The following is a 72,089-nucleotide window of genomic DNA, read 5'->3' on the forward strand; positions in this document are numbered from 1 at the left end:
ATGCGAGTGGACTCGGTATTGGTGGAGTGCTTATGCAAGATGGAAAACCCGTGGCATACTATAGCGAGAAGTTGGATGGCGCACGCCTCAACTATCCTATATATGACAAGGAACTTTATGCTTTGGTTCGTGTTCTTGCAGTTTGGCAACACTATCTTTGGCCAAAAGAGTTTATTATCCACTCCGACCATGAGTCCTTAAAATATTTGAAGAGTCAACACAATTTGAACAAAAGACATGCAAAGTGGGTTGAGTTCATTGAGTCCTTTCCATATGTAATCAAATACAAGAAGGGCAAGGACAATGTTGTGGCGGATGCTCTTTCCCGCAAACTCACCCTCTTACTCACTCGTTTGAATATTAGTGTTTTGGGTCTTGATGAAATCAAAGATTTATATGCTTCTGATGCTTTCTTTGGCCCAATCTTTGCAAAGTGTTCTAGTGAGAAGGGCATCGATGATTTCTATTTGCACCAAGGATTCTTGTTCAAGGGCAACAAACTTTGCATTCCCATGTCTTCGCTTCGCCTTTTGCTCTTACAAGAATCGCATGGTGGTGGTCTTATGGGACACTTTGGTCGAGACAAGACATATGCCATGCTCTCCACTCACTATTATTGGCCAAGAATGAAGCGCGATGTGGAGCGCCTTTGCCGACGGTGTACAACATGCTTACAAGCTAAGTCAACTTCCAACCCCTACCCTATGGTCTTTATACACCATTGCCTATTCCTCATGCTCCTTGGTCCGACATTAGTATGGATTTTGTGTTAGGATTGCCTAGAACCAAATATGGTCATGATTCCATTTTCGTAGTGGTTGATCGATTCTCTAAAATGGCACATTTCATACCATGCTCCCGAACGGATGATGCTTCACACATTGCTTCCTTGTTTTTTAGGGAAATTGTGAGACTCCACGGTGTACCAAGAAGCATTGTGTCGGATCGAGATGTCAAGTTCATGAGTTACCTTTGGAAGACACTAATGGCCAAGTTCAACGTCAAGCTTTTGTTCTCCTCATCCTCACACCCACAAACCGATGGGCAAACCGAAGTGGTGAATCGAAGCCTCTCAACACTACTACGAGTCCTTGTCAAGAAGAATTTGAAGTCATGGGAAGATTGCATCCCGCATGCGGAGTTTGCCTACAACCGCGCCAAGCACACTACTACAATGAGAAGCCCGTTCATGGTTGTCTATGGCTTTGAGCCCCCTACGGCGATTGACCTCCTTCCTCTACCACTACATGAGCAAGTAAACATGGACATCGACAAGCGAGCACAATACATGAAGAAGCTACATGAAGATACAAGGGCAACAATCGAGCAACAAGTTCTTCGTCAAGCAACACACCTCAACATGAAAAAAAAGGCACAGATCTTCAATGAAGGGGACCTAGTGTGGATACATCTTCGCAAGGACCGTTTCCCTCAAGAAAGAAACTCCAAGCTCAAGCCCCGAGGCGATGGTCCCTTCAAGGTCCTCAAGCGAATCAACGACAATGCCTACGTCATCGACATACCAACATCCAAGTACTTGGTGAGCAACACATTCAATGTGCCCGACCTCTCGCCATACCATGAAGATGAAGAGACGTTAGAGTCGAGGACGACTCTTTCCCAAGGGGGGGGAGATGATGTAGCCCCGCTCACCGACGACGCTACACCAAGACCAACAAGTCCCCCAAGTGGACCGATGACACGGGCTCGAGTCAAAGCGCTACATGATAAGGTGAACTCAATCCTCACTACCCTTGATCTCGATACCCCATTGGATGGCTTGCTACTTCATGCAAGGGCTCTATGTGTAATCAGGTACCAAGCTCACCAAGGAACTGAAGAAGAAGAAGGATCGCCATCAAATGGAGAAGGTGGCCCAGGGCCGGCACTGCCGCCACCATCAGGCCGGCACTGCCGCCCAGAGCACCCCGGCACTGCCGGCCGGATCACCCGGCTGCCCCGAAGCACTCCCCAAGACTATCGCCCTTGGAACACCGGCACCTACAGGCCACGCCGGCATCGCCGCTCGAGCACCGGCACTGCCGGCCTCCTCGACGCCCACTACATCTGGACCATCCATTTAAATCATGTGGCTGTGTACTTTTCATAAATGACTAAGTTACCCCTCCTCAGATCTGGGCTCTATATATAGGGCACCCCCAGCCACGAATTAGGGTTAGAGATGAACTAAGGAGAAACTTGAGCTTTGCTCTTACCCATGTGGGAAACCCTTCTAGATCTACCAATCTATGAAGCTATCCACTCTTCTAGGTGATGGATCTCTTCCATTCTAGGAATTCTGGTGTTTGTGGATCTTTTGCTTTTGCAATTCTATCTATTTGCACTCTTTTCCTCTTTGGAACTCTATCCATTGCTATTGCCAATCTTTTGTGAGGGATTCTACTCCTTGTGGGTCTTTTTCTTGCAATTCCATTGGGTTGGTGTATCGGGCCAACGAAGAACAACCGGTTGTGTGTGTGTTGTGTTTGTATCTTCGATCCACCCCGAAACCTACCCGTGTTCTTCGTGTTCATCCACCACCCCCACGAATCCCATCCAAATCCGTGAAGATCGGGCACATCCAAGGACTTAGTCCCCATCACTTCTGTCCCCCGAATTGGAGTTTCGCGATGGCGGCGGCGCCCCTGGAGTCTTTCTGGAGTTTCGTCAATTGGTATTGCGTTTTTAGGTCGAAAGGGGTTATATAGGCGAAGAGGCGGCGCAGGAGGGTCGACAGGGTGGCCTCCCCATAGGGGGGCGTGGCCAGGGTGTGGCCCGCACGGCCCACCCCTCTGGTGGCCCCCTGGCTCTCCTCCGACTCTCCTTCGATGTTTTGGATGCTTCCGGGAAAAATAGGATGTTTGGCGTTGATTTCGTCCAATTCCGAGAATATTGCCCGAACAGCCTTTCTGGAACCAAAAACAGCAGAAAACAGGAACTGGCACTATGGCATCTTGTTAATAGGTTAGTTCCGGAAAACGCATGAAATCATCATAAAGTGCAAGCAAAACATGTAAGTATTGTCATAAAACAAGCATGGAACATCAGAAATTATGGATACGTTGGAGACGTATCAGCCACTCAGGCGAAAAGTCTTTCATCCTGAGTGTCTGTTGAAGGAAAGACCATTTAACTTTATCATACGCCTTCTCAAAATCAAGCTTTAAAATAACCCCATTTAATTTCTTAGAATGCATCTCATGTACCGTCTCATGCAAAACCGCTACTCCATCAAGGATATTACGTCCTTGCATAAAGGCTGTCTGCGATGGTAAAACAACATGATCCGCAACCGTATTAAGTCTAATGGTGGCCACTTTCGTGAAAATCTTGAAACTTACATTTAATAGGCAAATGGGTCTATATTGTTGGATCCTTTCTGCCTCATTAATTTTCGGTAACAAGATAACTTCACCAAAATTTAGACGAAATAATTCTAGTTGTCCAATGTGTAAATCACTGAACAAATCTAGAAGGTCCGATTTAATAGTATCCCAGAAGGTTTGATAAAACTCTGCTGGAAACCCATCTGGACCCGGTGCTTTGTTGCATTCCATTTGGAAAACTGCCTTCTTAACCTCTTCCTCAGTATAAGGTGCGGTTAGCAAGCCGTTTTCTTCCAAAGAAACTTGGGGTATATCATCCGTTAAGTCCTCGTTAAGAGAGAAAGTACTTTCCTCCGGAGGACCAAACAGACCCTTATAATAATTAGTAATGTAAGACTTGAGTTGCTCATGGCCTTCAATCAACCCTTCATCTTGAATAAGAGAGTGAATACGTTTTTTCCGGTGTCTCCCATTAGCTAAGCCATGGAAATACCGCGTATTCGAGTCTCCTTCCAAGATGAATTGAGCTTTGGATCGTTGATACCATTTGAGCTCCTCTTCGCGAAGAAGACCCACCATCTGTTCATTGGATTGATTTTTAAGCTCAATCTCATGTGTAGACAGGGGTCTAATCTCCGCAACAGCCTCAAGCTCATCAATCACATTTGATAAGCGAGACTTTTCTTTTTTAAGAATATCAGCCGTATGGGCAGCCCAACCAGAGAGATGTTTGCGCATAGAATGCATTTTATTATTCCATCTCAGAATGGGCGTACTCCCCCCGATCGGTCTATCCTAAACCCTTTTAACCATATCATGAAATCCCTCTCGATATAACCAGCCAAGTTCAAATTTGAACGGCGTTTACAAACGGGTGTGGGATTCCCGGTGGTTAAAAGGATGGGAGCGTGGTCAGACAGTTTTTCAATACATTCTAGTGCGCGGACTGACACCAGAGGGTATTTATTTTCCCATTCGGTATCCATCAACACGCGATCTAGTTTCTCGTACGTGGGCTCCGGCAAGCTGTTTGCCCAAGTAAACTGTCGACCAGTCATAAACACCTCTCTTAAATCAAGGCTATCAATGACAGCGTTGAACAAGAAAGGCCAATGACCATCAAAGCGGCCTTTACTTTTCTCATGAGGAAACCTCAACAAATTAAAATCACCTCTGATTAAAATCGGGTAAGGATTATCTTTTGTAAGGTTTACCAACTCACGTAAAAAGTCAGCCTTAAACACTTCCTGGGCGGCACCATACACAGCGACCAGACTCCACATGAAACCATCTGCTTTGTTCTGAATGTCGAGCTTAATGTGGTACTCTCCATCAGAACTAGCCAAAACGATCATGGTGTCTATGCGGACGCCAAGTAAAATGCCCCCTGACCTACCACGGGGCGGGCGAGAAAACCACTGAAAGTTAATCCCGCCTGACAAACGGTCGAGAAAACTTTGAGAGAAATTTCGCCTACCCGTCTCCGATATAGCAAGAAAATCTAAATCATAATCTCTACAACCATCAGCAATGTGGGAATGCTTAGCCAAGTCACGAAGACCTCTGCTATTCCGGAACATGCCATTCATCGAGAAACTATTTTAGATTTAGAGTTCTTGCCATACCTACAAGATTTCTTTCCAGCCGATGATCGAGAACCACGTTCGGATGCTTGTAAATCAGAACTAAGCTCCGCGTGTTCTAAATCAACTTCTGAAATGTTGCCAATTATAGCCGAGAGAATTTGACCATCTAGGATGTCATCATCATCATCATCGTCTATAATTGCCGTTTCAGGCCCAGTGGAGACATTCGGAACAACCGTTAAACGGTCAAGCTCCGTTTGTCTCAACACATTAGCCGAAACAGAAATCTCATCAGACCGAGAACCCAAGGAAACCCCTAGGCTACTCAAATTAGAAGAAATACGAGTATCTGAAAAAGAAACAAAAAGCTTAGACGGTTGTTTAATACCTGCCGTGTCGAGGTTCATCTCCGCCTTGCGTCGCATGGCTCTCTGCATGACGTCCTCATCCGTCGCCCCCGCCCCATCCTCCGAAAGAGAAAACCTCCCACTCCTCCTCACCGTCGGCTGAACGACTGGAGGAGGGACCGTGGGTGAAGGCTGCTGCAAGGAGGCTGGCGAAGAAGTGGGCGAGCGCGGCGGAGAACCAGCTGGTGAAGTAGGCCCAACCTCCTGGAAAGTCATGATCGCATGGCCCAACCTGGCCCACTGCGGTTGCGGCCCAGCCCAGGAAGGTGAAGGAGATATGCCCTAGAGGCAATAATAAAGTGGTTATTATTTATATCTTTATGTTTATGATAAATGTTTATATATCATGCTATAATTGTATTAACCGAAACATTAGTACATGTGTGATATGTAGACAACAAGAAGTCCCTAGTATGCCTCTTAAACTAGCTTGTTGATTAATGGATGATTAGTTTCATAATCATGAACATTGGATGTTATTAATAACAAGGTTATATCATTATATGAATGATGTAATGGACACACCCAATTAAGCATAGCATAAGATCTCATCATTAAGTTATTTGCTATAAGCTTTCGATACATAGTTACCTAGTCCTTATGACCATGAGATCATGTAAATCACTTATACCGGAAAGGTAATTTGATTACACCAAACACCACTGCGTAAATGGGTGGCTATAAAGGTGGGATTAAGTATCCGGAAAGTATGAGTTGAGGCATATGGATCAACAGTGGGATTTGTCCATCCCGATGACGGATAGATATACTCTGGGCCCTCTCGGTGGAATGTCGTCTAATGTCTTGCAAGCATATGAATGAGTTCATAAGAGACCACATACCACGGTACGAGTAAAGAGTACTTGTCAGGAGACGAGGTTGAACAAGGTATAGAGTGATACCGAAGATCAAACCTCGGACAAGTAAAATATCGCGAGACAAAGGGAATTGGTAATGTATGTGAATGGTTCATTCGATCACTAAAGTCATCGTTGAATATGTGGGAGCCATTATGGATCTCCAGATCCCGCTATTGGTTATTGGTCGGAGTGAGTACTCAACCATGTCCGCATAGTTCTCGAACCGTAGGGTGACACACTTAAAGTTGGATGTTGAAATGGTAGTACTTGAATATGGAATGGAGTTCGAATATTTGTTCGGAGTCTCGGATGAGATCCCGGACATCACGAGGAGTTCCGGAATGGTCCGGAGAATAAGATTCATATATAGGATGTCATTTTATGTGAAATAAAATGTCGCGGAAGGTTCTATGGAAGGTTCTAGAAGGTTCTAGAAAAGTCCGGAAGAAACCACCAAGGAAGGTGGAGTCCACATGGGACTCCACCTCCATGGCCGGCCAGCCCTAGATGGGGTGGAGTCCCAAGTGGACTCCACCATAAGGGGCCGGCCACCCCCCCACATGGGAGGTGGAAATCCCACCCTTTGGGTGGGAGTCCTAGTTGGGCTAGGTTTCCCCTCTTATGGAAGGTTTTGGTTCGGGTCTTATTCGAAGACTTGGACACCAACACTTGGGGATCCACCTATATAATGAGGGGCCAAGGGAGGGGGCCGGCCACCCCAAGACCACAAGCTGGCCGCCCCCCTTGAGTGGCCGGCCACCCCCTCCCAAACCCTAGCCAAGCTCCTCCACTCCATATTGCCCGCGTAGCTTAGCGAAGCTCCGCCGGACTTCTACACCGCCACCGACACCACGCCGTCGTGCTGTCGGATTCAAGAGGAGCTACTACTTCCGCTGCCCGCTGGAACGGGGAGGTGGACGTCGTCTTCATCAACAACCGAACGTGTGACCGAGTACGGAGGTGCTGCCCGTTCGTGGCGCCAGAACCGATCGTGATCAAGATCTTCTACGCGCTTTTGCAAGCGGCAAGTGAACGTCTACCGCAGCAACAAGAGCCTCCTCTTGTAGGCTTTGGAATCTCTTCAAGGGTGAGACTCGATACCCCCTCGTTGCTACCGTCTTCTAGATTGCATCTTGGCTTGGATTGCGTGTTCGCGGTAGGAAAATTTGTGTTTTCTATGCAACGTTATCCTACAGTGGTATCAGAGCCGTATCTATGCATAGATGGTTGCACGAGTAGAACACAATGGTTTTGTGGGCGTTGATGCTCTTGTTATCTTTAGTTTGAGTACTTTGCATCTTTGTGGCATAGTGGGATGAAGCGGCCCGGACTAACTTTACATGACCGCGTTCATGAGACTTGTTCCTCGTTCGACATGCAACTTGTATTGCATAAGAGGCTTTGCGGGTGTCTGTCTCTCCTACTATAGTGAAGATTCAACTTACTCTTCTATTGACAACATTAGTATCACCGTTGTGGTTCATGTTCGTAGGTAGATTAGATCTCTCTCGAAAACCCTAAACCACGTAAAATATGCAAACCAAATTAGAGACGTCTAACTTTTTTTTGCAGGGTTTGGTGATGTGATATGGCCATAATGTGATGATGAATATGTATGAGATGATCATTATTGTATTGTGGCAACCGGCAGGAGCCTTATGGTTGTCTTTAATTTTCATGTTGAGTAGTATTTCAAAGTAGTTGTAATAGTTGCTACATGAGGTGAACAACCATAAAGCCGGCGCCATGAACCTTGACGCTACGCCGACGATGATGGAGATCATGCCCGTTGATGATGGAGATCATGTCCGTGCTTTGGAGATGAAGATCGAAGGCGCAAAGACAAAAGGGCCATATCATATCACATATGAATTGCATGTGATGTTAATCCTTTATGCATCTTATTTTGCTTAGATCGCGACGGTAGCATTATAAGATGATCCCTCACATTAATATCAAGATAATAAAGTGTTCTCCCCTCGTATGCACCGTTGTAACAGTTCGTCGTTTCGAAGCATCTCGTGATGATCGGATGTGATAGATTCAACGATTCACATACAACGGGTGTAAGCCATGTTGCACACGCGGAATACTTGGGTTTGCTTGACGAGCCTAGCATGTACAGACATGGCCTCGGGACAACAGAAACCGAAAGGTTGAACACGAGTCATATGGATGATATGATCAACATGTTGATGTTCACCATTGAAGCTACATCATCTCACGTGATGATCGGTTTTGATGTAGTGGATTTGGATCGTGTACCACTTAACAACTATGAGGGATGTTGTATTAAGTGAGAGTTCATTAGTAATTAGATTAAAACATGAACTAATTATCATAAACATAGTCTGAGTAGTATTTTGAATTAATTTTGTAGTATTGGCATCCGTTTTCTACCATGCGCTAGTCTTGTAATTGAGATAGAAATACTGTTAAAATCTGACAAGAAACTTTACGGATTGGTACCGTATTGTTAAAGAATCAAGAATTGATTAAGTCCTATTGCAAACTTTTAGTAAACCTCACATTGTTGATTCAAAGAGCTATGATTTCAATTAGTACCTAAAGTTATCTTGTCTCCGTGAAACTTTTAGTTCAAAACTGTTTGAAAAGTAAGGAGCTGAAAATTTAGTTTTCAGAAATAATCAAGGTATGAGATATATATGATATCTAAGACCTTATTGCAAGATGATAGAATAAAGTTTGGTGAGACTACATAAACTCATAAGTTTTATGGGAATGTACGAAGGTTGAAGACGCAAGGCGTCACAATCCTCCAACTATTGGGGCACTAACGATATTCGCATATCCATGAAGTGACCATCCTTAAATATGCACCGTTACTAAGACTCGTCGTATCGAAGCATCACGTGATGATCGGGTGTGATAGATTCTACGTGTGCATACAACGGGTGCAAGCTAGATTTGCACATGCAAATACCAAGGTTAAAACTTTACGAGCCTAGCATGTACAGACATGGTCTCGGAAAGTCGTCATGATATGATGGATAAAATTATGAGTGAAATTGTTCATCATATTACAAAGTTACTAATAGTGAAATCTGGAACACTTGTCATATGATGATTAACTTCAAAGTAAGAACCTCAAGGTTATTGGTATTTGACCAACAAACCTAGAAGTTATTAATGTTGAAGTGTTTTTCCGAATAATGAGGAAAGCTAAAAGAGAAACTGCAAAAGATATTTTGGCAAAAAGAAAAGAAAAGACTAGAAAGTCTAGCTCAGGTGTATATAAATGATATACATGTTATGGTTGTATTCCTAGTTAAGTCACACAATGAAATTCTTGGGTATTAGTACCATATTGGTTGGTATGAAGTGTCATACAAAACAATGCAATACAAGAATACAATGGCCTAAGTGACTGACAAGGAATATGATAAGAATGCACGTCTGGAACAAAATAAAATGTTATTATGTTCGTCGTTGGCATTCCATCTAGCCCTTAGGATTTATAATAAAGAACTTAATAATTGTTATTTTGCTCTGGTCAAATGAAAACAATGAGTTGTTCAAATTATGACATTACTCCATGTACGATGGATAAGTTTTTATAAATCTTAATGGTGAAACACACATACATAACACTGACGCTAAAATGCCATAAGGCAAATGATTTGAATTCCACTTATTTGTGGAACCGCCATTTAGGTCATGTTAGAAAGAAACGCATGAAGGAACTCCATGTAAATGGATTTTTGGAGTCATTTGATTTTTGAATCATTTGGCGCTTGCAAATCTTTTCTAAAGAGAATGATTAAAATACCGTTCATAGGCCAAGAGTTGAACGGGCAACTAACTTAGTGGAAAAATACATGATGATGTATATGGTTCACTGGGCATAGTTGTGTGCGGGAGATTCTTCTACTTCATGAAAACTTTCAACAATGAATTGAGTATATATGTGGATATATTCAATAAGGAAGAAGTTTGAAACATTTGAATGGATTCAAATAAATTTCAGCATGAAGTGGAAATCATCGTAATAGAAAAGTCAAATATCTATGATTGGATCATGGCAGAAATATTTGAATTACGAGTTATAGCGAACATCTAAGAGAGTTATGAAATTGTTCTACAACTCACATTTCTTGGAGTATCATAATGATGATATAGTATCCGAGATATGTATCCAAACCTTGTTGGATTAATGATGAGATAAAATATTATGACGCCATTATATTTTTGTGGATTATGCTTTAGTGACTACCGCTTTTACACTGAATAGAGCATCATCATGATCCGTAGAAATGACACCATACGAGTTATGGCATGGGTATAAACCCTAATAGTCCTTTTCTTTAAATTTTGGTCTAAAAGTTAACAACCAAAATTGGATGAATGTCTTTGTTGGTTATCCCAAAGAATTGATTGGGAATTCTTTCCACTATGAAGTAAATGACAAAAGTGTTTGTTAATGTTACTTGCTTATTTCCAAGAAATTGTTTTCTAGCGAAGTATTTGAGTGGGAGGACAATAGAACTTGATAAGGTTTATGAACCTGAGCATAATGATCAGAGTATCGCAGCAACGGAAATTGGTTCCGGAAGCGACCATGACGAACATGGCTCCCATGACTACAAAGTGTTTTAGTCATGGAGATCGAAGTACATATTGAACCTTGTAGGTATGGTTTACTTTGTGATCAAATAAATGATTTGTGAACAAAGCATTAATTTTGAACAATGATAAACCAACTACAAACAAAGAAGTTATGATGGGCCCTGACTCCGTTAAAATGGCTATATGCCATGAAATCCAAGATAGATAAATACTTTTTGAAAGTAAATGGATCTATAAAATTGATGGACTTGGATGGAATATCCTTAAAGAAGCTCGACTTGTCGAAAAATTGTTTACGACAAAGTTCAAAGAGTTGACTACGATAAGATTAGATCTTTCGTAGCAATGCTTATAGTCTATGTGGATTATTCTAGTAATCACTACATATTTCTTTTATGAGATATGCTAGTAGGATGGCAAAATACATTACTTATCAGAAGTATGTATTAAAAGGTGTATACAAGATACAACCAAGAGTTTTGCTGGTCCGTGGGATACTAGATAGGTATACGAACTTCAATTGGATGAAGTAAGTATCACGGAGTTGGAATCTTCACCAGATGAAATAGTCAAAGAGTTTTTGATTTCATCAGAGACGATGAAGAGGCTTGCATTTGCAAGAAATTAAGTGGGAGCGCTGAGACATATTTTTAATACTTTATGTAGATGACATATAGTTGGTTATAAATAATGTAATTATATACTTGATTAAAAGGTTTCATTGAGAAATTAACTTCAATGAAAGGATATGAACTGAAACATATTTAGTGTCAAGATCTATGAAGATAGATTGAAACACATAATAAGTTTAAGTCAAAGTACATAGAATGGATATTGAAGTAGTTCAATATAGAAATATTAAGAAAATGTTCTTGTCATGTGAAGGTTTAAACAAGACTTGAGTGTATCTGACACTCAATGAGTAAAAACACATGAGTGATTATAGATCACGAATAATATGTACAAAATCAGATATCTTGTGCTCTAAAATGTTATGAGCATATACCGGAATGATTCATAAGATGATCATGGGACGACAGTAAGAATATCCTTGAGTACTTTAGAAGAACTAAGGATATATATATATTTTTTTGTATGAAGAAATGACAAACAAATCGCTGTAAGGTGTTACACCGATATTGGTTTTGTCACATATAAAATATAATTTCAATCTCAAATTAAACTAAGTGTTGTTTAAAAGGTAGCACAATGAGCTAGAAGTTGTCTATGCTAGATTTAGAAGAGTTCTAAATATTGTGACGGAATCTACAAAAGAAGGCAGAGTATGTCATTGTTTTGACAATGACAAAGGATGTTAAGTCAAGAGGTTCTTTGAGAACTTGGTGTATTTCCGACAGAGTCAGAACTTTAAAGCTATATTGTGTATGACAATATTAGTGACATATTTCAGACCGCGGAATTAAGGTTCCACCAGAAGACCAAACATATTTAATGCCAACTCATTTGGAAATGAGTGATGCGTTGAGACACAAATGAATTACAAAATACATACGTTTCTGAGCGTGTCAGATCCGTTGACTAAAACCTCTCCTGTAAGCAAAACATGATAAAGCACCAGAAGGCCAAGGTGTTATATCTTTACAAATGTAAACTAGATTATTGACTCTAGTGCAAGTGGGAGACTGAAGGAGATATGCCCTAGAGGCAATAATAAAGTGGTTATTATTTATATCTTTATGTTTATGATAAATGTTTATATATCATGCTATAATTGTATTAACCGAAACATTAGTACATGTGTGATATGTAGACAACAAGAAGTCCCTAGTATGCCTCTTAAACTAGCTTGTTGATTAATGGATGATTAGTTTCATAATCATGAACATTGGATGTTATTAATAACAAGGTTATATCATTATATGAATGATGTAATGGACACACCCAATTAAGCATAGCATAAGATCTCGTCATTAAGTTATTTGCTATAAGCTTTCGATACATAGTTACCTAGTCCTTATGACCATGAGATCATGTAAATCACTTATACCGGAAAGGTAATTTGATTACACCAAACACCACTGCGTAAATGGGTGGCTATAAAGGTGGGATTAAGTATCCGGAAAGTATGAGTTGAGGCATATGGATCAACAGTGGGATTTGTCCATCCCGATGATGGATAGATATACTCTGGGCCCTCTCGGTGGAATGTCGTCTAATGTCTTGCAAGCATATGAATGAGTTCATAAGAGACCACATACCACGGTACGAGTAAAGAGTACTTGTCAGGAGACGAGGTTGAACAAGGTATAGAGTGATACCGAAGATCAAACCTCGGACAAGTAAAATATCGCGAGACAAAGGGAATTGGTAATGTATGTGAATGGTTCATTCGATCACTAAAGTCATCGTTGAATATGTGGGAGCCATTATGGATCTCCAGATCCCGCTATTGGTTATTGGTCGGAGTGAGTACTCAACCATGTCCGCATAGTTCTCGAACCGTAGGGTGACACACTTAAAGTTGGATGTTGAAATGGTAGTACTTGAATATGGAATGGAGTTCGAATATTTGTTCGGAGTCCCGGATGAGATCCCGGACATCACGAGGAGTTCCGGAATGGTCCGGAGAATAAGATTCATATATAGGATGTCATTTTATGTGAAATAAAATGTCGCGGAAGGTTCTATGGAAGGTTCTAGAAGGTTCTAGAAAAGTCCGGAAGAAACCACCAAGGAAGGTGGAGTCCACATGGGACTCCACCTCCATGGCCGGCCAGCCCTAGATGGGGTGGAGTCCCAAGTGGACTCCACCATAAGGGGCCGGCCACCCCCCCACATGGGAGGTGGAAATCCCACCCTTTGGGTGGGAGTCCTAGTTGGGCTAGGTTTCCCCTCTTATGGAAGGTTTTGGTTCGGGTCTTATTCGAAGACTTGGACACCAACACTTGGGGATCCACCTATATAATGAGGGGCCAAGGGAGGGGGCCGGCCACCCCAAGACCACAAGCTGGCCGCCCCCCTTGAGTGGCCGGCCACCCCCTCCCAAACCCTAGCCAAGCTCCTCCACTCCATATTGCCCGCGTAGCTTAGCGAAGCTCCGCCGGACTTCTACACCGCCACCGACACCACGCCGTCGTGCTGTCGGATTCAAGAGGAGCTACTACTTCCGCTGCCCGCTGGAACGGGGAGGTGGACGTCGTCTTCATCAACAACCGAACGTGTGACCGAGTACGGAGGTGCTGCCCGTTCGTGGCGCCAGAACCGATCGTGATCAAGATCTTCTACGCGCTTTTGCAAGTGGCAAGTGAACGTCTACCGCAGCAACAAGAGCCTCCTCTTGTAGGCTTTGGAATCTCTTCAAGGGTGAGACTCGATACCCCCTCGTTGCTACCGTCTTCTAGATTGCATCTTGGCTTGGATTGCGTGTTCGCGGTAGGAAAATTTTTGTTTTCTATGCAACGTTATCCTACAGAAGGCCCCATCGATTCCGGAGGCACGACCTCTGGCGATGGCGACGACACTCCCTCCGGCGACGAGCAGCCGCCGACACCGTTCGACGCGGCCACCACACTGGAGCACATCACAGACGTCATCTGAACTGCCTCCCCAGACCCCTCCTTAGCCCTCGTCCCAGAGCACGCCGCCCGGACGATGAAGTCGGCAAGAATCGGAGGCGCGGAGAAGCGCCGCCGCGGCAGCGGCCCACGCCACGGTTTGATCTGAGCGGATCGAGAAAGGCGTATCCCATTCGGAGAAGAAGAGCTACTCCGATCCCCGATCTTCTGCCGTGGCGGTGACACCGACCGAGACCCCGCGCCGCCGGCCATTTCTTCCACCTCCGGGGACTTAGGCCGTTCCACATACTTTTCTTCCGACGGCGTCCACTGTGGCGAGCAGCCTGCGACCTGGCCCTTCATTAAGGATTTTGCAGGTTGCTAGAAGAGGAGAAGGACGAATTCAGCTTCTAAGCCAATTCCCCTAGAGTTCGATATAAAACCTAGAGTCATCCTTGTGGGCAAAATACGCTTGCTACAACACTCTTCACTTAGAGTCCCAAAAAATTGGTACACACAGAATGTTGACATCAAGAATAATTTTCTGGCGCCGTTACCGAAAAGTTGCAAGAAGCTTTCACAACCGCATCATTGCCAAGCTAGGAGCACAACAACTTCCACTGCAACTGCTAGAACAATTTTCTGGCGCCGTGAAGTGCAAGAAGGACATCGCAACAATATCTTCATCAACACCAACTTTGATGAATGATATTTTCCTAGTTTCAGATACTTTAATGAATGATATTTTTCTAGTGCCTTATATAGTGCTACATTTTTCTCATATACATGAATGTTTAATACTAAGGAGCCTTGTTGATAATAAATGATTGGCACTATGGACACTTTGACATTCTTCTAGATCTTTTTGCTAGCCCGCAAATTCTCAAAACAAGCCAAGACTTGTTTCCAAACACCCACCATACCTACCTATGTGGCACTTGCTACTCCAAGTATAATATGTGCGTACTATGACTCCAAATACTTCAGAATATCTCTTTTGTGTAGTTTTAACCTCATGAGAAAGTAAGGTGTGGAATGATACCACTATGGAAATTTACGTGGTTGACATTTTATAAGTTTTCTGTTAGCTCAACCATGTTATTCTGGAGAAAGCTTTCATTTGATACCATGTTATTTTTTCTATGGATGCCCATCGGTGTGAAATGAAGTGGAACATTATAGAGTTCTCATATAATGAGAGAGATGCTTGGGCCGCCAACTAAAGACATGCTGAATCATGGTGGAAATTTGCAGCATGAGCATTCTGTGAAGCCTGCTAATAAGAAGCTATGCAAATAGTAAATAAAATAAAATGTTGAGGTGATTGATTTATCTGTTGTCTTGTCTTCTAAAGTATGGAGATGACATGCCAACCATGAAAATAAGAATTCCAAAAGGACATTTCCTACCAAGGGGAAAGAGGTACCCCAGTTGACGCTCTTGAGGACATTATGTGTTTACGATGACATGCTTAAGTGTCCTAACTATCTAGCATGAGGTGTGGGTACTCATGGTGAAGGTGCATGAGACATTCAACTTGTAGGATGTCAAGTCAATAAACCATAGAATATCTAAAACAAAGTAAAAAAAGAGAGATACTTGGAACTCCATCCTTATGAATACCGTTGAAATGAACTACATATCTCAAAATTTTATTTTATGCTCTCAACTATCTTTTACTTTATTGGATGTCTATCACATATGTTCCCTATTTATTTTCTATTATTGAAGAGTCAAAAGAACCAAAATAAGAGTATAAAAGAAAAAGAAGAAAAGAAACAAAAGATTCTTCCATAAAATTCTACAGATTCATCCAAGCATGCTTTATAGTCTATAATACTTTTCATTTGTTTGAACATAAGACCACTTATTGTTAAGTATGTTTTGTAGATTGTAAAAGATATCACTTTATATCTCACTTACCTATTGTTATTCTTTAAGGATTGAACCTTGTGAACTTTGTATGATAATGAAAAGAAGCAAAGCAACAAACTAAAAAGTCCATGTTAGTTTTATCACCTTTATGCTCAAGGATGAGCATAGGTTAAACTTGGGGATGTTGATGCATCTAAATGCATGCATGAAAATTTTAGTTTGTTGACACATATTAATATATATTTGCAACATATATGATGTTATATCCATGTTTTATATTAATTTTTGGATATTTACCAATGATCCTCTTTATTTGGGTTTTAACTCTGCAGGACAGGAAAACCTTTTTTGTGTATTTTTTTGACTTTCAAGGACCTCAACAAAGTCAAATTGTGCTAGGATTTCGGGGATGTCAATATTTAATCAAGAGAAGCATATGGAGCGCTTGGACCTCATGAGATGGGCCAGGAGGGCCAAAAGACACATGTTGGCGCGCCTAGGTAGGGAGGGCGCACCACCACCACTCTTTCCCTCCCAGGCCATTCTACTCGCCTGATTCTTTCGCCCACAGACTTTGTTTGACCTAAATACCCCTATATATATTACTCCCAAGGCTTCCTCGAGGAGAGCGCGACGGAAATATAGAAACACCGAAATAGAGCTAGAAACAGCGAAGATTGGAGGGGGGAACTCCGCCTGAGCCGCCGCCGGAGAGATCTCCACCATCATCACCATGATGAAGAGGGAGTATTTGTTGGAGATATGCCCGAGAGGCAATAATAAAGTAGTTATTGTTATATCTTAGTGTTCATGATAAATGTTTACACCCCATGCTATAATTGTATTAACCGGAAACATTAATACATGTGTGTTGTGTGAACAACCAGAGTCCCTAGTAAGCCTCTCGTTTAACTAGCTTGTTGATTAATAGATGATCATGGTTTCCTGATCATGAACATTGGATGTTATTAATAACAAGGTCATATCATTAGGTGAATGATGTGATGGACATACACCCATAGTAAGCGTAGCATATGATCAAGTCATTTAGTTCTTTATGCTTCAAGCTTTAATTTTCATACTAACTTAATCCTTTGACCACGAGATCATGTAAATCACTTATACCGGAAGGGTACTTTGATTACATCAAATGCCACTGCGTAAATGGGTGGTTATAAAGATGGGATTAAGTATTCGGAAAGTATGAGTTGAAGCATATGGATCAATAGTGGGATTTGTCCATCCTAATGATGGATAGATATACTCTAGGCCCTCTCGGTGGAATGACATCCAATTAGCTTGCAAGCATGTGACTGTTTCACAAGGGATATCATATCACGGTACGAGTAAAGAGTACTTACCGGTAACGAGGTTGAACTAGGTATGGAGATACCGACGATCAAACTTCGGATAAGTAAAATATCGCGAGACAAAGGGAATTGTTATTTTATGTGAATGGTTCTTTCGATCATGAAGTCATCGTTGAATATGTGGGAGCTATTATGGATCTCCATGTCCCGCTATTATTTATTGATCGGAGAGGAGTCTCGTTCATGTCCGCATAGTTCTCGAACCGTAGGGTGACACACTTAAGGTTTGCTGTCGTTTTAAGTAGATATGGAATATGGAATGGAGCTCGACTGTTGTTCAAAGTCTCGAATGGGATCCGAGACATCACGAGGAGGTTCGGAATGGTCCTAAGAATAAGATTCATATATGGGAAGTTATTTTCCGGGGTTCGGAAAAAGTCCGGTGTTTTGACCGGAGCTTCTAGAAGGTTTTGGAAGGACCGGAATAGTCCGGAATATTATGGAAGGTTCCGGAAGTGTCTGGGACGACCCGGGATGTCTAAGGAAGTCCGGAGGGTTCCATAATAGGTGCAACCACATTGCCTTAAGGGAAAATAAGTCTTTCCTTAATGCAATTTCGGAATTGGCAAAAGAGTCCGAGAAGGAGTAGGTTTTCGGAACCGGAAACCTATCGGAACTCAGTCAAACTTGGGGGCAGGTTTATGGACGACCCAAGGGGCTTGACCACCTATTTAAAGGGACCAAGGGGCACCCCAAAGGCACCTCAAGTCGCAGCCCTAGCTCCCCAAGTCGCAGCACCACCCTGTGCCCAAACCCTAGCCTCTCCCCTCCTCCATCTACTCCCGCGGTGCTTAGGCGAAGCCCTGCTGGAGATCTCCGCCACCACCGTCACCACGCCGTCATGCTGGCGGGATTCCGAGGAGGATCTACTACATCCGCTGCCCGCTGGAACGGGGAGAAGGACGTCGTCATCAACACCGAGCGTGTGACCGAGTACGGAGGTGCTACCCAATTGTGGCACCGTCAAGATCTTCTACGCGCTTTTGAAAGCGGCAAGTGATCGACTACATCAACAAAGAGATCTAATCTCGTAGGCTTTGGAAATCTTCGAGGGTTAGTCTCATGATCTTCTCGTTGCTACCATCTACTAGATTGGATCTTGGCTTGTTATTCGTTCTTGCGGTAGGAATTTTTTTTGTTTTCTATGTTACGAATCCCATCAGTATTCCACCTCTATATTATGGGTTTGTGGCATTAGCTTGATCTATCTTTCTTGTTCTTCGTAGATTGTAGTCCAGATGAGATGCCCAACATGATTATGGTCATATATGTAATTCCTATGTGGTGGATCTTTATTCTATGATATTGATATATGAGATTGGAATCTATTATGTGTAAGATGTATTAATACATGCATATCATATAACCTATTCTTAAGTGCTTCTTATGATCCAACTTGTATGCAAGAACATGTGTGGGGAGAGGTGTGTATTAGATGGAGTAGCATGTTGGTAGTGATTGAATAGTGACAACAAATTCATGATCTGCTATGGTATTTACCTTTCTTTTGCTGCCTCACTAGGGATAAAGTGAATACATGTTCTTTGTTTATCATGTGAAATTGTGATAATTTTGTTTGTTCAAGGTAGCATATTTGATAATCAAACATTATGTCATATTGCTTAAGGCTATACTATGTTGATTCTTAATTCAATATTGTTTGGAGTTTTCCCTTTCTTGAGGAGTATAAGAGGGATGTGTTGCATCATCTCTATGTTAGGACGTAATTCCCATACGAATGCTAACCAAACACATATTAAAGTTCCACCAATATTATGCCACTGATGAATTGTTTGTGTCCACTATAACTTAAAAAGAGAGTAGACAAATGAAACCATGAACCTCGGTCTATTTTAAATCACTAGAAACATATTTCCAACACTTTTACCTTGCTTTACATTTTCTACTATTATTTAATCCTAAAATACCAAAAATACTATCTCTACATACACATACACAAAACCCAAATACCCTTAGCCTTTACTTGTTTTTATTTAGTTTATTACTTAAGTTTTTTTACTTTACTTTCTTTTATTTCTTACTTGTATTTCCTATTACTAATAGGAATCCTTGTGATTGACAACCACATGGTGGAGTTGGGGACACAAGGCAAGAATTTTATTTTGCAGGTTGCTAGAAGAGGAGAAGGAAGAATTCAGCTTCAAAGCTAATTTCCCGAGAGTTCGATATAAACCCTCGAGTCACCCTTGTGGGGAAAATACACTTGCTACACCACTCTGCACTTGGAGTCCCAACGAATTGGTGCTGACAGATTGTTGCCATCAGGCGGCACCTGCATGTGGTTGGCGTGCAGTACCACTGTATTGTCGATGGTTGGGTTGCGTGGCCTATACCCGCTGCCGCCAGACCAACACAATTCATCGTTGTTCATCGCTGGTGGTGGCAAGAGGGGAGTATGTGGACAGAGGCGAAGTTGAACACTTGCCAGGTGAATCTCGAGGTTTAAAAGGAACATTTTTAGGCGATTGGTGCGGTGCCTAGTCTTCACCATTAACGTCGGCGTTGGGCGACGCGCCATCACGCATTGGAGCTCACATGGAGATGTCGCTCACCGCATTATTTTTTGTTTCGTTGACCAGACAAACAATGTCACTTCCATGGCTAGCCCGCCTTGTTTTTTCCCCTGAGCCATGTGTTGTCGGCTCCCCTTGACCCCCATGCTACGGGGCCGGTATGGGGTTGTCGATCGAGTTATCGGGTCACAATTCACGCCGGCAACATTTTGGGGGCACCAGTAGTAGCCGTTTTTGGCCTAGAACCCCCAAATGCCATTTGGGGGCCCGTTGCGGGGCACTGATGGGGATTCTCTAACAGTTGTATTATACATTACTTCATTTTTTTAACACGGTACAATGTAGACGCACAACAAACACGCTTATATGCTCACCCCTAGGAATGCACGCACACCCTACCACTATGAGAACCTTTGAGAGACGCGCATGGGTGATGCTCTCCTGGTGGCACAAGCGTGGAGATTGGAGGTAGTGCGGGCTCGACGCCATGGTGATGGCGGAGTTGTGGAGCTCGGCTAGGAGCGAAAGGACCTCCCGGAGTGAGGCGTCTGGGTGCCACCATGGTGGTCAGCCCGTGATGGTCCTCCAAGAGGTGCCTCTGCAGGAGATGGAGGTGGCGGCACGGGATGAACTGGGCCCAATTGGGTGCAATCTAGCCATGGGGTTGCAATCGTTGCACCTGTCTACTCGAGTTGCGATGGTGCTAGCGCCTAGATGCCCTTGTACGAGCGAGAGATGGAAGTCCGACTTGTTGGTTCTTGATCATGCATGAGGGAGGTGGAAGATGAGTGTGCCTCCTCCGCTATGCTGGGAGTTGGTGGACCACCAGGTTATGGCTGCATGGATGAGGTGATGCAACAACGATGTGAACAACAATTCTAGCTGCCCCAATCCGGCAGGTAGTGTGGGCGGTCCGCCGGGTTGTGTGGGCGGTGTGCGGCAATCTAGATGAAAGTCTAGCCCACCTTTGGTCAGGTGCCAATGGTGATGATGCCAGTGCGTGTCGTTCCCCTACTTGGAGACGTTGGTCCCCTCCTTGGAGGCGTCGTTGAGGTATGTTGACACTTACGGCCCCTACTTTTGTTTGGCAGTGTATCTGGATGAAAGCCTAGGTTCTAACTAAATCGGTGCAATGGAGTCATCTCGGCGTCGTTCCTCCGTAGGGAGCACTATGTTTGGAGACATGGCATGTAGTTTCTCATTTCACTTTTTCGATGTTCGTCGTTCTGCAAAGTTGATCTTCCTGGCACTATGTACGATGTCGTCGGAGAGTCCAAGATGACGACTTTCTCGGGACTGACCAAGTCCCTCCATCTTCTGCTTTGATGGTGCGTTGAGAAGGAAGGTCCAGTGTAGTTGTTGATCTTTGGAGGTGACCAACGTGGAGCCGTGGCTTGTCCAACTTAGGATATGCTCTTTTGTGTTGTAGCCGTAATTTTGGTGTCGGTTGTCATTGGACTAGCCCTAGTGTTGTTCACAGAGGGTACTAGTCATCTTGTAATCGAAATTGCTCCTTCTATCTGAATATGGTATGTCTTTGTCGTACTCTAAAAAAGCACCTTTGAGGGACTGAGCCTCGAGATCTTGACGTTGAGGAATTCACCGCAGGTACCTCGCTGTTAACAGATACACCATGTATAAATCAAAGAATTGCGTTAGTTAAATCTTGAAATAAATTCAGGTAAATGTGAATACACATGTCAAGTCTAGGAACACAAGTTGCACTTCTCATGTTGTTGAGCTACGTTGCACCGTCATCTACAAGACTAAAACAATATCTAATGGATGATGCAAAATATGGCACTTAAAACTAGTGTCCTATAAATTATAGGGCAACAAAAACTAGAATATAAGACACGAAAGTATTTTTTTGCACTACAAGATGAGGCTGTCGCACAAGACGATGCAAAATAGGGTATGGTTGCGCAACACTTCTCACATTTTGCATACATATAAATAATGTGGAACTTCATCACAAATAATTCTAAACAAATAAACACATAGAGTACTTAATTATTACATCACAATAAAAATAGTTCATTAAATGGCTCATCAAGTAGCACACAAACAACATGGAGGTCATCACATACAACAACATGACATAGAGATAAAACTAGTTGTTTTGTTGGTCATTCCACCTCTACCACTTCTCGATGGAATCCTTTTGAAGATGCACATCCAAATCTCGAATGTTATGGTACACATCAACAAAGAGCGTGACTGTATTGTTGTCATGTGCCCTAGAGGCAAATAATAAATATGTCTTATTGTCATGTCTCTATTGTTCATAGTAAGTTTTATGCCATGCTATAACTGTATTAAGCAAAGAAAACATTAGTACACGTGTGGTATGTAAACAAACCAAGTCCCTAGTAAACTAGTCCAGTAGTAAACTCATGATCAAGGTTTCCTGATCATGGAAATTTATGTGAATTGACCATGGGGTCATGTCATTGGATGAATGATGTGATGGACACACGCCTAACATGTGTATTTCAATGAGATCAAGTCACAAAGTTCGACATTGTGATATCTAAGAGCACATAGTAACCCAATCCTTTGACCATGAGATTATATTTAATCGCTATTGCCGGATGGAGCTTTTACTGCATCAACCATCACAACATAACAGGATGATCATAAAGGTGTCTCTCAGGTATCCCGAAGGAATAGGTTGAGGCATATGCATCAAGATCGGGATTTGTCAATCCGCGTGACGATATGTATTCTGGGCCCACTCGGTGAGATTACATCTATGAAGCTTTCAAGCATGCGACTAGGTCACGAGAATGTCATATCACAAGAACGAGTAAATTTGTTTGTCGTTAACAAGATAGAACTAGGTATAGAAGATCAGATCTTAGACAAACCAAGTATCATAAGACAAAGGGATTAGGACATACGTTTAATTGTTCAAGCGATAAAGTTAATTCGTGGAAAGCGTAGGGACCATCATGGGTTTCCAGTTTCCAATGTTGGTCATTAATCGGAGATGTGTCTCGGTCATATCTGCGCATCGCCGAATAGTAGGATGGCACGCTTAAGGGTATACGATGCTTAGGGATTGATTCGAGATCATCAGAGTAATAAGAGAAAACTCTAAAATTGTGTTGGAGAGGTAACAAAAAAGTTCAGAAATCAATGAATTGTTCAAAGACTTAAATTATTGATCTTAGTATTTAATTGAATGAAGTAAATACTAAAATTAAAATAGGTTAATTCCTAATGCGCCACCAATTGGCAGGGACGCCCTAAAACCGAAGGGAAAGGGGCCGGCGTCCCATGTGGCGTCGCCCACACCAACCCCTAGGTGGGGCGGCGACCTGAGGGGGCACACCTGGTGGAGGTGCTACCTCCTTGCCCACGCCTATATAAGGAGGAGGCAGCCCCTCAGCTCATTCCATCCCCTTGGATCTTGCCTCCCTCCCTAACGTGTGGTTCCAAAAAATATTGGAGCGTGCATAAAGGGTTGGAGCTCTCCACCATACACACAAAGTCGTGCTGCTGGATTATCGGTCCAGATCTTATTTTTTCCGCTGCTTCGCTGGACAGGATCCCGGGGGATGCGTGTAGAACCGCGGAGGTGTTTCAGGTTGTAGCACTATATCGCTTGTACGTCTACCCGACCTTGAGGTCGCCGTCGTCGTATGACTACATCAACAACGTTCTTTTGGAATGTAACTCTTTCGATCTTCAAGGGTATGACCACCGAACTTCTTCGTTATCTTACATGTGCATAGTATAGACCTTGGCATATCGTTCTCGTTGGTACGATTTTTTTGTTTTGCTACGGAACCCTACACTCATTCTCAAAGATCGTGGTATGCACGCAAGAATTCATGATGAACCAAAGGATCCCTTGAGCCCAAAACCTAGCCATTTTCTCAGAGTAGAAATATGGCTTGCAAAACCCCAAATGCTCTTTGCACAACTTTTGTAACCGTTGTTTTAGCATTATGAAATTGAAGTTATTTCTTACAATGGGAAGATTGAAGCGTCTTCATGAATGTAGTTTTGCCATCCGCAAGGTCGTAGCCCAATTTGTAGGTGTGGCCCTTGGATTGAAAATCCATCGGTGTTGACCCACCATTGGCTAGCTTGGAAAAGAGAGGTGACCGTTGAAGAACATTGATGTTATTGTAAGAACCGGGTATCCAAGAAAGCATGCCTAGTCCACGGCCTCAAGAATGATGGTGGAATCCTTCTAGTGTCATCTGAATTGTCCAGGCCATGCTACGGGACTGTTCTTTCACCTCCCATGCATGCAATCAAGTAAACCAAACATATCTGGAAACCCACGTATTGCGTCATCTCCAACAGTCGAGTCGCTTATTGAGCATTGGTGATGTCAATAACTCAGGCTCGAACACATCAACCACCGCTGATGCAAAGTGTTTCACACACTTGATGCTCTGTCTCTCACTCATTGCCAAGTGACCATCGACAAGATCTGACGGAATACCATATGCCATCATGGTAATCACCTTTTGGTAGGTGAACAAATTTCAGGATACATTGGACTATTAGGGAAGTAGTTGGCTGTTTTTTTGCCCCAACGGGTATAAGAGTTAGTTTTTAGGACACCACCCATATTTTAGAACAGTGGTAGAGATGCTATAAACGAGCTTAGGCCCAGAATTAGACATTCCATTGCGCAAGTTCCCGAGCTACCGAGTGTTGAAGTGTTGTCGTATTAACAACCAATAGTGTGTCCATCAATAATTCATAAGAATTTTAGATGAAAATTTCTGGTAGATTTGTATTAAAATTGTAATACAATTTTTTTGGCCATTACACAATGCCCACAAGAGAAAAAAAGTACTCCCTATGTTCTATATTAATTGTCGTAGATTTAAAAATATCTATACATAAAATATATCTAGATAGTTTTTATGCATGTCCCTTTGTTTCTTTTAGGAACTGAACCATTAGTACACCACCTCTTAGTTTCCTCTCCATGTAACTGCCATCGATGAGGCTGTTCCATTGCCTATAAACACGTACCAAGCACATCAAATAGGAGCATCGCTTCCCACAAACATCAATATGGTTATCAGAGCATCCTCTTCCTGAGTCTAGCTAGATCCGATCTCAACCAACCCTTATGCTCGTCGTGGTTGCTATTGCCGATCAGAAAAGAACCTCCCTCCATCTGAACCAGCGACAACTTATATGGAAGAAAGGAAGTACAAGTTATGTAGTGACTTAGTTTCATAATTTCTCTCTCTTCCTACACGACACTCAAGACTAGTTTCATTTCATTTTGCCACAATTTTTGAACCAAATTGGGATTTGATATTTTTTAACATACTACTTAATTATATGAGCAGGATATCGTGGCATCCCGAGAATAAATAGGTGTTGCGTAATGTGTTGGATGTATTATTAAGCCTCTAAGATGAGTATTTATAGAGGTACAAGGATAACTTGGAGTATAAGACAAGGAACGAATCCTATCTATATCCTATATATTTCCATAACCAAATATACCATACTCTAACATCCCTACAGTCGCAATGGTAGCGTCGTGAACAATAGGAACATTGCAGACGATCAAACTGGAGTAGAAACAGAAGTAGGCAAGTGAGCTGACATCCCCCCCTCCGCTAGTAGTAGCGGGAATGTCGTTGACGGTGTCGCATCACATAAGCTTGACTTGTAGCGGAAGATGTTGAGGTGTTCAATCGAGGTGGTATCCCTTTGTACCGATGTTGAGGTAGCCGAGAGCGTTGGAGGCTGCAAGCTTTGTCGTGGGCAGGGACGGAGAGGCCTCGGTGGGCGAAATTTTTGGGTGGTGGCTGGGGCGTCAATTGCAGCCGGAACTGCAACGCGTAGCATGGGAGAAGGGTGGCGGGCGGCGTTAGGGTGGCACACCAAAGGTCAAGGAAGCGTCGGGAAGGACGACGGGGATTGTTACCACGTGCTAGGGAAATTTCTTCCTATGGCGCAAATCCTACAAATGGATTGTCATATTTTCCAATCTCATAGCAAAATATGGGTTCTTACCTAAAGAAAAGCTCTAGGTCTTTGGTAAGCTGTTGGAGCAAATTTTGCTTCGAGACCCTCTTTTTTAGTCAATTAGTTTTTTGCAAAAAAAAACCTCAGCATTCTACCAGTGTTGAAGCGACTTCCATCTTCAGATTTCAAAACTCAGAATAGGTTTGAAAAGGGAGATGTGCAACCAAAAAAATGCAAGAGATAGGCACGTGGCACACTGGGGAGCCATAGCAACCGTCCACGTAGCCCCCAACCCCAACAAACCAGGTGCCCTATCTTCCCACTTCTCATCCATCCCGCGCGCGGGAGGAACCGCAACCGCCCTTATCTCACCGTGGATGATAAGATTAGAACTCTCGTTGCATAATACAATCAGTTAATCACCCTCTCCCCCCTGCAGACTCGAGTTAACCGCCGTGTCATTTAAGTATTTCTTCTTCCTCCCCCAAAAGGCTGAGGCAGGAGATTCTCCCCACAATACCCTCCGCCGCTGCCGCGGGTATATATACTCCAGCCCCGCCATCTCCAACTCGCCACAGACACATCCGCACACCGGCCAACGGTAGCGCCACACAGATCCTCTCCTCCCTCGCCACGCGCCGACCCGGCACCGGCGGGAAGGAAGCAAGAGACAACATGGTGGGCCTACTCCCCCAGACCAATGCGGCGGCGCAGGCAGAGGTCCTGGGCGACGCCTGGGACTACCGCGGCCGGGCCGCCGCCCGGTCCACCACCGGCCGCTGGGGCGCCGCCGCCATGATCCTCGTGGCGGAGCTCAACGAGAGGCTCACCACCCTGGGTATCGCGGTCAACCTGGTGACCTACCTCACGGCCACGATGCACGTCGGCAACGCCGAGGCGGCCAACGTCGTCACCAACTTCATGGGCACGTCCTTCATGCTCTGCCTCCTCGGCGGCTTCGTCGCCGACTCCTTCCTCGGACGCTACCTAACCATCGCCATCTTCACCGCCATCCAGGCATCCGTGAGTACCCACAACTCCTTTCTATTGACTTTGCTTGCTTTGGCGTTCGTGCCGCCGGCCGCCGTGCTAGTTTTAGTTTTTTACCGCTTTGCCCTTTTCGCATGAGATCCCTTTTTGGTGGTAGGTTGTTGATAAAAGTCATTTTTATTTTGTCTTCAAAAGTAAAGAGATAACCAATCAACAGTCCTTTTAAATCTTCTGTTTTACCAAGTGGAGCACACGGCTTAATTCTGGATGCTGTTGTGAAAAGAACGGACGCCCGAATAACACTGTTTAATCATCATGATGGGCCTAATACTTCCAAGATCGCCGCATGGCGTACGTGGCCATATGTCGATGTCGCACAGTATAGTAATCATCAAGGATGAATCTATTCTCCCTCTTAATAAATCTAGAGATGCTAGTTTGCATAAGATTAAAGCTGAACTTCTGTATCTTTTAATGTTTCACAAGTTGAGAATCAACAAAGAACTGATTTTTTCTTGAAATCACCTACGTGCAGGGCGTGACGATCCTCACGATCTCTACAGCTGCTCCGGGGCTGCGACCTCCGGCGTGCGCGGCGGAGGGCGGCCCGCTGTCGTCGACGTGCACCCGCGCGTCCGGCGCACAGCTGGGCGTGCTGTACCTGGCACTGTACCTGACGGCGCTTGGCACGGGCGGCCTCAAGTCGAGCGTGTCCGGCTTCGGGTCCGACCAGTTCGACGAGACGAACAGCGGGGAGAAGTCGCAGATGATGCGCTTCTTCAACTGGTTCTTCTTCTTCATCAGCCTGGGGTCGCTCCTGGCTGTCACCGTGCTCGTCTACGTCCAGGACAACCTGGGCCGGCCGTATGGCTATGGCGCCTGTGCCGCCGCCATCGCCCTCGGGCTGGTGGTGTTCCTGGCCGGCACCCGCAGGTACCGGTTCAAGAAGCTGGTGGGCAGCCCGCTGACCCAGATCGCCGCCGTGGTGGTGGCGGCGTGGCGCAAGCGCAAACTCCAGCTGCCCGCTGACGCCTCCATGCTCTACGACATCGACGTGGCCAAGGTGGCCGCCGCCGAGGGTGCCTCCACGAAGAAGAGCAAGCTCAAGGACCGCATCCCGCACACCAAGCAGTTCCGGTAAGCTGGCTAATTACCAAATCATCCTGCTTGTTGCTTGAGTGCTTTACCTATTAGTAATTCTACAAATACAGTATACTTACTTAGTATCACCTCTCTCTTAGAGGTAGTGCCTCAAGGTTTAGGCAGTGATGAACTCATAGTCAATGGGGGTATATGGGTCAAAGCTGCATGCACGGGCAGTGAAATAGAAACCACACATATTGTACTGCTGACTAGAGTTGACTTGGGCCCACATTTAGCGAGAGGAGATCCTGCAAGAGGACATGAGCCTCATAAAAAGAGCAAGGCTGGCAAAATTGATTGCTTGCTTGTCATTGAATCAGTAATTGTAAGGTGCGAGGTAGGAGAGGGTCCAGCCCAATGCAAGTTGGTGTTTGGATTCAGGCTTTGCCTTGCCTGTCCCCTCCAAATCTGTTCGTCATTTTCCCCCAACTTGGCCGTAGCCAATGACAAGGGCCAATCGAGAGCGACGCAGGAGCCCGTTCTCGTAAGAACACGAGTACCTACCAGCCAGCTTTGGTGGGACGAACCTAGAACAAAAACGACATAGAGTGGCAACCCTACGGCCGAATTAAGACAGCACCTCTAAGGACAGAGGTGTGTACAAGTGGAGTACTAGTCCTAGGTGCTACTGTAGGTGCTATACATACTCCATCCGTGCTAAGATTTTTTGGTAGATGCATGCATGTATCTAATCGCATTTTAGAGTGTGGTTTCACTTATTTTGGTCTATATCTAGTTACTTTGAAATATCTAAAAGATCTTACATTAATGAACAATTGTATACAAAGAAGGCTGTAAACTTAATTTCATAATGAAAACATCACTGAAGAGTGCCAATACAATAACTCTTGTGGAAATTGGGGGAAATAATTTGGCTGCACATACATACTGGCCCGATCAGAACCGACCAGCATGCATGCATGGTTAAGTTAAGGCACTCCACTCTATCCAAGTAGCAGCAGTGTTTAGGGAAGAGGGAGAGAGAGAGGAGAAGAAGATAAGCAATAGCTGAGCGAGGCACGCGACAAATGGGAAGTTTGGCAGGAACCAGGCAATAATGCCACTATTCTAATGGCGAAGGCACGAGGGGTCACGAGACCATGCTGCTTGCTCTTCTCCGGCCCTGAAACCGACCTGCATCTTCCGCTGCACCTGCGCCTGCATCCAAGGCTGAAGTAACATACAAGGGCGCAAGTCCACGGCGTGTGTCACCTGCTGCGGATTCAGAGATGGATGTACGTGGATAGATAGGGATAGGCTGGCCGAAGATATGGTCATGCGGGGGGAGGATCGGGGGCTCTGCACGCTGCACTCTGGTCGGTAGACGACGCCAAACAGCAACTGTTCTCTAGCGATTTGGGAGTGCGGTGCTCCTGTATTCCTGATTCTCCTGCCGGAGGGGGACGGACGGAGCTTTCTCCTACCTACTGCTCGTCGTCCTCCTCCTATCCTTGGAGCTGGAGTGAAGAGACCAGTTTTCCTGGTAGCTTCGTACGAAACCTAGTCAGCACTCAGTAGCCGTGGAATTCCTCTGTTCGAAACGGGGAGAGTGTTTCGACTGTACTTTGCTACCGCCGACAGTTTAAACAACAACACTAGTAGCGTAGAGCTAATCAAACTGTTAGCTAGGCTCGTGCTACATGTCATTAGCAGCAGCTGCCTCAGACTTATCAAGGCTAGACTACATTTCATTACACAATGAGGTTGCATATCATAGCTAGGGACTTCTAACTCGTCTAGAATGTCATTAGCAGCAGCAGCTTCTTCTTTTTTTAACTTCAGAATCAAGCATCCAGCCCGATTCAGCTCCACACCTATTGTCCTATGTGACCTACCCGACTCTTGAAATATTTTCTGTTGCTATCAAACCAAGCAAACAGACATTGCTAATACTCCCATGGTGGGCCAGCTGAGAGAGCTAGACAACTGAAGCAAGTAAAATCTGCCGTGGATATCCCCCTCAATTATTAGGTGTCTGTTTCTCAGAGGACTGAGACGTGTGCTTACCGAAAGCTCTGCATGATTGGGCAGTAGAAAACACGAAAAAGCCCGCCAAAGAAACAACTAGAGAGAACTGAGAGTGCTAGCACTTGACTAGCGGCAGTAGTATGTGTCTGTAGGAAAAGCTTAGCCAGGGAGGGCGATGTCGACAAGGAGATCTAGGCAGACCTTTCTTCCTCACATGCATCTGCCCTTCCCTTTTGGCACGGCTCACTGGGAGACCAGGATCCGTGGCACGTCGATCTGTCCAACTCGTGCTCGGAAAGCACTCGAGAGAGTTCATCTTCCCATGGACCATGCTGCATCGTCTATAGGTGATAGGCCCTCCCTAAAAGCAGTGAGGGAAACTCAAGGCATGTGATGTATGTGCGCCTTGTGGTTGCCCTCTCTTGACAAATAATTGTCTGGTTGGTGTCTTGGTGAGGTTGATGGCCGAGGAGGAGGTGAAATGAGATCCACCACATAGTTAGCCGTTAGTCGCCAGGTCTACCGCATATTAGAGCACTGTTGTGCTATTTGAACGAACGAACGATCCGCGTGTTACTGCCCGTCTCTGCTAACTTTCTCTAAAAGCCAAGTGTCGTGTCTCACACACGTGTAGACCACCCTAGTTGTGTTTGGCGAGAACACGTGATTTCGTTCAATTTCCCCCCCTGGCAGTCGGCCAAGGCGCAGACATTGTTGGGATAATATTTGAAGGGCGGCTCAGGGATAATGGTTTTCTTGGCAAGTTCCCTGCCACGATTTCAGTTCCCTATATGGTGGTAAGATGCACACGGCAAGGGGGGGAGGGGGGGGGGGGGGGGTTCCTTTAGTTGAATAATCACATGATTAGGTGATCAGGTCAGTTTTAACACTGAAAGGAATATAATTTTATCGGTAGGATGGTGTCTCCCAAGGATGATCACATGATAAGTTCATGACGATTCGCGGATCACCGGGATTATGAAACTCGTTTTCCCCTCAGGTTCTACCTGGGGCTGCATATATATAGATCATGCATTATTATCGGTTGCATCACATGAACAGCTAATGTTCCTCGAATCCTAATTGGCTGTCACTCAAGTTAAGCATGTGCAGGTGGGAGAGGATATTACCACCTAAACTACTTGTTTTATCACCGCAATTTGGAATAAAATATGAACTCCGAATACTTGGTTGTCCTCAACTTAAGTTTTTCTTCGTCACTTTTCACCTGTAGATGCTCTGCCTAACATGATTGCTTGTTTTAAGTGTTGTGATTGGATTGTCTCGATCTCGTGCAGAATCTTGTTCCTGAGACCACTGCTTTTCGTAAGCAGTTGTTGCATCACTAGCCTTTTTACGTTTTTGGTTATGGAAAGTGGAAAGAACTTCGGGTGTTCTCTGTGTCAATCAAAGAAATCCTATGACAGGAAGCAATACTTTATTTCCGGATACTTCAGTTTTCTAATAAAAACTGCACTTATTTTCTGAAGCTGTTTCAGAATGGGTTTGTTCAGACTTGTTTTTCTGCAACAACTGCTTAGATTTGTGAAATAAATAGAACAAGGATTAGAAAAGAAAGTTATAGCAAGAATTCTTTAAGTGGGTTTAACATGTGTATGAACTCTGATGAAACCAATTTCTGAAACTTCTCTCTGTTTTGTTAGTCTGGGACTAAATGCCTGAAATACAATCTCGTTCTGTAATTATCAAGCCTGATCGTCTAACTTCTGCTGAATCGAAACCAAGAATGAGAAACATAGATGGTTTAATCGTTTCTGAAGTTGATTTTATTTCCCCTGTAATGTAATTTTTTTTCATTTCTGTAATCAGTTCTCGTTCTGATAGACAAACACACCTGAATCTTTTTGCAGTTTCTTGGACCATGCGGCGATCAACTCGAACCCGTCCGGCGAGCAGACCAAGTGGCAGCTGGCGACACTGACGGACGTGGAGGAGGTGAAGACGGTGGCGCGGATGCTTCCGATCTGGGCGACGACGATCATGTTCTGGACGGTGTACGCGCAGATGACCACCTTCTCGGTGTCGCAGGCCACCACCATGGACCGCCACATCGGCTCCTCCTTCGAGATCCCGGCCGGCTCACTCACCGTCTTCTTCGTCGGATCCATCCTGCTCACCGTACCCATCTACGACCGCATCATCGTCCCAGTGGCGCGCCGCCTCAGCGGCAACCCTCACGGGCTCACCCCGCTCCAGCGGATCGGCATCGGCCTCGTGCTTTCCATCCTCGCCATGGCCTCTGCAGCGCTGATCGAGGTGAAGCGCCTCCGCGTGGCACGGGATTCCGGCGTGCCCGAGGGAACCCCCGTGCCCATGACGGTGTTCTGGCTCATCCCGCAGTTCCTCTTCGTCGGATCCGGCGAGGCATTCACGTACATTGGCCAGCTCGACTTCTTCCTCCGCGAGTGCCCCAAGGGGATGAAGACGATGAGCACGGGGCTCTTCCTCAGCACGCTCTCTCTGGGTTTCTTCGTCAGCTCAGCGCTGGTCACCGTCGTGCACAAGATCACTGGGGATCGCCGGCCGTGGATCGCCGACGACCTCAACAAGGGCGAGCTCTACAAGTTCTACTGGCTCCTCGCCGCTGTGTGCCTCGCCAACCTCATCGTCTACCTCTTCGCAGCAAGGTGGTACAAGTACAAGGCCGGCCGCCCAGGCGCCGACGGCAGCGTCAACGGCGTCGAGATGGCCGACGCCGAGCCGTGCCTCCACTGACTGACTCCCGCGTCCTCGCGGCACGTGCGTGCGTCCGTTCGTGTTTTGATCGGACGGTCTTGATTTATTCGCATGTTGTACCATCACTATTTGTAACGGATGGAGCGTCGACGTGTCAGGGTGTACGTGCCAGCATGCACGTATGCCATCGTGCGCGCGCGACGCCGTCCACGTGTGCCTGCGTGTGTATTTAGTATAATGGGATTAATAACTTCTTAGAGGTAAGAGAGGTGGGGCAGGGGTGTCAGTGACTCAATGTTGCTGCATTTTGTAAAAGATCCTCGACCAGAATGTAAAGTCACGCAAAAGAAAGTAAAAAATGTGGTATTGATTGACCTGAAAAGAGTTCCAATGTTTTCCTTTGTCGCCTATACTAAATGCAAACGAGGATCGACGCATGAACTACCCATTGGTGTGTGCATCGACTCAAAAAATCTTAATCTATTATTATCTCTTATCTTTTTCGGTGACTTTCGAAGTTATACCCACTCTTTATCATAATAAGTAAATACACCACAAAAGAAGTGCAAATAATATGTTTCATTTTTAGTTATCAATATGCAAATCATATAGGTTTGCATGATGAAAACAAAATAATTAGATTTTTCATAAAAACGATACTCCCTAGCTTAGATACTTTTATTAAAGAATAAAATTCAAATCAGCCATGCGCCCACCGCCGTTGAGCAACACAACACCAGCACATATCTCCTATTGCGGCCCGGTCGGTGCGGAGGAGGAGCATGTACCGCCGCCGCCTGTGGACCGACAAACAGGTGTGGTTGCGGGGGGTAGAGGGAGGAGGCGGGCGAGCGCAGGGTTCCGCCGAGGCGGAGAATCCTGGCGCCGCCGGCGGCCTGACAAGGATCCAGCCTCGTGGTCGTTGGTGATTTTCTTCATCCACCTCGGCAACTTCATCGTGGGCGAGATCATGCGGGAGTGGCAATCGTGGCGGTGGTGGGAGTGGGGGAGAAGATGTGGGCGTAGTCGTGGTTTAAGTACCGTTGGCCATCAATGCCGACGCGCGCACGCGCAGCTTCTAGCGCCATCAGCTTCATTGTCGGCGCAGTAGTTGATGCAGCGTGCGTAGTGGTTAGCAACGGTCTTGATGGCAAACGCTACTGTCGGTCAGCCTTCTATCATTGGGTCGCTTCCAAGTGGGCTTGCGGCACGCGCGGCCGGACACACGCGCTATCCGCGCAGCATCCGCGTTGATGCGTCGGTTTTCCAAATTTGGGACACCGATGGGTCGCGGCGGATGAGTCGGTCCACTTATGTCGCTCGCGCAAGTCGTATGTCTGTTCGCGTGGACCGTTTCAGACAACCTAGAACCATTTGGGTTGGGCCCTAGAGATGCCCTTAGTTTATCACGCCTTCTTTTGAGTTATGATGGTCCACCCGATGTGGACTAAGTTTGGAAGGCTAGACCACCGATGAGAAGAGGCAGAGGGTGGTTTGGGTGGTCTTATGACTACCCATCCAAGTTGCAAAATAACATACTACTCTTGTTTCGTTCAATAAAACGCACGCACATTTTAAGACGAGTTTTAACCAGAAAAAATAAGCAACAAAATCTTGATTATATTTTACGATAATTAGTATCGTTTCATTCTGAAAAAAAAAACTTTCTAGTAATGCTAATTTGTTACTAACAATCTTATATATTTGTAATACTAGGTCAAATAAAACAAGGAAAACAAGAATGCACTTAAAAGCTCTAATAAAATTTATCAAAAGTCCATAAAAGCAAAGCATAACTACTGAAGGGAAAAAATATTGGCGTCGCCACTATGGGTGAGTTAAAAGTTCATTGCTTGGTTGTGGCGACGGCTACGCAACGGCAACGGCGTCCCCTATGCGACTCTACACACCCGCTTTTTGAATTTACTCTACTGAGAGAGAGGTGTCAGGTGTGGCATTACCTGCTACAGGAGTGGCTGCTTCGTCAAAGGATGTCAGGTCTGGGCGACTAGCTAGCGGACTGGTGGACATATCAACTCATTGTGAGGAGACCGACGCGACGTTTGACCCTAGTAGGAGCTTTGCAAAGAGATGGTCAGTCTAAATATAGCTATCTCAACTTTATCGAGATATAAATATATTTCCGGAAAGTATCATTTGCTCCTGAGCATAAGTGTTCTCGACGTTCAAATAAATTTAAAATCATGCTTTACAAGTTTTAAAAAAAATTGAAAATAATTCTGCACATAGTTAGTGTTGAATTCCAAAAGCATGTAAAATCGTGACTTGAAATCCTTTGTATTGTAGGCTACACAAAAATGACAAATCTGATAAAATTTGAGGATTTAAAACATACTTCTAAGATTTACATTTTTGTTATTTTTTTACAGCTCAAAATACAAAATATTTGGAATTGATATTTTACACGTTTGTGGGATAATTCATGAACTACATCCGAATATTTTTAAAATTTCTTTTAAGACTCACGTATATGATTTTGAATTGTTTGAACTAACCAAGAGCACTGGAGCTCGGGAGCACGAAATCTGCGTTCATTTATTTCTAACTAAAATGTATTTAGTATCTAGATAAAAATGAGACACCTATTTTTATATAAAGATCGTAGTTATTTTAAATTTTGGGGTGAGGGAATGTAGAATGCGTATGTAAGAGTGGATGCAAGCCTACGGGCTGTGGACGGGTTTCAGGAAATGATTCGTCTTTTCACGACGCGTTCTTGGAAGCATCATCTATAATCCGTTTCTTCTTTTCTCTCTATAATCCGCTTCTTCTTGTTTACTTATTTTTGTTTAAAACCCAATTACGTCTCCATGACTTTATGTCAACATTCAATTATCATCATCCTCACATCACTCTGATGATAACATTTAAGGCCAAAATTTCTTGCATTTTAAGCGACCAGTGCAAAAAAAAGAATGTTAATAAGCCTCTTACATTGCAATCATAAGTTCGCAAAAATAGGAAAAGATGGCTTCACGCGGCCGCCGTCGGCGGCATCTCTTCACTCTAGCCACCCCTAAGCCCGACGTGACTAGATCTAGACTCCCTGCAACTCTCTCCTCCACCTCCGCATGACAGATAGGCCTGGGAGATGAGCTCCAGCGACTGCGCTGGTTACTCCGCCTCCTTCAACCCACTCTGCCATCACGAGCCCTGCTGCTGGGCTGTTGGCGATGACGAGGAGGACGTTGAGGAGCTGGCCCATGTGTCACCGCCACCTGCTCCATCTCCACGACCCCCTTCCACCAAGCCGGTGGAAGCCACCCGACCCCACCGCCCAGTAGTCCGAGCGCCGCCGCCAAGCCCCCGCACCTGCTGCTGCCGCCGCATATGGCTCTGTCCGCGCGCCCCGTGGTCAAGCCGGCTAGTGTGGTGGTCGCCGCCATGCCCTCCTAGTTGGAGCTCCTGCCACCTCCGCCAATAGCGTTGGTCTGCCATGTCCAGGTTGGTTGACGGCCTGTGGAGACTGCGCCTGTGACCCTCCCCGTGCCACCTACCCCTATGACCCCTCGCCATGTCCTGGTTCGGGGCTTCAGATGCAACCAACATCGAGGAGGACGAGGAAGAGCTCCCCCCCCCCCCTCCTCATGCGGACGCCGTGGTGTGTTGCTGGCGATAGTGAGGCCGAGAAACGTCACCATCAAGACCTTCAACATTGTTACTGCTATCAAGGTTGATGGCAAGGAGGTGGAGTGCAGGCAAGCGTGGTGGATGGCAGGAGGTGATGCCTCGGCGTGGCTTGCGTCGACAAGCTCTGCCAATCCTGCCAATCGCTCGTCCGCATGTCCCTGCTTGGCTCGAGGGAAGATGTTGCATGTGCCTAGCTCCTGGTCATCGTGTTATTGTTTGCATTGATCCTTTAGGTGCTCTCGGTGCCTTGAGAACGGTCACCGGGCACATCAATGTCGTAATGTTAGGCGTCCTCTCAGCTTGTTAGTAGGCCCTGTCACATTGCCGCCCCACAAAGCGCATGCTCCTCGCTGAACCCAGGTTGAGGTCTCGCTCCAGTCCAATGTGCCTCGCCGTCAGTCTTGGGCGTCAGTTGTTTCTGCTCTTGTTGGCTCTTTGGACTCACAGATATATATATACAATCCGCTTTAGAGAAGTAAGCTGAGTTATTCCAGGAGGCCTTCCGTCCTCTTGATGAGGTTATGGACTCCTTGCACTGCTGGCTGCTAGCGATTGGGGGCTTTCTGGAGCGGGTGGAAGCTGCATTCGGTAGGCTCTCACGGGCGTCTGTCGATCCTTTCGCTATACTTGATGTTGGCAAAGTGGGTACGAGCGGAGCAGTCCTTTATGGATGTTTCTCTCCTCGTGCTAGTACCTTCTCGGAGGCCACAGCTTCAGTCATGCACATCATGCATGAGCTCCTAGAGTTGTGTGGTCGTGTGGTTATGCCTCCTTTCATTGAGGGAGTGATGTCTGACTCGCACGGGATATCCGTTATGGCTTCTCCGCTGAGTCAGGCACTTGGCTTTGAAAAGAGTTGTGTTGTTGACGTTGCAGTCTCTCTCTCGCATGAGTCCGGCTGGCATGTGGTTTCTATTGGTGATGGGTTACTAAGTCAGGATTATTGGCAACAGTTCTCGAAGGTGTCGTCGTCGCCAAAGGCTTGCGTTTTTCTCGCCACCTTAGTTGCTGCCTACCGTGGATCCGTGGTTGATTGATGGGTGCCCCGCAATGTCATGTTCTGACTTTTTCAGTGCGGTGTTGGAGTGTCGTGTTTGGAGTGTTCGTTTATGTCGCTTTGTGGTCTCTTGTGTTGGCTAGAGTGGGTCCAACCATGTTGTCCGGGTCTCTCTTAGACTTGTGGGTGTGTTTGGTTTTTGTTTTTTTTAGAGCAACCACATGTTTCATTAATCGAAAACCAAGTTACATGAAGTAACACATGTGGAAACTAAAAGGCAAACCGGGAAAAAATGATTATCCTGAATTTGTAGATAAAATCCTAAAAGATCGAGAAATACAAAACGATCCCTAGGGTTTCCTGCAACCACTGTAGCCAGCGGCCGCCGTCCAATTCCAACGCCGCCGAGACGAACGCTGTAGGGAAACATTGCATAGAAAACAAAAAATTTCCTACCGCGAACACGCAGTCCAAGCCAAGATGCAATCTAGAAGACGGTAGCAACGAGGGGATGATCAAGACTAACCCTTGAAGAGATTCCAAAGCCTATAAGAGTAGGCTCTTATTGCTGCGGTAGACGATCACTTGCCGCTTGCAAAAGCGCGTAGAAGATCTTGATCACGATCGCTTCCGGCGCCACGAACGGGCAGCACCTCCATACTCGGTCACACGTTCGGTTGTTGATGAAGACGACGTCCACCTCCCCGTTCCAGCGGGCAGCGGAAGTAGTAGCTCCTCCTTGAATCCGGCAGCACGACGGCGTGGTGGCGGTGGCGGTGGAGATCTCCGGCGGAGCTTCGCTAAGCATATGCGGGAGAAGTGGAGGAGGAGAAGAAGCTAGGGTTTGGGGAGAGAGGGGGTTGGGCGCAGGCCCTCTAAGGGGTGCGGCCAAGGCTGAGCCAAAGAGTGGCTGCCCCCCTCCCTCTCCTCCTCATTATATAGGTGGAAGCCCCAAGAGTTCTAGTCCAAGTCTTCGAATAAGACCCCAACACTAAAACCTCCCATATGTGGGAAACCTACTCAAGGAGGGAGTCCTACCCAAGGTGGGACTCCCACCTTTCCTTGAGGTGGGTTGGCCGGCCACCCTAGGGGAGTCCACCTTGGACTCCTCCCCTTTAGGGTTGGCTGGTCATGCAAGTGGAGTCTCTTCGGGACTCCACTTTCCAAAGTGCCATTCTTCCGGACTTTTCTAGAACCTTCTAGAACCTGCCATAAATGCACCGGATCATTTCCAAACTTGGAATATGACTTCCTATATATGAATCTTATTCTCCGGACCATTCCGGAACTCCTCGTGATGTCCGGGATCTCATCCGGGACTCCGAACAAATATTCGAACTCCATTCCATATTCAAGTTCTACCATTTCAACATCCAACTTTAAGTGTGTCACCCTACGGTTCGTGAACTATGCGGACATGGTTGAGTACTCACTCCGACCAATAACCAATAGCGGGATCTGGAGATCCATAATGGCTCCCACATATTCAACGATGACTTCAGTGATCGAATGAACCATTCACATACGATACCAATTCCCTTTGTCACGCGATATTTTACTTGTCCGAGGTTTGATCATCGGTATCACTCTATACCTTGTTCAACCTCGTCTCCTGACAAGTACTCTTTACTCGTACCGTGGTATGTGGTCTCTTATGAACTTATTCATATGCTTGCAAGACATTAGACGACATTCCACCGAGAGGACCCAGAGTATATCTATCCGTCATCGGGATGGACAAATCCCACTGTTGATCCATATGCCTCAACTCATACTTTCCGGATACTTAATCCCACCTTTATAACCACTCATTTACGCAGTGGCGTTTGATGTAATCAAAGTACCTTTCCGGTATAAGTGATTTACATGATCTCATGGTCATAAGGACTAGGTAACTATGTATCGAAAGCTTATAGCAAATAACTTAATGACGAGATCTTATGCTACGCTTAATTGGGTGTGTCCATTACATCATTCATATAATGATATAACCTTGTTATTAATAACATCCAATGTTCATGATTATGAAACTAATCATCCATTCATCAACAAGCTAGTTTAATAGGCATACTAGGGACTTCTTGTTGTCTACATATCACACATGTACTAATGTTTCGGTTAATACAATTATAGCATGACATATAAACATTTATCATAAATATAAAGATATAAATAATAACCACTTTATTATTGCCTCTAGGGCATATCTCCTTCAGTCTCCCACTTGCACTAGAGTCAATAATCTAGTTTACATTTGTAAATATATAACACCTTGGCCTTATGGTGCTTTATCATGTATTGCTCACGGGAGAGGTTTTTAGTCAACGGATCTGACACGTTCAGAAACGTATGTATTTTGTAATTCATTTGCATCTCAACGCATCACTCATTTCCAAATGAGTCGGCATTTAAATATGTTTGGTCTTCTGGTGGAACCTTAATTCCGCGGTCTGAAATATGTCACTAATATTGTCACACACAATATAGCTTCAAAGTTCTGACTCTGTCGGAACTACACCAAGTTCTCAAAGAACCTCTTGACTTAACATCCTTTGTCATTGTCAAAACAATGACATACTCTGCCTTCTTTTGTAGAATCCATCACAATATTTAGAACTCTTCTAAATCTAGCATAGACTACTTCTAGCTCATTGTGCTACCTTTTAAACAACACTTAGTCTAATTTGAGATTGAAATTATATTTTATATGTGACAAAAACATTATTGGTGTAACACCTTACAGCGATTTGTTTGTCATTTCTTCATACAAATATATATATATATATATCCTTAGTTCTTCTAAAGTACTCAAGGATATTCTTACTGTCGTCCAATGATCATCATATGAATCATTCTGGTAAATGCTCATAACACTTTATAGCACATGATATCTGATTGTGTACATATTATTCGTGATCTATAATCACTCATGTGTTTTTACTCTTTGAGTGTCAGATACACTCAAGTCTTGTTAAAACTTTACATGACAAGAACATCTTCTTAATATTTCTATATTGAACTATTTCAATATCCATTCTATGTACTTTGACTATTTCATCTGGTGAAGATTCCAACTCCGCGATACTCACTTTATCCAATTGAAGTTTGTATACCTATCTAGTATTCCATGGATCAGCAAAACTCTTGGTTGTATCTAGTATACACATTTAATACATACTTCTGATAAGTAATGTATTTTGCCATCCTACTAGCATATCTCATAAAAGAAATATGTAGTGATTACTAGAATAATCCACATAGACTATAAGCATTGTTACGGAAGATCTAATCTTATCGTAGTCAACTCTTTGAACTTTGTCGTAAACAATTTTTTCGACAAGTCGAGCTTCTTCAAGGATATTCCATCCAAGTCCATCAATTTTATAGATCCATTTACTTTCAAAAAGTATTTATCTATCTTGGATTTCATGGCATATAGCCATTTTAACAGAGTCAGGGCCCATCATAACTTCTTTGTTTGTAGTTGGTTTATCATTGTTCAAAATCAATCCTTTGTCCACAAATCATTTATTTGATCACAAAGTAAACCATACCTACAAGGTTCAATATGTACTTCGATCTCCATGGCTAAAACACTTTGTAGTCATGGGAGCCATGATCGTTGTGGCCGCTTCCGAAACCAATTCCGATGCTGCGCTACTCTGATCATTATGCTCAGGTTCATAAACCTTATCAAATTATATTGTCCTCCCACTCAAATACTTCACTAGAAACAATTTCTCGAAATAAGAAACATTGACAAACACTTTTGTCTTTGTCTTGTGGGAAGAATTCCCAATTAAATCTCTGGGATAACCAACAAAGACATTCATCCGATTTTGGTTGTAAACTCTTAGACCAAAATTTAAAGAAAAGACTATTAGGGTTTTATACCCATGCCATAACTTGTATGGTGTCATTTCATCGGATCATGATGATGCTCTATTCAGTGTAAAAGCGGTAGTCTCTAAAGCATAATCCACAAAAATTATAATGGCATTAATATTTTATCTCATCATTGATCCAACAAGGTTTGGATACATCTCTTGGATACTATATCATCATTATGATACTCCAAGAAATGTGAGTTGTAGAACAATTTCATGACTCTCTTAGATGTTCGCTAAAACTCGTAATTCAAATATTTCCACCATGATCCAATCATAGATATTTGACTTTTCTATTACGATGATTTCCACTTCATGCTGAAATTTATTTGAACTCATTCAAATGTTTCAAACTTCTTCCTTATCGAATATTTCCACATATATATACTCTATTCATTGTTGAAAGTTTTCATGAAGTAGAAGAATCTCCCGCACACAACTATGCTCAGTGAACCATATACATCATTATGTATTTTTCCACTAAGTTTGTTACCCGTTCAACTCTTGGCCTATGAACGGTATTTTAATCATTCTCTTTAGAAAAGATTTGCAAGTGCCAAATGATTCAAAAATCAAATGACTCCAAAAATCCATTTGCATGGAGTTCCTTCATGCGTTCCTTTCTAACATGACCTAAATGGCGGTTCCACAAATAAGTGGAATTCAAATCATTTGCCTTATGGCATTTTAGCGTCAGTGTTATGTATGTGTGTTTCACCATTAAGATTTATAATAACTTATCTATCATACATGGAGTAATGTCATAATTTGAACAACTCATTATTTTCATTTGACCAGAACAAAATAACAATTATTAAGTTCTTTATTATAAATTCTAAGGGCTAGATAGAATGCCAACGATGAACATAATAACACTTTATTTTGTTCTAGACGTGCATTCCTATCATATTCCTTGTCAGTCACTTAGGCCATTGTATTCTTGTATTGCGTTGTTTTGTATGACACTTCATACCAACCAATATAGTACTAATACCCAAGAATTTCATAGTGTGACCTAACTAGGAATACAACCATAACATGTATATCATTTATATACACCTGAGCTAGACTTTCTAGTCTTTTCTTTCTTTCTGCCAAAATATCTTTTGCAGTTTTTCTTTTAGTTTTCCTCATTATTCAGAAAAACACTTCAACATCAATAACTTCTAGGTTTGTTGGTCTAATACCAATAACCTTGAGGTTCTTATTTTGAAGTTGATCATCATATGACAAGTGTTCTAGATTTCACTATTAGTAACTTTGTAATACGATAAACAATTTCACTCATAATTTTATCCATCAATTCATGACAACTTTCTGAGACCATGTCTGTACATGCTAGGCTCATAAAGTTTAACCTTAGTATTCGCATGTGCAAATCTGGCTTGCACCCGTTGTATGCACACGTAGAATCTATCACACCCGATCATCACGTGATGCTTCGATACGACGAGTCTTAGCAACGGTGCATACTAAGGATGATAACTTCATGGATATGCGAATATCGTTAGTGCCCCAATAGTTGGAGGATTGTGACGCCTGACGTCTTCAACCTTCATACATTTCCATAAAACTTATGAGTTTATGTAGTCTCACCAAATTATATTCTATCATCTTGCAATAAGGTCTTAGATATCACATATATCTCATACCTTGATTATTTCTGAAAACTAAATTTTCAGCTCCTTACTTTTCAAACAGATTTGAACTTCAAGTTTTACGGAGACAAGATAACTTTAGTTACTAATTGAAACCATAGCTCTTTGAATCAACAATGTGAGGTTTACTAATAGTTTGCAGTAGGACTTAATCAATTCTTGATTCTTTAACAATACGGTACCAATCCGTAAAGTTTCTTGTCAGATTTTAACAGTATTTCTATCTCAATAACAAGACTAGCGCATAGTAGAAAACGGATGCCAATACTACAAAATTAATTCAAAATACTACTCAGACTATGTTTATGATAATTAGTTCATGTTCTAATCTAATTACTAATGAACTCCCACTTAATACAACATCCCTCATAGTTGTTAAGTGGTACACGATCCAAATCCACTATACCAAAACCGATCATCACGTGAGATGATGTAGCTTCAATGGTGAACATCAACATGTTGATCATATCATCCATATGACTCGTGTTCAACCTTTCGGTTTCCGTTGTCCCGAGGCCATGTCTGTACATGCTAGGCTCGTCAAGCAAACCCAAGTATTCCGCGTGTGCAACATGGCTTACACCCGTTGTATGTGAACGTTGAGTCTATCACATCCGATCATCACGAGATGCTTCGAAACGACGAACTGTTACAACGGTGCATACGAGGGGAGAACACTTTATTATCTTGATATTAATGTGAGGGATCATCTTATAATGCTACCGTCGCGATCTAAGCAAAATAAGATGCATAAAGGATTAACATCACATGCAGTTCATATGTGATATGATATGGCCCTTTTGTCTTTGCGCCTTCGATCTTCATCTCCAAAGCACGGACATGATCTCCATCATCAACGGGCATGATCTCCATCATCGTCGGCGTAGCGTCAAGGTCCATGGCGCCGTCTTCATGGTTGTTCACCTCATGTAGCAACTATTACAACTACTTTGAAATACTACTCAACATGAAAATTAAAGACAACCATAAGGCTCCTGCCGGTTGCCACAATACAATAATGATCATCTCATACATATTCATCATCACATTATGGCCATATCACATCACCAAACCCTGCAAAAACAAGTTAGACGTCTCTAATTTGGTTTGCATATTTTACGTGGTTTAGGGTTTTCGAGAGAGATCTAATCTACCTACGAACATGAACCACAACGGTGATACTAGTGTTGTCAATAGAAGAGTAAATTGAATCTTCACTATAGTAGGAGAGACAGACACCCGCAAAGCCTCTTATGCAATACAAGTTGCATGTTGAACGAGGAACAAGTCTCATGAACGCGGTCATGTAAAGTTAGTCCGAGCCGCTTCATCCCACTATGCCACAAAGATGCAAAGTACTCAAACTAAAGATAACAAGAGCATCAACGCCCACAAACCATTGTGTTCTACTCGTGCAACCATCTATGCATAGACACGGCTCTGATACCACTGTAGGGAAACGTTGCATAGAAAACAAAAAATTTCCTACCGCGAACACGCAATCCAAGCCAAGATGCAATCTAGAAGACGGTAGCAACGAGGGGATGATCAAGACTAACCCTTGAAGAGATTCCAAAGCCTATAAGAGTAGGCTCTTATTGCTGCGGTAGACGATCACTTGCCGCTTGCAAAAGCGCGTAGAAGATCTTGATCACGATCGCTTCCGGCGCCACGAACGGGCAGCACCTCTGTATTCGGTCACACGTTCGGTTGTTGATGAAGACGACGTCCACCTCCCCGTTCCAGCGGGCAGCGGAAGTAGTAGCTCCTCCTTGAATCCGGCAGCACGACGGCGTGGTGGCGGTGGCGATGGAGATCTCCGGCGGAGCTTCGCTAAGCATATGCGGGAGAAGTGGAGGAGGAGAAGAAGCTAGGGTTTGGGGAGAGAGGGGGGTTGGGCGCTGGCCCTCTAAGGGGTGCGGCCAAGGCTGAGCCAAAGAGTGGCTGCCCCCTCCCTCTCCTCCTCATTATATAGGTGGAAGCCCCAAGAGTTCTAGTCCAAGTCTTCGAATAAGACCCCAACACTAAAACCTCCCATATGTGGGAAACCTACTCAAGGAGGGAGTCCTACCCAAGGTGGGACTCCCACCTTTCCTTGAGGTGGGTTGGCCGGCCACCCTAGGGGAGTCCACCTTGGACTCCTCCCCTTTAGGGTTGGCTGGTCATGCAAGTGGAGTCTCTTCGGGACTCCACTTTCCAAAGTGCCATTCTTCCGGACTTTTCTAGAACCTTCTAGAACCTGCCATAAATGCACCGGATCATTTCCAAACTTGGAATATGACTTCCTATATATGAATCTTATTCTCCGGACCATTCCGGAACTCCTCGTGATGTCCGGGATCTCATCCGGGACTCCGAACAAATATTCGAACTCCATTCCATATTCAAGTTCTACCATTTCAACATCCAACTTTAAGTGTGTCACCCTACGGTTCGTGAACTATGCGGACATGGTTGAGTACTCACTCCGACCAATAACCAATAGCGGGATCTGGAGATCCATAATGGCTCCCACATATTCAACGATGACTTCAGTGATCGAATGAACCATTCACATACGATACCAATTCCCTTTGTCACGCGATATTTTACTTGTCCGAGGTTTGATCATCGGTATCACTCTATACCTTGTTCAACCTCGTCTCCTGATAAGTACTCTTTACTCGTACTGTGGTATGTGGTCTCTTATGAACTTATTCATATGCTTGCAAAACATTAGACGACATTCCACCGAGAGGGCCCAGAGTATATCTATCCGTCATCGGGATGGACAAATCCCACTGTTGATCCATATGCCTCAACTCATACTTTCTGGATACTTAATCCCACCTTTATAACCACCCATTTACGCAGTGGCGTTTGATGTAATCAAAGTACCTTTCCGGTATAAGTGATTTACATGATCTCATGGTCATAAGGACTAGGTAACTATGTATCGAAAGCTTATAGCAAATAACTTAATGACGAGATCTTATGCTACGCTTAATTGGGTGTGTCCATTACATCATTCATATAATGATATAACCTTGTTATTAATAACATCCAATGTTCATGATTATGAAACTAATCATCCATTAATCAACAAGCTAGTTTAAGAGGCATACTAGGGACTTCTTGTTGTCTACATATCACACATGTACTAATGTTTCGGTTAATACAATTATAGCATGACATATAAACATTTATCATAAACATAAAGATATAAATAATAACCACTTTATTATTGCCTCTAGGGCATATCTCCTTCAAACGCAAGAAGAGACGCCGAGCCTCCACCGTTGCAAGATCCAAAAAAGCACCATCGCCAACGAGGCTTTGTGAGTCGATGAACAGGCATGTTGCAAGCAGCAAGGCACATGTCGTTGTGGCACGTCGACCGGGGGAAGTCCTCGTGCTGTTTTGGACCAAGATACGCCGCCTCCCATCGACGAAGTCGGAGAAGAATGGCATATCCACCACCTCCAGAAGAACCACCTCGCCCCGGCCCCCAGCGCCGTCGTGGACAACGACAAACGCCAGTGACACGTCGAGAAACAGATCTCGCCAGATCTGAAGAACGAAGAGAAGACCAAGCTGTCGACCTGAAAGATCGACAAGCACACGTTGCCAACAACTCCGAGACGCCGCCGTGAAGGTCGTCGCCGGTGTGGGAGTGGAGTTGAGGCAGATTTATTTGCCCGGGTGCCGCTCCCACCACCCCAACGACGCACCACAGCAGACAAGCCCTAACTACAAAACGGAGGAGGAACGAGGTCCCCTCCCCCTCCTGTCGCCGGAGCGGCAAGCGGAGGGAGAGGGGCCCAGAGCTCACGCTGGTGGAGATGGGATGTGGCCGCCGCCGCCGCCTGGGAGAGAGGAGCAGGGACAAAACGTTTCGTTGTTGTGGGTGTGTTTGGTTGTGTTGTTTGTGTGGGCTTGACCTATTGTTGTAGGTTTCGCTCGGTTTTCTTCTAAAAACTGAACACTCTCTTCTTAATTATGAATGCGGAAAAGCTTTAGCCTTTATTTTGAAATTAAAATAAAAACTTCGCAAAAAAAAGTCGTAATGATGCTTTTACATTGAGATCGTAACTTCCTCTAAAAACAACATTGCAATCCTAACTTCCTCTTAAAAAGACATTGCAATCCTAACTTCCATATATCGTGACGTGTTAGTTGCTGATCCAAAGGACCGCTCTGCATTTATATCAGATAATAACTGGTTTGATCCGACGGCACACAACTACACAAGCGGCGCGTCCGCATGGGCAGTTGCACTTGCACACCCCTTCGCCAACCGTCAAGACCCATCTTACGCCGAAGTCTAAAACCTGGACGTACCAAACAGTGCGACACCGAGACAAACGGCGAGGGCAGGCATGGGCGACGACATGTACCAGAGCGACAGCGAGGATGGCGGCGGTGACACAGTCCGCGGATGGGACGCCGGAGGCGAGTCCGGAGTCACGGAAGTGCACAACGGCAGCGATGCGACGTCGGGAAAGGCTCGGTGCCAAAGCGCCGGCGACTGGGACTCGACGGAGGAGACAACGGCGGCCGATGAAGCCATGCCCTGCTCTCTGATCAGGCTCGTCGCGGCGAGGTGTGGATGTCTGCTGCTAGGGTTCTTGGCCGGCACAATCGCGGCAGCGGCATGGCTGTTCCTGAAGTCTCCTGGGCGTCCGGAGCAGTTTATCGTGCCTACCTGAAGATCAGATCGCTTCTACAGGCCTAACAGTAGGAACAGAAACACGACACCATGTTGCATTCAGCCTGTAATTAGACATGTTGTATTCAGACTGATCACTCAGATGGATTTATTGGCTACTACTTCTTTAAAGGTATCTTTCCCTTGCCTATTGAATGCATAACTACATGGCCGAGTTCACATGACCAGATATTTGCATCGCATTGAAGTGAAAAACCCTTCTTGAAAGTGAAACATCTGACGGAAATTCACCAACAATCGAGGAAACTGGAGAAGGAAACGGTACCAAAAATACGAGATCAGAATGAATAAAGGTTATGGTGAATGTGACATAGGTTGCGACTGTTAAGATTTAAAACAAGTCTACTTCGATATAAAATCACGAAAACCACCACGTAATGTACACAAACCAAAGCTTCTAGGTGGGGCTGATGTTACAAGTTAGAACAGGCGCTCCTTTTAGGAGGAAAAACACAAGGGATAGGGCACCCCACATGTTGCTATCCTTTCCTGGGGAGTAAAACTTTGTTGGAGACTACCTCTTCTATGTCTTCTTGAGGATGAAACCAGCCACGATGCCAAGAATACCCACGATGATCAAGAAGGTGATCGAGAAACCGCCGTTGCTTTTGCTGCTCTCTTTGCGTAGAAGGTCCTGAATCAAAGAGAAAACATAAACATTTTATCATATGAACTGATAAACTGCGTTCATGTTCACAGAATCCATGAAATCCATATAGAAGCACTCAAATTATAAAGCATATGCATCATCATGTCCGCTGTAAGTTCGATATTATAATGTTTACAGAAAAAAAAAAGTCCAGCAAATGAAAACTTTGAATTTGTCAGTGGGGACTACTTTTTATATAATTGAACTTAGCAGATATACGCATCACAGATTTATTATCTACTTTCGCCAAAATGAACTACAACTTTAAATTGCGTTGCCCATTAATAGGTCATCTGAACTTGAAGCCCAGAGTAAAATATTGTTAACTTTAGACAGGTTTCATGAAGAAAGAAATTTATTAGACATAATACCATAAGGTTCAGTCTAGAGAACACAACATTAGCAATCACTGGCTCTCTCTGAAAGAACACATTTAAAAGATTTTCCTACACCAATGAGCACTCTCTTACTGTAAATGGTTATGAGAAATAGAGCATGCATCTTAATTACATCAATTGACAATCTAAATGCCCGCACAAAAAAAGACAATTTGAATAATGCTCTAAACATAAGCGTTTAGTTGGCTCGTATAAAAAGCCGATGGTATCAACAAATTTTCTTTGTTAAACCGCAAGCAAGAAACCAAAACATGCAGTAAATTATCCGCATTTCCGTGTATTAGCTAAAGCATTGCGTATGTCTGGTGGAGATCATATCCACTCCGGTACAGTAGTAGGTAAGTTAGAAGGGGAACGCGAAATGACTAGGTTTTGTTGATTTATTGCGCGATGAATTTATTGAAAAAGATCGTGCTCTATACATTTCCCCTATTCATGATGAGCAAAAGGTAAAAAAGAAAAAAGAATTTATATCATTTGTTGAATTTTACATAAATAACTGAGATAAACAACCCCTTGAGTCACCATTGAGATGAAATGGTAAACAAACAAAGAAATGATGGATCTTTTTAAAGGATAATACTCTATAATTCAGCATTAATTTAGAATTATCACAGTTACGAAAGCACTTACCAACTCTTGTCGCAACTTCTGGTTTTGCTGAACAGCAGACATCTTCTCCTCAGTTAGCTTGGAGATCATGGAAGTTGCCTACAAAAAATAATTACGGGCCGGAGTACATTTTATCAAAAGATAGAACTTCAAAGGCATTCTGAGATGCAGAGTGCCAACTAAGAGATCATGTAATTTGGTTCTCTTTTGTAAGAAGTTTTTACACCTACATACAGTAGCCAATACCATCAAGACCATACAATTTTGTTTTCATATGTGCTACAAATAATCCATATAGTCCAAGCAGTGGAAAGTTTCCAAGAAATGGGTAACTCATGTAGATCGCAAATTCATCTTGTGTGAGAGTAAATCAGGAATCCTAAAAGGACGTACCCAGTGCTGAGAGCTCCCGCACTGTGCGGTAGAGGGACCAAATTTATGAAAGTAGAATAAATACTTCATAGTTCATATTCTCCTTGGCATGCCTCTTTTTTCTAGGTATTGTGGGGTTTAGTAGTAGACTGCTAAGCTATTTTTAGATCCCAATTCGATAGAGATACAAGTAATAGTGCATTATTTGAGAGTTAAGAGTAAGTCTCAGGAAGGTGTCGCCTATATCATGAAGTTCTAATGGTGGTAATGAACCTCACTCATCAGTCTTATCACCGCAACAAGATCACAGTGGTTAGGGCCACCTGATGATACCAGGGCAGGGTGGTACAGATATTTATCATTGACAGGTCATGCTACCTAGCAAGCAAGATTCAGAATCGCTTGCAGTTTGCAAGTTAGTCTGCAGCGATCCATTCCGAGTGTCCAGATCGGCATGATCTATGATTTATCTCAAAATTTCTGAACAATCAAAACTACGACCCATAAATAGAAAATAGTCAGTTCCTGCAAGGTCCAAGTATGCAACAAACCAAGGTGTTCTTGCGAATTGCAGACTTTTTTACTTCAGGGCACTGATGATATCAAATAGATAGTTATTTATAAAGGTTAGATAAACGATACCTCGGAGGACTTCTCCTTTGTTGTATCAACAGAAGATCTAAATACCTAAACATCGCACATTACATAGATTCAATTTACCATGTAAGAAAATCCTTGGAAATTTCATTAAAACTAGAAGAAAAAAAATGAAAGAGCTAACTTAGTGACTTACAGATTGTGGCATTGTGGAATTAGGGGTCCCATTTTCAAAGGAACGAGCAGAACTTCCTTGTTCAGATTCTTCAGAAATCGAGCCAGGTGTAGATGTTGGAACATATATTACACGCAGCTTGCATTCATCAACAACCTTCCCTGGCTCCTTATTGAACTGTCATCATGAAACCACATAAATGAATGACATGAGGATGTGTGCACCAAGGAACAAATTGACAGAAATTACAACAAATGTAGTGTCAGAGTAGGTACCATTGGTGCAGTAATATCTTGAGTTGCGGCACCATTCTCAGCTGCAACACTTTGAACTAGGAATTTATCCTTACACTGCAGATCAGCAGGTGCCTCCCTCTGTGCTTGCATTGTCACTAACAAGAGAGAAAATGCTAAGGGTACTTCTAAATAGAAATCTGAGCAAGTTAAGCAGACATTTTCTTGCACTAAGCTATTTATCCCTATATAATAGACAGGCAGCTACCTGTGACATCACAAGTCGATCCAGGTAGTACAACACCAATATTAGGGCGCACACAGTACTGCTTTGGGTTGGTTGTTTTGACCTGCAAACGATGATCTTGTCTATTAGAACAAAATATATGAATATGAACACTAATAAAAGCATGAAGCATATAGTATTGAAAAAATATGACAGATTACCTTGAACGCTACATACTGGTCAGTCTTATTGGTGAGTTGCATGGAGCACGAGCTCTGCTTCATTAATTCAACTGCATGTATAAATACAAGTTCAGGCGCGTTTTGACCACGGAAGACAGTGCAAACCTCTAGATATCCAATGCAAAGATATGGTAGGCAAGCAAACTGAAGAAACAAAACAATGATTGCTGAAGAAGAAATCTAACACATCGCAATCTGATCCAATGACCATAAATATCGAATCCTAAACACAAATGTAAATTGCAGGCACATTTCATTTCAAGCAACTCACAAATACCAAATGATGTAGCTAAGAGACACGTATTTGTTAGCGAGATCCCAAGCTCCTGGAAGGCCAACAGACTACCATAAGATGATTGTACACAATGCGCTGGTTGATTTTCATGTACACACTCTGCAATCCATGAGATGTAAAAACTCTGAACTTATGAAGCTATGCAATAAATAAGGCTATGTGCATCGATGGATGCAGAGGCTGGGGCTATGTTCCCCATTTTGAAGAAAAAAACAATGTGCAGTGCACATTCGAAGCCTGAGATTTCATGCGCATCAAAAAAAACACAAGACAAAAACTAACTGAAATCCCCGCAAAAAGATGAGGAAGAAAGAACAGAACGTCACGCAGTAGGCGACCGATATGCAGAAAACACACTATGGCCATGATCTAAGTTTAAATCTAAAGCGCTCTACACAAATCGATCCGATCAGACCCACGAATCCAATCGGCAGGGACCAATGGCCTCGCCTCCGTCGTAAGATCCCATCTTTGACCAAGATCCATCGGACGGAGCAGACACAGCACTAATTCCCTGACGCGATCCTAACAATTCGACCGGAGACAAGATCTGTAGACGACTTACAGGGGAATGCCAGCTCGGAGGGCTGGATCTCGAGAAAACTCGCACTTCCGGCGCTCATGGTGGCTCCTCGCGAACAAATCAAGAACACAAATCACAAACGCAGCAGGAAGAGAATAATTTCTGGCTTCCCACGGATTCGATCGAGGAAGCCAAGAACGAGGACGCCCACCAATCGATTGGAACAAGAGGCGGGGGAATCCCAGAAAAAAATCGCGTGGGAAAAATAGGAATTTATTGGTCGCCCTCGCTCTCTTGTCCTCCTACTGTCTCGGGCATAAAAAGGTTGCACGGAAATGGTTTTAAAAGTGGAATATTTTTATTGAACGGATGAACTGTGATCGTTAAGAGCCTGCACAAAATGACGTGTATACCCTTTTGTGGTTGTCTTAGGTGTTTGCCGTTCTTCGGAGTCGAAGGGTATCGATGGTATTGCAGCTGAGCTGTGGCAGGCCGTGACATGGCGCTTTAATGGCCGTGCGCAGCTGGCACTTTGCCAAAATTGAGTACTCATTAACTCCTTGCTAATTTGCATTTTCCTTCCATTAGTTCTTTTTTTTAAGGGTTGGTTATTTGATTGATGGAGCAGGGATGATAACTAAGAAAAAGAGAATTTTCCGACATGATTTCTTAGAAACTAAGAAAGTCTATTTTCTCTATTATACCATGTGTTTAACAACATAATTTCCTACTCCCACCATCCTAAAATTGAGTACTCATTAATTCCTTGCTAATTTGCATTTTCCTTCCATTAGTGGTTTTTTAGGGTATGTATAGTGGGGTGGGTCATGTTAGATTGATGGGGCAGGGGAAGAAAACAGAATTTTGCAATATGATTTCTTAGAAATTAATAAAGTGTGTTTTCTCCATTATACTTTTAACAACATAATTTTCTACTTCCACCATTCTAGAAAATAAGCCCCTCTTTTTCCGCACGATCTTTGATATACAACTTTGACCGCTACATTTGTCTTGCAAATCTCTTTTATTTCATACTCCCTTCATCCAAAAAAGGATATCACTGACTTTTCGAAGTTTGGATGCATCAGTTTAGTGTATAGATATATTTAAATTTATGCAAATTTGAGACATCCTTTTTCGGATGGGGGTATATTTAAAAAATATATGAATGTATTATAAGTACACATTATAGTCAAATTTCTGACTCGTTGACCAGTGAAATTTAAAGGTGCCATATATTTTAGGATGGAGGAGTACTAAAATTTAATTAATTATCATTAATTGTTAGATATGATATTGAGATATGATATATTGTACCGCTTATAATTTTTGTCGCATTTGAATAACCTGGACTCCTATGGGAAGACGTGTGTTATCTGCCATTGTGCGTGCCCTTAGGTCCAAATGCAAAATCATGATCCAGCCAAATACTGCTAGATTTTATCCCGAAGCATAAAATATGCTTAGCCTATTTAACTTAATTCATAATTACTGAAAATTCCAAAGACCCACTTGGCTCATTAAAATGTTTAGTAGCACATTGCCAGATTGCAAGGAGTTTTTTTTTTTTGAAAACCCCCAGATTGCAAGGAGTTAGACCTCCTTATAAGTGAGGCTCTTCCACTTTTTATATAAGAATGAGAATAGGACTCATACACGCGCTTATCCTCCATTGTTGCCCACTTCGACACGCCACACCTATGCCACCACCTTGCGGCGTACACCGCAAGTTAGGACAGTAGGCCTCTGAAACCTTGTCCTTTCGAGTCTTGCACGGGAGAAGGGCCATAAGGTTTTGGGAAGCGTTACAGCGTGACTACTGGCTTCTTCAACACGGATGACCAAGGAAAACGGCGACTACTTTTCAAACGACAACTTCTTCCCTAACATCAACGAGATCTTCGATGATATGGCTCTCAAGGGTGACAAAACCAACTATGATTCTTCTTCTAGACCATATGTGATATTGAGACATAATGTATTGTACCGCTTATAATTATTAACTTCTTTGAATAACCTGGTCTGGTAAGAGAAGATGTGTGTTCTCTACCATTATGTACGCCCTTAGGTCCAAATGCAAAATCATGATCCAACCAAATACTGATGTATTTTGTCCTGAAGCATCAAATACGCCTAGCATATTCAACTTAATTCATAATTACTGAAAATTCCAATGCCCACTTGGCTCATTCATGCATAGCAAGAGATGGACAAAGTATAGTCACGCATTGCTAGTTTACAAGGAGTTAGACCTCCTTATAAGTGAGGCTCTTCCACTTGTTATACAAGCATGAGAAGAGAACTTCTACACGCGCTTATCATCTGTTGTCGCCCGCCTCGACACGCCACACATATGTCACCACCTTGCGACATGGACAGTGGGCCTCTGAAACCTTGTCCTTTCGAGTCTTGCATGGGAGAAGGGCCAGTGGCGGACCTAGATCAAGGCGCGCCCTAGGCCACCTTCAGTTCTACAGTGGCTACACAGCAAAACAGTGTCCTATATAGCTACAATGAAGCCTGCTTGTCGTCGCTGCGCCCCGGACCCTGGTGGCTTGGGGCCTAGATTCGCCCCTGAGAAGGGCCATAAGGTTTTGGGGAAGCGCTACAGTGTGACTACCATCTTCTTCAACACGGACACTCAAGGAAAACGGCGACTACTTTTCCGACGATGACTTGTTTCCCAACATCAACAAGATCTTCGATGCATGGCTCTCAAGGGTGAAAGCACCAACGTTGGTTCTTCTTCTAGACCATATGTGATCTTACCTCTTGTTTACAAGATCTTGCTTAAAGCTCCTTTCTAGCAATTGGTTTAGACTTGTTGTTGCTTAGAATATTGCTCTTATCGATCTATGTAGACTTAATGTTTACAAGACCATGATAGCGCGCGTTGCTGCGCCCGTTCTATTTTAGATACAATGGTTGTAATTTCATTAACATGAAGGTATAAAATTTAGGTGTTCAAAATTTCCAAATAAACATACTGCTCAATTTTATGATTGGTTAATTCTCAATTTCAGTTTATCAAGCCGGGAGGGGATAAATTCTTGAGTCCATTAGGAAGTGTCTTTTCTTTCTTCAAGACCACACATTTTCTGAAAAAGGGGACCAATGCAAACTTATAATTACTCAAGTAAAAAAATAGATACAGAAATCAGATAAGCAATTTCCCACATAACAAGATACCAAGATGAAAAATAGATTAGCTTCTTTACGGAATTTATCGTAGCATTTAGCAACCAACTGTGGCCATGACTATGTAAGCTAGACACCGTGTTAACGAAACAAGACTGAGTTACTAAACTAAGAGTTCTCCATTTCTTTAAATAAAATTATACTTGAGTCCACAGATTGTTAAAAATAAAATCATAAGCCTCTTATTCTCATGATAGCCCACTCCCGAATAAATAATATTCCCTTATTTTTATATATTCTCATGAAAGAGTTCACCAGGTAAGCGTCTCAAATCTGTTTTCGGGCGGTTTTCCTCTAAACTGAGGAGTTATATTCTTTTATAACAATGAAATAGCAAGCCTCTTGCCTTGTAACCAAATAATAGAAATTATGCGTGAACCAAATACATATCCTGGAATTAACTTGATGCCTAAACTCAACTTCATATGCACACAATGAGTATAGTAGCAAATACATATCCTGGAATTAACTTGATACCTAAACTCAACTTCATATGCACACAATGAGTATAGTAGCAAAGGTGGAGAACTTAAATTTTAGTGAACTCTCGAGTCAACTGGAATTAGTTCGAATGGTAAATAAGCAACTGCGAAGTTATAATGGGACAAATGAGCTAAAAACGGTGGATGGGGTCGCGATAGCTGCTTCACTCAAGCGTAATAGCACATAGTAGAGTAGGTGTCCGTACCTTCACAACACTTAACTTGAGATGTAAATATCGGATAAACCTTCTAGTAACCAAGTGACAAATCGTTTAACCGGTTGTGTGTATAATCGCTTCTGGGAATCATCTGCACCTAGTAATAGTAATTATAACAATGAAATTTGGTGCAGTTTCCTTTAGAGTCCTCTTTCATTTGTTACAGTTTCTCACTGAAGAAGATAATCATTCATCGATTTTGATAGACATACCAGGAGCCTAATATTTTAGAAGTATATAGTCGAATCATTGACAATAACCATACAAAATAGATCGTTCAGTTGTCCAGTAAACTTCTGGAACGAGCAATATGTACAACAAAAATCTATTTGCGTCAGTGGAATATGAATCAAAGGTTCTCATAGATATTCCTTCTAGTAGGTGAGAAGACCGGATGAATAAATCAGATGCACAATAACAACTGCGTGATTTCAGACCGTTGTACTCCTGTCAATTTGCTAGGCAGATAGGAACCATTTAGGTGTGTGCAGGGAGGAGCAGATAGGAACCATTTGGGTGTGTGTAGGGAGTATAAGTTAGTAAAAACATGGAGGACGCTGGACAGAGAGATTAAAAAAATGGAGAGCAGCCATGGCCAGCAACCTAGCGCCCGTATTCTCTTGCCTTGGCAAGCCCCGGTAGCAAGCGGCTTCCTTACTATCCTCATTTGTGATCCATGGCGTTGACGGCGCCGCCTGCTCCTCCTCGTCACGGCCCGCTTTGCAGAAGATGGCCATCAAGTCAGCATGCTTCTGTTGACGGCAAGGTCATATCAGTTACCTTGGCAGAAAGCGGGCCGCCCACAAGGATAGCCTCACCTCCCTGAAATCTTTGCTGGCGAGTGATTCCCTCATTCTTAGTATCACTTTCTGAAATTTCTGCTAAAAATTATATCAGGCATGGTGCTCGTTATGAAAATATGATATATAAGTAATTTTGCCCATGTTAATTTGTTTCTTATATCTATCAAATAATACATGGGTAGCATTGACATTCTTGTAACCAGATGAAATACTCATGATCAAACCATACGAAGGGAGGAAAAGGGGATTGAGTCCAACATACATTTCAGATGCTCACCGACACATGTGGCCAGCTACCTAGGAAAAAAACGGAATCACTAAAATGAGGAGATCGAACATTAAAACTGAATCCATCGAAGATTCATGATACATAACTCCTTAAAACGATGGAGGTCATGGCCTGCGCAGTGCAACCTCACCGCGTCCACGCTCGAACTTGGGTTGATTATGCCTTTGACGTACCTCCCGCGCCACCAGGAGAGCCTAACCCTATTTTGCAAAAGATGAGCCGTTTCATGACTGCTCTCATCGAGCTGCCGCGCACCGACCATCTCCGCCGTCTCGCCATCGCAACCAAGGAGAGAAGGCAAAACGATGATGAGGCAAAGATTGAGGTGACAACGAACTTCTTCGCCTCGTGCACATGAAATAGGCCAGCGATGCAGTAACGCTTCTCTCCATTAACTACTCCGGCAACTCCGTGCCAGTTTCAATCACCCACAATGCATAACTCAGCAGCCGTAGTGACGCTTCGCCCCCCGCCCCACCACACCAGGTTTTTTTTGCGGTCGTGTGGAGGACTGCACTGGCATGCGAGAATCAAGGCCCTCATCGACCCGGCCCCATCTCCTCCACTCTGCATCAAGCAAGGCCTGCCAACGGGTGATGAAGCTATCAGCCCAGTTAACCAGAGAACGGCAAGGTCGGTTTGGGGAGTAGAGGCCCATGTAATGTTGGGCTGGTGTTTGACGTGAATTGACAGTGTAGTCTGATTGCAGTAACGTTTCAGCGATATAGGATAATCTGGTGCGTTAAATAGCTGGATCCAACGGTCTAGAGCCCTAAATCGTTGTGGGAGAGCCTAGGTAGTTCCATCTTACTGTTAACTAATACGTAGTATAATATACCATATGGTAGTTTGCATGACTAGTTTAATCTCTACTGTTTTAATCATGTTATTATCTACTATTTGTATGGAATAAAAAATGAAAAAATTGCTCATATTTCAAACAATCCAAAAACAATAGTATATGCATTATTGGTTTTGTTATCTTTGTTGTGTCCATTAAGCCTCCTCCATTTAGGGTGTGAATTGCAAGATGTAGCATGCTAATGTATGCAAGAACACATATCACGTGTAGGTAGTCTTCATAAGTAAGAGTGTCGAATTTACGCTGGAGCTGATTGATAATGGTTGTATTGCTTCGTGCTATCTTCGCTGTAAATGTATTTAAGAGCTATTCTTAACTCTAGGCAAGGTGACTGAATGTATTTTGAAATGGGTAACAACTTAATATTAAATAAGACCGTAAAGAGAAACAAGACAATGTTTATGTTAAAACGTAGTTGAAACTCAATGGAGTGAAATGAAACGTTCTCAGGGAGTCGTGAATGTACCACTAGCATGGTTACTAAGTTGAATTAGATTTAATATGTTTGTTGCTACATGTGTGTGAATGTCATCGTGGTGAACGGACAGATATCATGGGTAGGGTTATGTTGGGCCAAATGCACACCGAGGGATCCGAAGGAGGGAGAGATGAAGATGAAACAAACACAAACACACACAATCTACCTAGGTTCAGGACCTCGTGAGGAGGTAACACCCCTGCTACATGTCTGTACTATACGAGCTCAATAGGGAACTACAATGGTCTCGTTCTAGCTCTTGGCCAGAGGAAGAAGATGAACTCAAGAGGGAGAAGTGTTGGAGATATGCCCAAGAGGCAATAATAAAATGGTTATTATTATATCTTTGTGTTTATGATAAATGTTTGCACCTCATGCTATAATTGTATTAACCAAAAATATTAATACTTGTGTGTTTTGTAAACATAAAAGAGTCCCTAGTAAGCCTCTTGTTAAACTGGCTTGTTGATTAATAGATGATCATGGTTTCCTGATCATGAACATTGGATGATGTTAATAATAAGATCACATCATTGGGAGAATGATGTGATGGATACACACCCATAGTAAGCATATCGTAAGATCAAGTCATTAAGTTCGTCTTGCTATAAGCTTTCGATACATAGTAACCTAATCATTTGACCATGAGATTGTATAAATCACTTATACCGGATGGATGCTTGATTACATCAAATGTCACTTTGTAAATGAGTGGTTATAAAGATGGGATTAAGTATTATGAAGGTATGAGTTGAAGAGCATGGATCAAGCGTGGGATTTGTCCATCATTATGACAGATAGATATACTTTGGGCCCTCTCAGTGGAATGTCATCCAATAGGTTGCAAGCATGTGACTAGGTCACAAGGAATGTCATATCACGGTACGAGTAAAGAGTACTTATTAGTAACGAGATTGAACTAAGTATGGAGATACCGATGATCGAATCTCGGATAAGTAAAATATCGCGCGAAAAAAGGAATTGGTATCGTATGTTAATGGTTCTTTCGATCACAAAGTCATCGTTGAATATGTGGGAGCCATTATAGATCTCCAGGTCCCGCTATTGGTTATTGATCGGAGAGGTGTCTCGATCATGTCTACATAGTTCATGAATCGTAGGGTGACACATTTAAGGTTCGATATTGTTTTAGTGGATATGGAATATGAGATGGAGACCGAATGTTAGGTGGGCCTGCCGAAGATGACATGGTAGGAGCTCTAGAAGGGCACAACTTCAAACGTGATCATCTCTTCGCGGAAATTGTTAACATCGTCGAAGGCCACGGGAAGTTTGATGCTGCCTAGGGAGTTTGCCTTTTTACCTGGAACTACACCATGAAGCTCAGTGGTGATGTGCTTAAGCTGCTCCTTGGTAAGGTTCATCCTCTCCAGAGTCTCCAGGTACATGATGTTTAGGCTGGCTCCGCCATCCATAAGGCATTTGTAGAAGTCATGCCCGTCGATGTGGGGACTAACAACCAGGGCGTAGCACACTTTTGGAATGACAGTCGGATGATCTTCCATGTCGAAGGTGTAGGGTTTTTTCGACCACTTGACATATTGTGGCACCGCCGGAACCGTGGCATTCAGGACCCGGAGGGCCGATTTCTTGGCCCGGACCGTTGGGGTTCCGAGGAAAGTGTGGTAAGCACCAGCACTCTTTTTGACGAAGGGGTTGGATTTGTTAGCTGCAGAACTCTCTTTGGGATCCGGTGAAGCTTCATCCTCTTCCATCGCCTCGGAACTGTCCTCGTCCTTTTCCTTGTTCTTGCCCTTGCCTCCTTTGTCGCGCAGGTGGTGCTTCCGGGCGCGCTTGTATCCTGCTTTTGGGTTAGTTTTGAGATCGTTGACCCACTTGCAGTTGCGATTGGTGTGGGAGGACTTGCCAGTAGCCGGATCAATGTGAGCCAGGCATGGCATATCCATGTATTCTTCGTAGGTTTGGGGAGCGCAGAACCCAGCGACGGTGACCTTGTCAGCGCGCTGCTGGCCCCTGTCGACTCCACCACCATGGCCACAGCCTCTTCCACCTCTTTGACCTCCGCGTTGGAACGTCATGGCTACCATGTCGGATCCGCCGCTCTTTTGGTCGTCAAAGGGGTTTTTCCGTTTGTTGTTGTTTCTGTTGTTATCACGATTCTTCTTTTGCTGATGCAGGGATATGGTTGTGGCCGAGAGCTATCCACCTACGTCATCATCAGCGGCGGTGTGAGTGCTGGCAATGCCAATCATGTCGTCCAAGGTCAACTTGTTGTCGTTGATCAGGCAAGTGAGCTTGTGCCAGAGCAGCCCCCCTCTTTGCAAGCCACCCATGAAAGCTAGCATTGATGTGCGATTATCCACGTTCCCGCACTCCTTTTTTATTGCTAACCACCGAGTTAGGAAAGCTCGAGAGGTTTCATTCTTCTTCTGGATACACGCTTGTAAGTCGCTTGTTGTGGCGGGTCTTTTGTAGGTGCCCCTGAAGTTCTTCTCAAAGGCGATCTTCAGGTCGAACTAGCAAAATATGGAGTTTTTCTCGAGGTCGCTGAGCCAAGTACGTGTTGGACCAACAAGGTAGACCTGGAGCATGCGGCAGGCAACATTGGGGGTCCCTCCGGCAAAGCTGACTGCATTGAAGTAGTCATCAATCCAGGTATCGGGCCTCTCACTGCCATCATAATGCTTCAGATTTCCGGGTAGCTTGAGGTTCAAGCCATTTGGCTTTGGCTCCTCTCGGATCATCCCGCCAAAGCACTTTGGGCTGAGGTATTCATCTCTATACTCGTTGAGACATTCTCGTGCGTCGCGCGAGCCATTGCGAGTGGGAGATTTTGAGCGGGAACGGGATCTCCGGCCTCCGCCTCCACCTCCACCTCCTCCACTGGGTGGTGGGGAGGGAGATCTGCGAGGGGGCCGATGAGACCTTTTGCTTCCGCCTTCTTGGTCTTTGCATCCTTCTTGCTGATGACTCTGGCTTCGGTGGCTACCTTCTCCATGATGGCGGTCGCCTCTCCCTCATTCTGGCTTCTGCGAGGCTCATGCTCTTGTTCTTCATTCCGGCTCCTGCGGGGCTCATGCGTGCGCTCCTTGTTCCGATTGCTCCGAGGGACCATGTTGTCGCGGATGTTAATTACACCAGGCCCATGGGTCTAGTGCTTTCGGGTGGACTGCGTCAGCGAGGTGTCGAAGGAGGACGCGGATTCTGGGACGGAGGTGACGGGTTCCGGTACTTGTCTCTACCAGTGTACATCAGATCATTTCCCTTGTTTGGTCCGTCAGAGGTGTTTTTGAGGGTACGTGGATCGGATTTGGATGTTCTCTGGTTCTTCTTCTGCGCTCCGTGGATCCGGTGCGCGATTCTTCGTCGCGATGCTCCCTTCCCGAGGCGTCCTTCTGCACGGTAGATACACATAGTTCCGGGTTGGACTCCATCCTGTGTGAAGTATCTGCCTTACTATGTTGCTTCATTGCTGAGGCGACAAGTGTGCGGAGGTGGTTGATGTCGATGTCCTCATCGTTTTTGGCCAGAAGCTCTGCAGCCTTCATCATGTTATCCTTTGGAGTTGCTGATGACCCACAAGTATAAGGGGTGTATCGTAGTATCTTCGATAAGTAAGAATGTCGATCCCAACGAGGAGCAGAAGGTGTTGACAAGCAGTTTCGATGAAGGATTCACTGTAAATGCTCACAGACAAGTATTCAGGGGGTTTTGATGTAGCAGATGAATAAAGTACGAGTAAGTAAAGTGCGAGAGTAACAATTGCAGCGAGTGGCCCAATCCTTTTTAGCACAAAGGACAAGCCGGTTTGTTTACTTATAATGAACAAACGTTCTCGAGGACACACGGGATTTTAGTCTAGTGCTTTCGCTACATACGGCTAATTAATCTTCATTGTTTTGATAAGTGTTGTGTGGGTGAACCTGTGCTAATGTACCGCCCTTCCTAGGACTAATACATACTTGTGATTATACCCCTTGCAAGCATCCGCAACTACAAGAAAGTAATTAAGATAAATCTAACCACAAATTTTAAACTACGAGATCCTGCTATCCCTCCTGCATCGATATACCAACGGGGGCTTAGGTTTCTGTCACTCCGGCAACCCCGCAATTGGCAAACGAGTACAAGATGCATTCCCCTAGGCCCATAAAGGTGAAGTGTCGTGTAGTCGACGTTCACACGACACCACTAGAAGAATAACACCACAACTTAAATATCATAACATTGAATATTACTCAACCATACTTCACTACTAACATTTAGACTTCACACATGTCCTCAAGAACTAAACGAACTACTCACGAGACATCATATGGAACATGATCAGAGGTGATATGATGATGAATAAAAATCTGAACATAAACCTTGGTTCAACGGTTTCACTCAATAGCATCAATAACAAGTAGAAATCAATACCGGGAGAGTTTCCCCTATCAAACAATCAAGATAAAATCCAAATTGCTACAGCGGTGACGATGTGCAGCGGTGGAGACGGCGGTGATGATGATGAAGATGATGATGGTGATGGAGATGATGTCCAACTTGATGGCGGTGACGATGGCGTCGATTTCCCCCTCCGGGAGGGAATTTCCCCGGCGGATCTCAGCCCGCCGGAGAGCTCTTTTCTCTCTGGTGTTCTCCGCCCCGCAGAGGTGGCTGTAACTCTTCGCGAGGTACCCTCTGGAGCTTAGGTTTTCGGGACGAAGGCATACGCGAAGAAAAGGAAGCGAGAGGGGGCTGTGGGCCCCCTCCTCATAGGGCGGCGCGGCCAGGCCTTGGGCCGCGCCGGCCTATGGGGTGGGCCCACCTCGGGTCCCCTCAGCTCCCCCTTCTGGCTCACTTCGTCATCTGGAAAAATAGGATTTTTGATATAATTTCCATCAACTGTTGATCTTCCGAAATATTGCACTCTGACGGCGCTTTTTTCCAGCATAATCCTGGCTCCGGTGCTCGATCCACCAATAATCATGAAACATGCAAAATAGATGAAATAACATAAGTATTATGTTCAAATATGAAATATATCAACGAATAACAGCAAGTTATGATATAAAATAGTGATGCAAATTGGACGTATCAACTCCCCCCAAGCTTAGACTTCGCTTGTCCCCAAGCGAAGCTGAACTCGGTAAACAGGACCACATGTTTATGGAGTGAAGAGTCGATAAATAAAATACGGACAAGAAGCATCATATTCATTCACACAAGACATTCTAGTAAACAACTCCCTCATATAACTCAACTTGAAACAAGTATAAGGTAATCACAAATAAAGGTGCATAAGAAATCATAGTTGGTGATGGCAAACTTCGTTCTTGGTCAGAGAACAATTAACAAATTATACTTATCTTATTGAGCAGCGCTCTCATGTTAAATTTTATATGGTACAACTTGCATACTCAATCATAATAGTCTCCTCATGATCATTGATAACTTGCAAAGCTATATTCATTTAGATAAAACTTGTGCTAAACAAGGAAGAGTAAAAGACATGATGAAGCAAATCACAATATAATGGTTTGATCACAACAACTCAAATGCTTGCTTAAGATGGAGGGAAATAGGTTTACTGACTCAACATAAAGTAAAAGACAGGCCCTTCGCAGAGGGAAGCAGGGATTAAATCATGTGCTAGAGCTTTTTCAGTTTTGAAATCATATAAAGAGAATAAAATTAACATTTTGAGAGGTGTTTGTTGTTGTCAACGACTGGTAGCGGGTACTCTAACCCCCTTGCCAGACAAACCTTCAAAGAGCGGCTCCCATTTTATTTTTATTTTGTGTGGCACTCCTTCCAACCTTTCTTTCACAAACCATGGCTAACCGAATCCTCGGGTGCCTGCCAACAATCTCATACCATGAAGGAGTGCCTTTTTATTTTAGTTTTATTTTGTGTGACACTCCTCCCCACCTTTGCTTTCTCAAGCCATGGCTAACCGAATCCTTCGGGTGCCGTCCATCAATCACATACCATGGAGGAGTGTCTATTTAGATTAATTAATTTGGGACTGGGAATCCCATTGCCAGCTCTTTTTGCAAAATTATTGGATAAGCGGATGAAGCCACTAGTCCATTGGTGAAAGTTGCCCAACAAGATTGAAAGATAAAACACCACATACTTCCTCATGAGCTATAAAACATTGACACAAATAAGAGATAGTAAATTTTGAATTGTTTAAAGGTAGCACACAAAGTATTTACTTGGAATGGCAGGAAATACCATGTAGTAGGTAGTTATGGTGGACACAAATGGCATAGGTTTGGGTTTAGGTTTGGATGCACGAGAAGTATTCCCTCTCAGTACAGGTCTTTGGCTAGCAAGGTTAATTAGCAAGCATAAGAGTCGAGGGAAACAAACAAACATACATGTGATAGAAACAATCATGCATCTTCCTTGTAAGCACAAACAGTTTTAACTTCAGAATAATAAGCTATGAGCTAACAAGAAAGAAAGACAATGAAACAACTACATGTATTTCTCTTTTCTAATTAAACCTCAAAGTGTTGTTGCTATTGACCAATGCTAAGTTTGCCAAAACCAAATAGATTTATTCAATGCTCCCAAAGTGATACCAGTACTAAAATCAAGATCAATCATATAATAGAGATTGCAAACTAAAATAAGATGTGCAGTATGTAAATGATAAGACTTCTCATTAATATTCCATAACGATAACTCACACCAAGGGATACATAGACAACCAACTAAAGGAGAGATACTTCCAAACTGCAACCCATCTTATATGATAACTTCCCTACTCATGATATGACACTACTTGACAGTAAAAGGTAAAAGGTAGTGATGATGTGATACCGCGGCACTCCCCCAAGCTTGGAACAAACCAAGGGAATGCCAATACCGATGATGAATTACTCCTTCGGCGATGGTGGTGATGAATTCCCGTCATCAGACTTCCAAGGAAGAGGCTCTCCATCAACAAATGACATCTTGGTCTCGGGAATCCTGAAACTAGCAGCATGGCTTATGTGTTTAAACCTGTTTTCATACTCACAGTTCTGATTCTGAACGTCATAGAGTTGAGCTTGGAGTTTGTTGGTGGTGTCGTGAAGTGAGAGGATGTCGCCCCATAGCTTTGCAGTTTCCTTCTCGTGTTCAGCAATGAGTTCAGACACAATCTTGTGGAAGATATCCACCTCACGCTCAGCCATCTTCTTGTATTTGAAGACCTCTTGTTCTAGCTTCCCCATCCTGTCTTCCAAGCTTCCTTCACCTTTAGGACGCTGGACATCCTTGATCTGCAGTTCTCCCTTAACGAGCAGCAACTCCTTGGGGTGCATCCTCAGCTCCTTCATGTACAAGTTGTCTACGTCCTTGTAGGAGCTGTCCTTCGGAGTTTCCGACGAGGACATGATGGCTCTAGATTCGAAGCAAATCCTGGCAGAAACAGCTCGAAACAAAACACGTCGAGAAAACGATATACGGACCTCCAGGGGTCCGGGGGATTATATAGCAGGAATTTTTATGTCAAAAGGAAAGTACCAGGTCGAACTAGAGTCGGAAAGAGGCGTCGAGGCGGCCAGCTCATAGGGCGGCGCGGCCTGGCTGGGGCCCGCGCCGGCCTATGAGGGCACGCCCTCGTGCGTCTCCTCCACTCCGTTTCGATCTCGTAATTTTTCATATTTTCCAAAAACAGCAAAAACATTGTTCGGAAAGTAAATCGCGAACTTTTCATTACCAGTACTGTTACCTATTCAAAGTCGAGTTCTGGCGGACTGTCAATTTGACCTTTGATGAAGGCCTCCGGTGTTTCCACTCGAATAACATCAACATCTACATTGTAAGAATCACCTGAGATATAATGCTTGAGTCTTTGTCCATTCACCACTTGTGTGGCATTGCCTTGGAGAGAGCTAATTTTAATTGCTCCTGAACGATACACCTCCTCAACAACATATGGTCCTTCCCATTTCGAGAGCAGTTTCCCAGCAAAGAATCTGAGACGAGACCGATACAATAGGACTTTATCCCCAATATTAAATTCTCTTTTGATAATCCTTCTATCATGCCATTTTTTAACTTTCTCTTTAAAGAGTTTAGCATTTTCATAAGCTTCACTTCTCCATTCATCTAGAGAACTCAATTGCAGCAACCTCTTATTACCAGCTAGTTTAGGATCTTTATTTAGTTCTCTAACAGCCCAATAAGCTTTGTGCTCTAGTTCTAAAGGTAAATGACAAGCTTTTCCATAAACCATTTTATAAGGTGACATTCCCATGGGATTTTTATAAGCAGTTCTATAAGCCCATAGTGCATCCTTCAATTTACTAGCCCAATTCTTTCTAGTTTTATTAACAGTCTTTCCCAAGATAGATTTAATCTCTCTATTTGATAATTCTACTTGCCCACTAGTTTGAGGATGATAAGCGGAAGCAATTCTATGATTAATACCATATTTAGCAAGAGTTTTTCTAAAACCACCATGAATAAAATGAGGACCTCCATCAGTCATAATATATCTAGGAACTCCAAATCTAGGAAAAATAATATCTAAAAGCATTCTCAAAGAGGTCTCACCATCAGCACTTTGTAGGAATGGCTTCCACCCATTTTGTAACATAATCAACAGCAACAAGTATATGAGTGTTACCTTCTGAAGAGGGAAAAGGTCCCATGAAGTCAAATCCCCAACAATCGAACGGTTCAATAACAAGAGTATAATTCATAGGCATTTCATTGCGTCTGGAGATATTACCAACCCTTTGACATTCATCACAAGATAAGATAAACTTCCTTGCATCTTTGAAGAGGGTCGGCCAATAAAAACCTGATTGTAGAACCTTTTGCGTGGTTCTATCTCCGGCGTGATGTCCTCCATAAGCACTACCATGACATTTACTCAATATCTCTTGCTGTTCATATTCGGGAACGCATCTTCGCAGAATACCATCCACTCCTTCTTTATATAAGTGTGGGTCATCCCAGAAATAATGCCTCAAGTCATAAAAGAATTTCCTCCTTTGCTGGGCTGAAAAGGTTGGAGGCAAGTACTTGGAAACAATAAAGTTAGCATAATCAGCATACCAAGGACTGTCTCGCGAACTCACCTTTATTACAGCCAATTGTTCATTTGGAAAACTATCATTAACAGGAACAGGATCATAAGCAATATTTTCCAATCTAGACAAATTATCAGCAACAGGATTATCAGCACCTTTCCTATCTACAATATGTAAATCAAATTCTTGCAACAGAAGTACCCATCTAATAAGCCTTGGCTTAGCATCTTTCTTTTGCATAAGGTATCTGATTGCAGCATGATCAGTATGTATAGTAACTTTTGAATCAACAATATAAGATCTAAACTTATCATAAGCAAAGACTACAGCTAACAATTCCTTTTCAGTAGTAGCATAATTTCTTTGAGCAGCATCAAGAGTTTTACTAGCATAATGAATAACATTCAATTTTTTATTTACTCGCTGTCCAAGAACAGCGTCTACAGCAAAATCACTAGCATCACACATAATTTCAAATGGTAAGTTCCAATCAGGAGGTTCAACTATAGGAGCAGTTGTTAAGGCTTTCTTTAGAGTTTCAAAAGCTTCCTTACAATCATCATCAAAAACAAAAGGTACATCTTTTTGAAGAAGATTAGTAAGAGGCTTTGAAATCTTGGAGAAATCTTTAATAAACCTCCTATAAAACCCAGCATGACCAAGAACACTATGAATACCTTTAACATCCCTAGGATAGGGCATCTTCTCAATTGCTTCAACTTTAGCTCTATCAACTTCAATACCTCTCTCGGAGATTTTATGTCCCAATACAATTCCTTCATTAACCATAAAGTGGCATTTCTCCCAATTAAGAACAAGGTTAGTTTCTTCACATCTCTGCAAAACTCATTTCTTACCACATCCTTCATCTTAGGACTTAGACGACGCTGAGGCTCAACAACAGGCTTCGCATCATCTTCCATATTAATGGCGTGTTGGCAAATAGAGGGAGAAATCCCCTTCAAGTCATCAAGAGTGTAGCCAATAGCACCTCGGTGTTTCTTCAATATTTCCAATAACCTTTCTTCTTCAAACTCTGAAAGCTTAGAACTAATAATAACATGATATATTTTCTTATCATCAATATGAGCATATTTAAGATTATCAGGCAACGGTTTTAAATCAAAGACAGGATCTTCCTTTGGTGGTGGTGTTGTACCCAAATCTTCTACCGGTAAATCATGCTTAAGAATAGGTTGACGAAGGAAAATTTCATCAAGCTCATCTCTTTCTTCCCTAAAAACTTCACTCTCACTATTCTCCAAATGTTGCTGCAAAGGATTATTAGGAGCAAGAACAATAGATGCACACTGTTCAACTTTAAAATCATTATTAGGCAAATCAGCTTTATAAGGAGTTCTGGTAAATTTAGAGAAGTTAAACTCATAAGATTCACCAGCAAATTTAGTCAAAATTTTCTCTTTCTTGCAATCTATAATAGCTCCACAAGTATTTAGAAAAGGTCTACCAAAAATGATAGGACAATATTTACTAGCAGCAGAACCAAGTACCAAAAAGTCAGCAGGATATTTAATCTTACTGCATAGAACTTCCACATCTCGAACAATACCAATTGGAGAGATAGTTTCTCTATTAGCCAGCCGAATAACCACATCAATATCTTCAAGTTCACAAGAACCAATTTCGTGCATAATCTCCGTGTAAAGCTCATAAGGAATAGCACTAATACTTGCACCAATATCACATAAACCGTAATAACAATGATCACCAATTCTAACAGATAGCATAGGAACACTAGCTTGCTTGGACTTATTAGGATGTGAAACAATATTAGAAGCATCTTCACAGAAAATAATATGACCATCCTCCACATTTTCAGTCACAAGATCTTTAACTATTGCAACAGCAGGTTCAACTTTTATTTGTTCTTCAGGTTCTATAGGTTTCTTTTCACTTTTATGAACCGCACTATTTATAACAGAGTACTCCTTCATTTTAGCAGGGAAAGGAGTTTTTTCAATATAAGCTTCAGGAATAACATGATCAACAGTTTCAACTACAACGCATTTATTAATAGATGAATCAATTTTATCTTTATACAGTTCATGATACTTATCAAAATTCTTCTTAGGCAATTCATAATGAGAGGCAAAAGCTTTATAAAGATTTGCAGCAACTTGAGAATCAAGACCATAAGTAGCACTCATATTACGAAATTTATCAGTATCCATAAAAGCTTCAATGTATTTATAATCATAATTTATACCTGATTCTCTATCTTTGTCGTTCTCCCATCCTTCAGTATTTTCCTGGATCCAATTGAGAAGGTCCCTTTTAAACTCTTCTTTGTTGCGTGTAAATGATCCAGAACAAGAAGTATCCAGCAAGGTCTTGTCTTCAAAAGAAAGTCTTGCATAGAAATTATCAATAATAACATTACCAGGAAGCTCATGAATGGGGCATTTGAGCATTAAAGACTTCAATCTCCCCCACGCTTGGGCAATACTCTCTCCATCATGAGGCCAAAAATTATATATGCAGTTCCGATCCTTGTGAATTTCACTTGGAGGATAGAAATTAGAATAAAACCGGGGCACAATATCATTCCATTCAAGAGAATCCCCATTATCCAGTAATTTATACCAATGCGCCGCTTTACCAGACAGCGATATAGAGAATAATTTCTTCCTCACTTCATCCATAGCAATACCTGCACACTTGAATAAACCACATAATTCATGTAAGAACAGTAAATGATCTCCAGGGTGGACAGTTCCATCCCCTGTATAACGGTTATCCACTACACGTTCAATAATTTTCATAGGTATTTTGTATGGTATCTCTTCCTCACCTGGCGCCTCATCCACTACCTTTGCAGTAGTAGTAGATTTTCCAAATAAAAACTCAAGAGATGATCTCTCCATAATGAATTATGGCAGCGAAGAAATAAAATCAGCACAAACAGTAGAAGTTTCCCTTACCAATTCCACTTACCAATAGCGCTTCACTCCCCGGCAACGGTGCCAGAAAATAGTCTTGATGACCCACAAGTATAGGGGGTGTATCGTAGTATCTTCGATAAGTAAGAATGTCGATCCCAACGAGGAGCAGAAGGTGTTGACAAGCAGTTTCGATGAAGGATTCACTGTAAATGCTCACAGACAAGTATTCAGGGGGTTTTGATGTAGCAGATGAATAAAGTACGAGTAAGTAAAGTGCGAGAGTAACAATTGCAGCGAGTGGCCCAATCCTTTTTAGCACAAAGGACAAGCCGGTTTGTTTACTTATAATGAACAAACGTTCTCGAGGACACACGGGATTTTAGTCTAGTGCTTTCGCTACATACGGCTAATTAATCTTCATTGTTTTGATAAGTGTTGTGTGGGTGAACCTGTGCTAATGTACCGCCCTTCCTAGGACTAATACATACTTGTGATTATACCCCTTGCAAGCATCCGCAACTACAAGAAAGTAATTAAGATAAATCTAACCACAGCCTTAAACTCTGAGATCCTGCTATCCCTCCTGCATCGATATGCCAACGGGGGCTTAGGTTTCTGTCACTCCGGCAACCCCGCAATTGGCAAACGAGTACAAGATGCATTCCCCTAGGCCCATAAAGGTGAAGTGTCGTGTAGTCGACGTTCACACGACACCACTAGAAGAATAACACCACAACTTAAATATCATAACATTGAATATTACTCAACCATACTTCACTACTAACATTTAGACTTCACCCATGTCCTCAAGAACTAAACGAACTACTCATGAGACATCATATGGAACATGATCAGAGGTGATATGATGATGAATAACAATCTGAACATAAACCTTGGTTCAACAGTTTCACTCAATAGCATCAATAACAAGTAGAAATCAATACCGGGAGAGTTTCCCCTATCAAACAATCAAGATCAAACCCAAATTGCTACAACGGTGACGATGTGCAGCGGTGGAGACGGCGGTGATGATGATGAAGATGATGATGATGGTGATGGAGATGATGTCCAACTTGATGGCGGTGACGATGGCGTCGATTTCCCCCTCCGGGAGGGAATTTCCCCGGCGGATCTCAGCCCGCCGGAGAGCTCTTTTCTCTCTGGTGTTCTCCGCCCCGCAGAGGCGGCTGTAACTCTTCGCGAGGTACCCTCTGGAGCTTAGGTTTTCGGGACGAAGGCATACGCGAAGAAAAGGAGGCGAGAGGTGGCTGTGGGCCCCCTCCTCATAGGGCGGCGCAGCCAGGCCTTGGGCCGCGCCGGCCTATGGGGTGGGCCCACCTCGGGTCCCCTCAGCTCCCCCTTCTGGCTCACTTCGTCATCTGGAAAAAATAGGATTTTTGATATAATTTCCATCAACTGTTGATCTTCCGAAATATTGCACTCTGACGGCGCTTTTTTCCAGCAGAATCCTGGCTCCGGTGCTCGATCCACCAATAATCATGAAACATGCAAAATAGATGAAATAACATAAGTATTATGTTCAAATATGAAATATATCAACGAATAACAGCAAGTTATGATATAAAATAGTGATGCAAATTGGACGTATCAGTTGCGAGCGGCTGATAATTGGTGGGGCTGTCAAAGTTGATCTTGCGAGGGTGAATGGCTTCCTGTCAGATCCTTTCTGCTTCCTTGCTGGCATTGCCTATGATCGACTCCCACCGCTCTCGGAGTGCTTTGGCTTGCTGCAAATATTCTACGGTAGTGCGCTCTTTCTCCTCGACCCGTTCCAGCAACTCCTCTGCGTCTTGC

The 72,089-nt window shown here is 43.4% G+C and overlaps 2 protein-coding genes across 2 annotated transcripts; one reads left to right on the forward strand and one right to left on the reverse strand.

Moving 5' to 3' along the window:
* Positions 1-26,562: 26,562 nt before the first annotated feature.
* LOC127314837 (protein NRT1/ PTR FAMILY 6.3) lies at positions 26,563-33,198 on the forward strand. Its single transcript, XM_051345366.2, has 3 exons — positions 26,563-27,041; positions 27,544-28,145; positions 31,991-33,198. The coding sequence occupies exons 1-3, from the start codon at positions 26,694-26,696 to the stop codon at positions 32,853-32,855; spliced, it is 1,815 nt and encodes a 604-aa protein (XP_051201326.1). The 5' UTR covers positions 26,563-26,693; the 3' UTR covers positions 32,856-33,198.
* A 14,774-nt stretch (positions 33,199-47,972) lies between these two features.
* LOC127314838 (vesicle-associated protein 1-3) lies at positions 47,973-52,388 on the reverse strand. The gene is made up of 8 exons (XM_051345367.2): positions 52,082-52,388; positions 51,201-51,271; positions 51,022-51,103; positions 50,796-50,911; positions 50,542-50,697; positions 50,391-50,435; positions 49,398-49,475; positions 47,973-48,351 (listed from the first exon to the last, which is right to left on the reverse strand). Exons 1-8 carry the CDS (start codon positions 52,137-52,139, stop codon positions 48,241-48,243), a joined length of 717 nt encoding a protein of 238 aa, XP_051201327.1. The 5' UTR covers positions 52,140-52,388; the 3' UTR covers positions 47,973-48,240.
* Positions 52,389-72,089: the final 19,701 nt, after the last annotated feature.

Source organism: Lolium perenne, chromosome 7 (genome assembly GCF_019359855.2).
Source record: "Lolium perenne isolate Kyuss_39 chromosome 7, Kyuss_2.0, whole genome shotgun sequence".
Taxonomy (NCBI): Eukaryota; Viridiplantae; Streptophyta; class Magnoliopsida; order Poales; family Poaceae; genus Lolium; species Lolium perenne.

Excerpts from the sequence above, each read along its gene's own strand:
- LOC127314837 (XM_051345366.2), top strand. The coding sequence starts at position 26,694 with ATGGTGGGCCTACTCCCCCAGACCAATGCGGCGGCGCAGGCAGAGGTC. Across the intron at positions 27,042-27,543 it reads TCACCGCCATCCAGGCATCC|GGCGTGACGATCCTCACGAT; the intron begins GTGAGTACCCAC and ends ACCTACGTGCAG. Across the intron at positions 28,146-31,990 it reads CCGCACACCAAGCAGTTCCG|TTTCTTGGACCATGCGGCGA; the intron begins GTAAGCTGGCTA and ends ATCTTTTTGCAG.
- LOC127314838 (XM_051345367.2), bottom strand. The coding sequence starts at position 52,139 with ATGAGCGCCGGAAGTGCGAGTTTTCTCGAGATCCAGCCCTCCGAGCTG. Across the intron at positions 51,104-51,200 it reads ACCAGTATGTAGCGTTCAAG|GTCAAAACAACCAACCCAAA; the intron begins GTAATCTGTCAT and ends CATCGTTTGCAG. Across the intron at positions 50,912-51,021 it reads ATCGACTTGTGATGTCACAG|TGACAATGCAAGCACAGAGG; the intron begins GTAGCTGCCTGT and ends CTCTCTTGTTAG.